Source organism: Pelophylax lessonae (assembly GCF_965119305.1).
Source record: "Pelophylax lessonae genome assembly, chromosome: 2".
Classification (NCBI taxonomy): Eukaryota; Metazoa; Chordata; class Amphibia; order Anura; family Ranidae; genus Pelophylax; species Pelophylax lessonae.
Genome location: NC_138769.1, coordinates 551166645 through 551238733, shown reverse-complemented (window position 1 = coordinate 551238733; position 72089 = coordinate 551166645). Strand labels below are relative to the sequence as shown.

General features: G+C 43.8%; 1 protein-coding gene across 1 annotated transcript; it reads right to left on the bottom strand.

Annotated features, from left to right (window-relative positions):
* Positions 1 to 13156: 13156 nt before the first annotated feature.
* On the bottom strand, positions 13157 to 62675 carry TAMALIN (trafficking regulator and scaffold protein tamalin). The gene is made up of 8 exons (XM_082247098.1): positions 62481 to 62675; positions 33490 to 33539; positions 29953 to 30007; positions 23099 to 23201; positions 20099 to 20192; positions 19747 to 19813; positions 17911 to 17977; positions 13157 to 13781 (listed from the first exon to the last, which is right to left on the bottom strand). Exons 1-8 carry the CDS (start codon positions 62661 to 62663, stop codon positions 13348 to 13350), a joined length of 1053 nt encoding a protein of 350 aa, XP_082103224.1. The 5' UTR covers positions 62664 to 62675; the 3' UTR covers positions 13157 to 13347.
* Positions 62676 to 72089: the final 9414 nt, after the last annotated feature.

The following is a 72089-nucleotide window of genomic DNA, read 5'->3' as shown; positions in this document are numbered from 1 at the left end:
ATTCACGGCCAACTATCGATGCGTGTGTATGAGGCATAAGTATAGGCAGAGGGAGCAAGGTAGTAATGGGATCTTGGAAGGGTGTGGCTAGTAGGATACACCAAGCTTGAAGTGAAGCTAGAACAGTAGGGGACAATTCTGTAGCTTGATAAGTGTAATATTGGCTAGCAAGAACAAAGTTATAAAGGTTATGTCCCTGTGTTTGAAAATGTTCTAGTTCCTCCCACCTGGTGCTTATGGCCTGAGGGAACCAAGTTTTAAGTTATGCAACGATTGAAGCAATATAATAATCCTTAAATATTACCAGTCCCACCCCTCCTGCTTTCCTGGTTGTAACCAATTTACTAAATGCACATCTCGCCTTTTTATCTTGCCACAAGTATCAGTTTATCATAGATTGGGCGCACCACAGTTTCTGCTGGTTGAACAGCTGGAGAGTCTCCCCGTCATCTCATATATTGTCTTCAGGCCTCCAACACCAAGATCATCCTCAGTGGCCTCTGCAACTAAACTTTGTTGCAACTTTCATTTGAAGGTATCTGTATTAATAAGTATATATACCCAGGCAGGGCTTTTTTTTCAGCTGGAACATGGTGGAACTCAGTTCCACCACCTTTTGGCTCAGGCCCAGAGGTGACACAGAGGTCTGGCTTCCTGTGTTTTCCAAGTGCAGTATGGGGACAAAGGAGATGCCGGTTCTTGGGGTGCAGTGTGAATGCTGACACCCCCCACTGGATGATCTCCCTGCAAGTGAGAGAGGTGAACCCATCTACAGTGTAAGGGGAGGTACTAGAGAAGAAAAGGGGTAAAAGTGAGATGTGGATGGAGGATGCCGAGCTAAGCAACTGTGGAAGAAGGCTGAACTCTGCCCTCTGTGTGTAGTGCACCCCCGAACCCTACACTGTATACGTAGCACACTCCTGAACTCTGCACGTAGCATACCCCTGAACTATGCACTCCTGATACTTGATGCCCATTTAAGACCCTTTGACTGTTAGGGAAATTTTGACCAGTTTGGGGAGGGTGGTTTGGGGGGGAGGGGTTGAGTTCTTGCACCTTTCTTCTAAGAAAAAAATTCCTGTACCCATGTATATGTGCACAATTCCACCAGGACTACTGTTGGGTGCTTTGCTGATAATGCCTATTTGTACATTGGATGCATGTACTATTATTAATCTTTTCTCATCTAAAACTTGTATTATTTCCATAATGTTGTGCATCTGTATATTTGGTAATATTATATGCTGGTTGTAGTAGTTCCTCTGACTTTGATTAGATAACTGGTTAATTTCCCTGGAACTAATTCATCTCTGTTCACAGAGACCCTCTCCTGGGTGAGGGCACTGCCAACTTTATTATCAAACCCACTCTTCCACTTAGTAAAGGTTCTGGTTCTCTTTTGGCACTTTTCCACTGCAAGTACCGGCTAGTACCGGCTAGTACCGGCTCGGCTCTACTCGGCCCTGCTTGGCCCGGTTTGCTTTTCCACTGCTGGTACCGCATGGTATAGTGTCGGAACGGTTCGGTACGGTACGGTATAGGTTTGCTTTTCCACTAAAGTAGTACTAAAGTTAAGTGGGTGGGATAACAACAGGGTGGGTGTGATTCTCTGACCAATCAGTGGCTAGTAGTGACTGCATGCAAAGGATTGTGGGATATGGTACCAGTTTGGTACCTGTTGGAACCACAATCGAATAGGTACTGTTTTTTCAGAGCCGTACCGTACCGTACCGTTCGGTTCCATGCAGTGGAAAAGCAAACCTATATCGTACCGTACCGAGCGGTTTCGACCGTATTCCATGCGGTACCAGCAGTGGAAAAGCACAAAAGCGTGCCGAACCGGTACGGTTCCATGCAGTGGAAAAGCTCCATTATTTACCCACAGGTTTAGTGCAATATGCTGTTTAGGGAGGGCTATTTCTCATAACCTCCCCCAAAAGAGGACTACACTTCTTTGAAAACTCTATGGATAAAATACTAGCACACATATATATTTTTTTTTAAAAATTATAAAGCTTTGAAAGAAATTGTGTTATTTCATATTGAACGTGTGCACATCTGTTGTGAACCTATTGGCGTAGGGAAGGCATTTCAGCGTGAGTAAAACCTGTCCGCAGTGCCTTCCAAATAGAAATACTGGATAGTAAGCCTTGAGTAGGAAGAACACAGGTAGAGGAAGAGTCCTGATCTGCAAACAATTTCACCCCCAGGTCCTCTGGGCACATTTTGTCATGATCAAAGGGTAATTGAACTTAAATTTCAAACACACTGCAGCATTTTTTTTTTTTTCTTACAGATGACATTGATCTTGAGTTCATACTACTTAGCACCTTATTCGTTATCAGTTGTGTGGCAAACCCCACACATTTCATGGCAATCTCCCAATACATTATTATCATTTTTTTTTCTCAATAAAATAGTTTAAATGGCACATTTCAACGCAAAATACATTTAAGAAATCTGTATTACCAGACAAAATATATTTTGTTCACCCAGTCTGAGATTTGCACAACTCAGCTCAAATTCGAATAGAATTTTTTTTCAAACCGAAGTTTAGTGTCACTTTAACCTGTGGCCGACTATCCCATGTACATTTACTGTGGGCAGGGGGTAATTGCCCCCTGGGTCACTCTGATGCCCCATAAAAAGGCTGCACTGCTTCTGCCACGGACATGCCTAAAGGATTCCTGGTGAAGAGAAGTAAAAAGTCCCTGCCACTGACCTACTGAGTGCGGATTGAAGACAAGGGCAGAGCTCAGGCCTCACCTCCCAGCATGGATGGTGTAAACCAGTGGTCCTCAACTCCGGTCCTCAGGTCCCACTAACAGGCCAGATTTTAAGTATTACCTTGGGGAGATGCAGACTAGAGTACTGCAATCACTGAGCAGCAAATGATATCACCTGGGATGTATTTCAGTTATCTTGCAAATCTGGCCTGTTAGTGGGCCCTGTAGGCAAGGGTTGAGGACCACTGGTGTAAACTGTGTCTGAGTAGAGGCTAGTTCCATGCCCCACTGGAGACTCTTCTCCCCTGGCCAGCCCCGACCGAGCTGTCCCAGTTCTCCCCAACTGCCCCCTTCTGGCCAGGTCAGGAACCTGGATTCAGTCGGTAAGTAGAGAGTATCTGGAGCAGGGCTTCAGCTTGGAATGAGGGTCAGGAGGAGAACGGGAAGAGGGAGAGTGGGAGGGGGGGACGAGTCGCTGCACCATGGGCCTCTGGTTTGTACTTGCCCCCTGGGCATCCCTATACTTTGCCGATCGCATAGTACTGGACATGCGCGAGATTTCACGCTGCATTCACCAGCCCCCCTCCATCTCGAACCAGGAAGCAGGGCAACCATTTACACACAGCGGCTTCAGGGGAACCCAGACAAAGATGGCGGCGCTCAGGACACATTTTATAAAGTAAGATTTTATAATTGCTAATCGATTACTATACTGTAAAAAAACAGATTAGTTGATGTATGAAGGGGGGGGGGGTGACAGTTTGGGAAGTATTGATAAATAAAATACGATTCTGTGGCCGGAACTCCGCTTTAAGCCATTATCCTTTATCCACCACCTATCACGTTCGGCCTACTCTCATGATATCATCTATGGACTGTGCATGAACTCTATCTTTTTATGAATTGTGTTTAATTTTCCAGCGCTGCCTGAGCTGTTTTGGTGATTTTATTAATTCAGCATTGTGGTTTTATATTTTCCTATCTATTTACTGATGCTAGCAGCACGAGGATTAAAAATAATCAATGTTTATTGGGGGAGTGAAGTTCCACTTTAAAGCAGAACTCTGCACTTTTGAGGCGTGGGGGAGCAGTTATCTGAATTTGACAGGTACCTGCTACCAATTCCGTTCTGAGCGCTGCTGCGCTTGGCAACGGGAGTTCTCCTCCCTCCCCTGCAGTCTTCTGGGACACTGACAGGTCCCAGATGACTGCATCCACCATCCAGGTCTCGCGCATGCGCAGTGGGCACCCGGCTGTGAAGCCTCAAGCTGTCACAGCTGGGTGCCCATGGTGAAGATGTCGGCACCGCCAATGGATGATGAAGATGGCTGGGGTGAGCTCACCACTGGACCATGGGACAGGTGGGAGTGTGTTTCTTTTTTTTTTTTTTTTTTTAAGTCTGCAGCTGCACATTTTGTACCTGCTGACTTTTTTGAGAGGTGCCTGGAGCTCCTCTCTAACCTTTAGCATAGCAGCTTGTATAACAATTGTTTTCATAAGAGCTATGACGGCATGTTATTAGATAAGTGTCAGAGTCCTCTAGCATAGAAGTACATTTTATAACCACCATTAATGTGTCACCTCTTCTTAATAGATTCGATGTGAAGTTACACGCTGCTTGAGTAACTCAGTCACAAAGTCTTGAATAACCTTTGACTATAGCAAGTTTAGAACTGTGGAACGCCAATGGAAAAAAATACGTAGAGTTATGCAATTATATTAAACAAGGTACACATACATAAAAACAAAGAAGAAAAAGTCTCTCAGGGGATGGAGGCCACACTGTGCAGCCATTGTGCTCCGAGATGACTCCTGTGCATAGTTTGTCACAGCTGCATAGATTTCCTCGGGACACTGGAATGTATCTTGCGGTTGGTGCTGCTGTGAGGCCCTAATATGCAGTAACATTTGTCCTGCACATGCTGCTTGTTCTGCCTGCCAGTGTACCCCTGACTGGCATATTGTACTGTGTCAAAGGAGATTTGTAATAGCTACATGTACACATGGGAACAATTCTCAGCAAACATTCCACCCACACAAGGAGGCATGTAGAATACCATAGATCGAGTATAAGTCTACAAAACTGGGGAGTGCCCTGCTGTGGTTGAAACACACACAAAATATAGTGGAGGTAGTGTCCTAAAGTATATTTATAGCCAAAATTGTGCTTTTTTTTTTTTTCTCTCTCTTTCTTCAACCCCGGCATTTTCTGTCCCCACTACGTAGATCCCCTGCTTTTTGCTTGGCCACTGTCAATGACGCAGAAAATAATAAAAAAAATCTAAATTGTCACGAGAATAATAGGTAAATCTTCCAATGGGGATCCAAAGATTTATTTAACCACTTCTGGACTGGAAGGATTTGCCCCCCTTAATGACCAGGTCATATTTTGAGATTCGGCATTGCATTACTTTAACAGACAATTGCGCGGTAATGCGACTCTGTACCTAAATAAAATTGATGCCCTTTTTTTCCCACAAATAGAGCTTTCTTGTGGTGGGATTTGATCACCTGTGCGAATTTTATTTTTTGTGCTATAAACAAAAAATGAGCGACAATTCTGAAAAAAAAAAAATAAAATATTTTTCACAGTCTGTTATATAACATTGCCAAAAATTTTTTTTTAAAATCATAATTTAACATTTTAGGCCAATTTGTTTTCGGCTACAAATTTTTGGTAAAAAAGAATCACAATAAGCGTATTTTGATTGGTTTGCGCAAAGGTCATCGCGTCTACTAACTACGGGAAAGATTTATGTCATTTTTATTGTTTTTACTAGTATTTCCTGTGATCTACGATTTTTAGCAGGACTGCGACATTGCAGCGGACAGATCGGACCCCTGACTGACATTTTTTGACACTTTTGGGGGCCAGTGACATTACTACAGTAATCAGTGCTAAAAAAAATATGCACTGTTACTTTAATAATGACACTGGCAGGGAAGGGGTTAACACTGTGGGTGATCAAGGGGCTAAATGTGTGCCTAGGGGCATGTTTCTAACTGGGGGAGCCTGGCTTGTGAAATGATCAGAGACCTGTGTTCCTATATAGAAGGATCACAGGGGCTCTGTGATCATTCCAGGGAGAACAATGGTCAGCTGCGTTTACAACAGCTGACCGTTCTCTCTCAGCGGGGAACGTTCGCGGGTGTCAGGCGACAATCGGAGCCGTCTGCCCCATGCATCAGCTTCCCCACTGATGAGCGGAGGTGCGCCACCGGCGGCACTCGATCTCCCCCATAGCTGCCTGCGCACGACCGACGTATACCTACAGCGGTTTGCGCAGGAGCGGCTGCCTGCTGGAGTATAACTGCAGCGGGCAGTCGTAAAGTGGTTAAGATACATTAATAATTTAGTTTATTCAGCATGAAATGGAGCTTAGTTATGCAGCATTAAGCTGTATACTCTGCAATATTTACATTTTTGGTAAACTTATTCAATGAATCCAAGCTCTGCAAGCTGAGATAACATGCACTGCATTGATGCGTTCACAATAACTACCAGCAAGAATGAGTCCTTACATTGAAGAGCACCTGTCATTTCAGATCCATCATGGCAGCGCCTGTTAGCGGGCATCCACTCACTTGTTGCCGCAACATCCCTCATCTTGTGTCACTGCCACATCACCAGCCATCCCATTAAAGTGAATGGGACAGTCGGTGAGTCAACAGCAGGTCAGAGGAGGAGCCACTGCAGGACAGAGATGACAGTTGTGCTTTAAAAATTAGGATTTAAATCAAGCCTTTTTAACCACTTGCCGACCGCTCACATGGAGCGTACTGCGGCAAAGTGGCTCGTTCCCGTCCAGCGACGTAGACCTACGTCGCTGGACTCCTCCCCCTGTAGGTGGCGCTCGCGCGCCGCCGGAGGCGCGCTCCCGCTGTTTTCATTCACAGCGGGAGTCGGGCCAGGGGAGGAGCGGCGGCGATCGCCGCTGCTCTGCCCCGATCGTCGGGGAATCGAGTGAGGAGATCCGCCCGCTTGTGTAAACAGAGCGGGCGGATCTCCTAAGTGACAGGGACTGACAGATCGGAGAGTTCAGCATAGCTGGACATCTGATCTGTCCTTCTGTCACTCAGTCACCTCCCCCCCACACGTCAGTAAGCACCAGACATACATTAACCCCTCCCTCTCCAATAAAATTAACCCCTTCACTGCCAGTGTCATTTTTACAGTAACAGTGCATATGTATAGCACTGATTACTGCAGTAATGTCACTGGTACCCCCAAAAGTGTCAAAAATGTCAGTCAAGGGTCCGATCTGTCCGCCGCAATGTCGTAGTCCCGCAAAAAAAAAAATCGCAGATCACCGCCATTACGCGTTAAAAAAAAAAAAACACCAAAAATGACAGAAATCTTTCCCCATAGTTAGTAAACGCAATAACTTTTGCGCAAACCAATCAAAATACGCTTATCGTGATTTTTTTTACCAAACATAGGTAGAAGAAAACAAATTGGCCAAAAATTTTAAAAAAATTTGATTTTTACATTTTTTGGGGGGAATTTCATATAAAAAAAAGTTAAAAATATTGTTATTTTTTCAAAATAAACGCTCTTTTTTTGTTTATAGCACAAAAAGTAAAAAGCGTACTGGTGATCAAATACCACCAAAAGAAAGCTCTGTTTGTGGGAAAAAAAGGACGTAAATTTCGTTTGGATATGGCGTCGCACGACCGCGCAATTGTCAGTTAAAGTCGCACAGCGCCGAATTGCAAAAAGTGGCCTGGACGTAAGACAGCAAAATCCTCCGGTGGTAAAGTGGTTAAATAGTGATTTAAATCAAATCCACCGTTCGTGTATGACCAGCTTTAGTGCAGAGGAAGAGGGCTCTGCTTTTTCCTCTTTCACGGTTTGTTAGGCCTCAATAAAACAGAAGTATTAAAGCCAGGCAACTAGGCAGTAGCTCTGCTATGGCACCCTATTTTTCTCATGGCAGATGTTCATTAATGGGAAATCATCCAAACACACTGTTGTGGCATAGTAGTAATGGGTGAAGGCGTTCAGCCAGATCTTTCTGGCTCTTGACCAAAAAGGGAACCCTGTCGGGATGGAATACACCATTGCCAAGTTATTATTTTTTTTTTTTTAAGAGGTATGATGCAGGGTTGCCATATTGTTTCTTGCTTTCCCACTTGTGTAAATCACTGACCTGAAATAAAGGGTTAATACCAAGTGCTGTGCATGCTGGTTCTGGATCAGTAAAAGAATTTATTGATAAAAAGGTGAAGATGACTGCACCACAGCAAGCACTCACTAAAACAATGCAGCCCTCATCCCTCTGTTCTGGCAGGTTCCTATAAAAGAAATAGACCATGCTACAATGCTTCAGGTTTGTACAGATTGATTCATCCTTGTCAATGTTACATGAAATCAGACAGGATCATTAATGTAAGAGAACAGCCTGGATAGTCAGCATGTAAAGGTAGAGCTGCTAGTGAAGCCAAGAGCAGCTCAGGGTCATTCCAGGACAGCAGGCAGATTACTTTCTTGGAAAACTGGTCTGCTCAGAGTTGCTGAAGAAAAAATTTGCTGATTTAAACGACCACTAATCCTAAAGTGCAGTGTGCTTCATACACTGATGACTACAATTACAATTTACAACTGTAGAAGTAATAGTTTCGGGAGCTATTCCTGTAAATGGTGAATTTATGGCTCTTCTGTTATCTGAAAGTTGAGAACATAACAGGAGGCTACCTGGGACGCTTTCAACTGTTTTTTTTTTTTTTTTTTTTAGGTTTTCCTCTTGAGTTTAGGAGCCATGTGGCATGCAGGTTTTTTTTTTTTTTTTTGATAGGACTATTATTATGGTAACACCTAGAAAACACACTTTTTTTTTTTTTAATTGAAGCCTATAGTAAGCTCTTAATGCTCCAATCTTCTCAAAAGGAAGCACCTGTAGCTCTTGAGCCCGGACCCCAGCCCACTGGAAGATTTTATGCCCCCCACAACTTATGTGCCCAGTCTCCACTTTGCTGGGGACCCTGATGTGGATTCTGATAAAAGGGTGAACCTGATGGAAGAGGGGACAACGACTGATGTGGAATTGGACGTTAGGAAGCTGCTGATGTAAAGGGGCATTCTGATAGAGACCATGCTGTAAGGAGGAACTCCGGTGTAAGGAGAATCTTGCTGGGGAATTTGAATTAAGCCCACGTTCACATTGGTTCGATCTGACATTTCAAATCTGAGCCAATTGGCAGCAATAGCACCATCTGAATCAGTGTGACATTGACTTTGTGGCGCTGCACAGATTCCACAAAGTCATTTCTGTACTACTTTTGGCAATTCCATAGATCTCTTTTCAGGAACCCGCACAGATGTCTGTGAAATAGCCCCCAGAGTCGGACTGAAATGCCGGCTTAAAATCGTGTGAGTTCAGCTGAACTTCAAAACGGCCTCAGCGTGACTCTGGGCTAATGCAGACTGAGGGGATTTATCAAAGGCAAATAAGACTGTGCACTTATTTTCCCCAGCACTTAGTGCATGTGGTGAAAACTGCCAATTTCCATCATTCAGTCATGCACAAACAAAAATGCTGTTTTTTGTCTATCCGATTGGATATTCTTTACAAAGCATCACCACATTCACTAAGCTCTGGAGAAAATGACTGCACTTGCAAAGTGTTCACCATCACTGGGAGTGAGGGACAGATACTTGGGGGATGCTGAGAGACTGGTTAGGATGGCTTCAGATGGGAGAGTGATATTTGTCAACGGTGTCTTTCAAGAAATGTGGAGATTTGATCCCACTTTGCACTGTAAGACCTGTGGCCTGTTGCCATGGAGTCTGACACCTAGATGTGTATTCCATGTACTTCAATGAAGGAGACAGACAGACAGACAATAGGACAAGACTGCCAATGACAGTATCTATTGAGATGGAATGTGGATTGTATCAAGTCCGCCTGTCCCATTGTTAAATGTTAATGACCTCACATTCTGTCCTGATAATTAGTTCAGGTCATTTCTGTTTCTGTATACAATTTCACCTGTATAGGATAATGTAATCAGGCAACCCCTGACCTGTGTGTAGCAATTTGATCTGGAGGAGGGATGTGCTCATGTGTGTAAAACTGTTCAATAAAGGAGAAGGTTCCTCAACTTGTACAAGCTAAGTTGTTGGAAAGCTTTGTATGAGGGCAGCTAGGATTTGATATCCATGTTCATGACTGAGGAAGCCGTATACTGATGGAAGACCACAAGTACAGTGTGGGTCGGAGGTTCCATTACAATTTGCTTTTAGTAAAATCAACTCTTGAATGAATTTTGTGAATTTTTTTTATTTCTTTACTTCCTCATTTGTGTTAGTCTGAATCATATTGTGCCAAATACAAAAATGCACCAAATAAAAATCATTCATTCATAAAACTTTTTCAGCTCCTCATTAGCTTTTTTTTTTTTTTGGGTAAAACAGATGTAACCCTTGTGCTGAAATGTTTGGAGATCCCAGTTCTTGAGCAACAGGCAGTTTGAGATCTGCAGCAGATGTCCATGTTAAGATCATGACACGCAGTTAGCTTGCCTGCCTCAGATTGCATGGTTGCAGTGGGTTTAGCACTTGCACTACTTTTAATGTGGTCCAGTGCGATTTAACCCATTCAAACACAAGGCTGTTAAGGCACAAGGCCAATAAGTTTCCACATACCCGCTTCTGACCTCACTCAACACATGCAGCAGTCAGTAATATTGGACACAGCAATGGTGCCATTCAGTACTTCTTGTTTCTATATGAAACCAGATACTTGCAGTATACAAAGCATGCATTTTTGCTCAGTTTATTTAGTAGGAAATGCACGTAATAGGCTGTTAACTGGTGTAAATTTATGTAAAAAACATAATAACTGAAGTAGAAAAATACATAACACCCGATTTACAATAGATACCTTCCTTCAACTTGCACCTACATGCTGCATAAAACTGCAGAAAAATGCTACTCCTGTAAGGCTTCGTTCACACCATGGCCTTTCGGCTCACGGGTTGGAATCGCTGCAGTTATGCCCAGGATCTAGAATCACCGCAAAATGCAGGATGCGCTTGCAGTCCCCATTACCCAATTGCGGCGTGATTTTGCCGCCCCGACAAATCGCAGTATAATTGTGCAAACAGAATCACGGGACGCCTGTCAGACCAAAAGAAGTTCATCAGGTGATTCGGTTTGCAAAATTTTACCACAATTTTGCCGGGCAGCAATAACAGCAAAATTGCACTGCGAGTGTGGTGCCATTGAAAGTAACGGAGATCACAAGCGCATTCTGCATTTTGCTGCATTCGGAATTGCAGTAAATATGCCCGCTAACCGGAATGCCATTGTGTAAACAGAGCATAAAGGAAATCCAACACTATAATCATACAACTGTAAAAAATAAACTATAAGCTCATTTATGTAGAAAGTCTGGTAATAAAATATACAGAAATATAGAAAAACAATTTGATGCTTTTTAAAAGCTTTATTTTTTGGATGTTGTGTTGGAACATAAAACCGACTTGTGGCTGAGCAGTTTTAATCAAAACATAACAGCCAGTTTCCCCTCTACCTACAAATGACAGATGACACAACCATCACTTTGCTACAAAGCAAGCATAATCATGAAATAAATAGCTGAACTGGCCTCTTCCTGAAACTGGCAGCCATTTGGCTGAAGGTATTGAACTCACAGCAACAGCATAACAGTCACTGACCTGGAACAATCATGCACCCAGGTAAGTCAGAGCCCTTGATCTGCGATAAGGTTTCCAGTCAGTGACTACCAAAGTCACTAAAGCCAGCAAATCAGCATTGTGGAAGTCAACTTATTTCTTTCAGTAACAGGTTTCCTTAAATACTTGCAAACAGGGCTGATTTATAAATCTGAAGAAATTGCACATTAGTCGCTTATATTGTTTCAGTGGACACAAAGGGGTTTATTTACTAAAGCCAGGGAGTGCAAAATCAGGCTCACTTCTGGATAGAATGCATTCAATTTCCGGGTTTTATTGGCAAAGCTTAAACAAGCTGAAGTTAGAAGCTGATTGGTTGCTATGCAGAAGAGCCTGATTATGCACACTCTAGCGTTTGTAAATAAACCCCAAATTCATAATTCGGGTTATAAGGGCTAATTTGTACAGATTTAATTCATTTTAGTATTAATGGTATTGGTGTAGTATTTAGTCTGCTCAAGTTTAAAATCTTGCTTTGTATCACCCAAACTCCTGTAAAGGAGAGCTGCCATATACTATATTTTAAGCTATGCCAAGCCCACAGAAACCTCTTGCAGCTGACCATTCATAGGGCTGGGCATCCCAAAGAAATGTGAGACTGCAGCTGACATCTAGTACTGGACAGCACTGGCTTTCTTACAAGGAAGCAGAACCAATGGTGGGAAGGAAGGGGGGGGGGGGGGGGGGGGACAACGGTCCTGAAAACTTTTCATTTTGAATGTTTCCCTATTTTCGATGTAAAGGCTGCTATACACAGCACCACTGGGCTTGGCCAAAGTTCGTTGTTAAACCAACTTTCATCAAAGGAACCTCATGTAAAATCAGCTAAACAGTGACTGCAGTCACTTTTTGGGTATTCGAGCAGCCGTGGGGGCTGGCTGTCAGAATACAAGGACTGGCAAGGAAGATTCTTCCATTCCCATTTAGAATGGATAGAGGGATCTTCTAAATGTCTTTCGTTCAGCATGCCAGCTGAAGGAAAGAAATATATGCATGTATGGCCTCAGCATAGGTTTTCACTCACACTTTGTATTTTACTTATGGATTTTGTGGAATTTTCCAGTGCAGCAAAAGGTGTTATGAAATGTAGAAAAATGGATTTTCCATTACAGAAAAGCATATTTACACCAATGGGTTACACATTGGGAAACGTTCTTCATGCTCTATTTTTGATGCACTCGCATGCACTTTGCTTAGTCAGTTGAATACATGTTGATCATTAAAAAACACAACTGACACGGGTAAATGACTATAAACAAAGGCATTTGGTTGCGTCCGAGCTGCCCTTCAGCATACAAGTGAAGGAGAATGCAAAAGTAACAGAGGTAAGGCATATGACCGATCCCTTAGGACCTGCATTCTGGGGTGAATAAGCACAACATTTTGAAAGAACCTTACATAAGAAGCTGTCAGTCATCACTCATCATGAATATATATTCCCCCAACCTCCACTTCAATGAGAGCCTTGTATGGTGAATGTTCACTATATGTGCAGGAAATTAACCATTTAGACAATTCACTGTGAAAGCATTGGCCAGACTAGTAAACAACAGAGAGTGTGTTCAGCCAAGGAACGCTGAAAGAGGTTGATGTGTAATCTGTATACTGCAAGTTCCCCCCAGTGACAGCAGAGCTTCAGTTACAACACAAATTAGAACAACTAGAACAAAACTCTTCACTGTGCAGCAGTTTCCTGGTAGCTCTACTTTTTCTTTGGGAAGCCTTTAAACCAATCAAGCCATTGGAAGAACATTTTTTATATAGAAAATCCTAGAGTTTGGCACCCATTGCTTTGCCAAACCATTTTAATGAAAAACATACGTTTATAAAGTTTTACAATAAAGTTTAACAATGTAAATACAAATTCACTCTTTTTTCCTCCAAAACAATAAATAAATAACTTAACTGTTCATATAAAGAGGTGTTAAAGAGGACTGGCCTCTTCTTCCAATGATCGGTTTAGTCCAGGAATAAACTTTAAAAGTCTTTTGCGAAAGCTTTTGTGTTTTTTCCTGGGTAAAGATACAAAGTTATTCTGCTCTTTTGGCTTATCCCAGTTTGTTGTGGGGCTTGTGCACTTTACACTTGAGCTTCGAGTTAGTGGTGACTTGTAAGGCTTGAGTGTGTTTTTGTTGGGAATGTTAATTTCATCCGTAGAGTCTGAGTTGAAGTAGCACATCTGATACACAGCATCCTCATTGTCCTCAGCAGTACTCAGGCAACTTGCACTACTGCACATACTTCCAGTGGCCAAGGTGCTTGGCAGAGGTTCTTTGGTGCATTGAGGCACTGTCCCATAGATGTATGACCTAACGGATTCCAATGTGTCGTATACGCTGGGGTCCTTCACAACAATGCCTAGAAAAGCACAAGAAATAATTATTTCTGCAATATACCACAACAAAAACTTACTAACTGCGTCCAAAAAGAAGCATCCACCTTGCAAGTGTCAATATGAGCACCATATTCCAAGCAAGAGGTTCTGAAAAATATGACCCTTCAAAACTTGTGATTTGGTCTATGCAGAATGTTCTGTCTAAAGCCCCGTACACACGTACCGATCGTTGGCCGAACGATCGGCCGTCTTTTGTCCAGGGCTGTCGTGTCTGTTGAAAACTGCAAAAGACCACACACGAATTTTGTCGGCCAACAACAGCCGACTGCAGAAGTGATGTCATGTGATGGTTAACTTTCCTTGTCTTTTTTCTTTTCTGAGCATGCCCAGTCTTGCAAATCTGCTGTCTGAAAATCAGCAGATTTGCAAGACTGAAATCTGTACTGACTGGCGAACAATCGGCCGTTCTGGTGTTGGCCAAGAAACATTTTATTTTAATGCTTGCACGACAGATTCTGTTCGGCCGAAAATGCGCTGTCGGAAGCATCATACTAACAAGCCTACAATCGGCCGATCGGTCGGCGGCCGAATATTTGCGGCCGACAATCGCTACGTGTGTACGGGGCTTAAAGCTGGTCATTTCAAATTCAGAGGAATCGGCCGAAACAGTGGGAGGCCCTGCAAGACCAAAATTTTTTGGTCAGGCAGCACCTGCAGTCAATTAGCTGCAGGCACTGTTTGGGTATGCCTTCAGCCAGTGAATTTATCAACCCACATAATTTGTGTGGATGGAGAATATAAGGCTGAACTAAATAAATCGATTAGTGTATGGGCAGTTTAGGCATTAAAGGGGATGTAAAAAAAAAAAAAAAAAAATGGTGTGATTGAAGAAATCAGAGGCTGCACATGTGTTTTAACAACTCGCTCTTGTTCTCCAGCGCCTCCAATTCCAGCAGGAACTTTCACACCAATCAGACAAATCATCTAGTATGTAGGGGATGAGCATAGTACAGAAATGTATTACTGGTGATTATGCCCAGCATTGTTCATAAAATGTATTTTAATTGCATTTAATGTCAAAATATGTGCTGAAAATATATATTTCCAATTCAGTCTTGAGTCACTGTATATTTCTAAACCTGTCAAATTCGATTTTGGTGTACAGTAAACCCCCCTCCATTGCGGGGGTTACGTTCCGGACCCAGCCGCGAAAAGTGAAAATCCGCGAAATAGAAAAACCCTATTAAAATGCATTGTAGGCATGTTTTTTTTTTTACTGTCACTGTACGTGTAAAAGCATTTTAAGGTCTTTAAACACACTTTTAAAACAATAGAAACTCATGTAAACACATAAGATACTGAGAGACATAGCAAGAGCTATGGAAAAACACAAAAATATTTCATTTTTAATGATTTATATAGTAAAATAACATTACAAAAAAAAAACGCAATATACCGGGACCGCAAAAAACGGAACCGGAATGGAGCGGGGGTTTACTGTACTTCCTTTACAAGGGCATTCTGTACAAGATCCCATTAGAGGTTTCATTTTTGGGTCAGATACTCTATGGCTCATCTTGGTCTTAAGAAGCGGTTCTCAACCTTTTTAACAGAGGAACGCTTGAAAGAACTTTCCTGACTCAAGGAACCCCTGCTAATTACTATAGCTCCAATTACATTAGTGTGATGGTCACTGGAAAGAATGCTCTTTACATTTATGGTATTTAGGAAAAATCTACCCCCTTACAGATAGCTAAAAACATCATTGGGGTTAATGGTTGCTTATCTGAAGCAGAAATTGCTCACTGCTCAAGGAACCCCTAGTAACCTCTGGAGGAACCCTAGGATTCTATGGAACCCTGGTTGAGAAAGGCTGGTGTAAAAGAATGGAGACTGCAGCTTTTCTCATTAAAACACGGACATAGCTGCTCATGTTAGTATAAAGGCAGACCCGACTCAATTCAAAAAAATTGGACATGGACCAAAAACAGCAATTTACGGATTTATTAAACACAAAATTCTGTAAAAATTTTGTATTTATGAAATTGATACCAGAACACAGCAACATCATTAATATAGATCTGAAGCTGTAACTAGGGGGTAACTCCTCAAAAAACACACATGGCATGATAAAACATTTATAGTCATCAGTTACTGTTTCAACCAGACAAAAATTGATCCCCAGGCAGTAATGACGGAAGTCTATACAAACTGTGCCATGTGTTTTTAATCTATATATATTCCAGATTTTGTAGTATGAATTATGGGTTTTACAAGTGTTAAATCACAGCCTCACAAAACACTAAAGAACTTTAATTTCTCCAATATGTCATCTCTGACATTATAGGAAATGTTAGGCTGTCCAGGTCAGCACTCCCAGTCAGACCATTATATTGAGGGAACCTAAGGCTGTCTAAAGAGTTAGAAAAAGTGCACAGAGTTGACATATTTACTGAGTTTCCACCAAACATTTAACAATCCCACCAAGTTCTGAGTAAAAGTACACAAGAGGCCACACTCATACCAACTGTTGGTGGGGAAGGCTCAACACCTATGCCCGACCCCTATTCCCAGTGTATACTGTGATGGGATACCTTTCGAGTCCTCAACACAAACTAAAAGCTGCCTGGATCATTGTATAAAATATAAACCTGCAAAATAGAGTAAGCACAAGTGAAATTTTGCCCCCTACTTCATGTCCGACTATTGAATATCGCCCAGTCTAATGACTGTCTGGGTTTCAAGACCAATGCTCTTTCAGAGAGTTTTAAAAAGGTAGGCTTTTTATACATTCAATGCATTAAGAAAAAAAAAAAACACCTTTTGTGCGCAGCTGACTCCCCTTATACTTCCTGATCTCGATCTAGCACCTTGCCCGAAAGTAGTAGCTCTCTTTTTCCATAATGGCTCTGCCACTGGCTCCTGCTGCTATCAATCACAGCCAGTGAAGAGAAAGTTGGGGTCATGCGGCCAAGCCACGCTGTGTGTGTCAATGGGCACACAAGAGTGCAGCTCGAGAGCAAGCCCACACAAGTGCCCCCCTAGCAAGTGGCCAGGAATGCCAGTGAGGGACCCTAGAAGAGGATCGGGGCCAATGCTTTTGCACAGAGCAGGCAAGACATGTTTATTTTTAAATATATGATCTAGTCATTAGATATACCTTTACAGGACAAGTAAACCCATTGGCAAGTTGAGGAGAAATTAGGTGAGGTCATTGTCTATAAACGCTTATTTTGGGCAAGTACCCTGTGTTAAACCCCCCCCCCCCCCCAAAGAAAAACCCCTGCAGGACAATGCATCGTATACTAGCACATTATGGAAAACTTACCTTAGAACGAAGCCCGCATGCGGTTGCCCAGACACCGAGGGAGCTGACATGTTCCCTCAGCGTCTCTTCCAGGTTCAGCGGCTCCGGCGCTGCGAGTGGCCGGAGCCGCGATGATGACACTTTCCGGGCAAGGAGCTCTGAAGGTCCGGCAAGATACGCCAGACCTTCAGAGCGCATGCGCCGCTGGTGTCAGCGGCTGCATGCAGGGTGAATATCTCCTAAACCGTGCAGGTTTAGGAGATATTAATTTCACCTACAGGTAAGCCTGCAGGTTTACCTGTAGGTAAAAATTAAAAAAGCGGAGTACACTACCGCTTTAACAGAGCCAAGAAAAGGAAAAAAAAAAAGTTTGGAAAAGAAAAAAAATTTAGACCATAAGTGTTGGCATTTTGGGTCACACAGGATGTGAGGGTTCAAATCTGCCGAGTGGACGTCCCTCAAAGACGTTGGCCTTTACTGCTATTGATCTCTACCTGCAACACTCTAGAGTAGCATCAGGATTATTTGCAACATAGTACTATTAGTAGATATAAAAAAAAAAAAAAAAAAGAGAAGTTACATTCAATTCTGGGAAGCCTTACTAACTCAGAGCACAGATCTGTGAGAAAGAAAAGGAGAACATGACTCACTAAAACAGGAACATTTTAGGGGAAGAAAATACTTGTTAAACAAAATACCAAGAGCTGAAGGATTAATTGGTAACACATTGTAACCGGTTATATGACCGCTCTCCTGCAGGGTTACTAGCTCTGAAGTGGTTTGCTCCCAACATGCAATAACCACATGTGGGGTAAGCAGCAAAGAATTAAATACAGGACACTTACCATGTAGGAGTCTCTGCTCCTGCACCATGAGCGAACGATATTCCTCCCATTTCTCATACAAGGTTTGCTGTAGGGAAAAAAGGACAATAAAGGACAAACATCTGTTAATTTTTACTCCTCTCAAATAATCTGGCTTACCAAACACATGTGCATATCACTTTGGTCTTAGCATTTTATTTTCTATGCATGAAGATCAAAAGCCTTCCATGTGCAGCAGCCCCCCTAATACTTACTTGAGGTCCCTCTCTGTCCAGGAGTGCCTCAGCCGGCCAAGATTCTCCCCCCTGATTGGCTGAGACACATTAGCTAGCCAACTTTGACTGACAGCAGTGGCAGTCAACCAGGAGAGAGAGGACAAGGCCTGGTCAGGGCTCCGTGTCTGAATGGACACAGGGAGCAGTGACTCGGGTCAGGTGCCCCCATAGCAAGCTGCTTGCTGTGGGGGCACTCAACAGGAGGGAGGGGCCAGGATCACAGAAGAGGGACTCGAGAAGAGGAGGATCCGGGCTGCTCTATGCAAATCCATGGCAACAGAGCAGGTAAGTATAACATGTTTGTTATTTTTATAGGAAAAAATAGACTTTACATTCACTTTAAGATAGATATTAAGAAAATAGAACACAAATTAACGAAGCTAAGTATTTAAAAAGGTAATTTAAAAGTGACTGGGGTATATTTCCCAAATTTGACTTGGTATCAGATACAGAACACGGACCACAAAAAGAACATAAGGTAGATTTATGTTCATCCCCAGATCAGCCTTTCATAATCCAATGTACAGCATAGCTCTGACTGGGGATGGGAGGAAAAAGCAGGTCTGCTGGATTCTCAAATAGTGACAAGGAACATGCTGACAGGAGAGAGTTAAAAGGATAAGCACATTAGTCTGCTGTTCCTTCTTTCACTATCAGGGGCTGATGTTAGGGAAGTGACATAGTTGTATTACTTAACTTCTGTAAAGAAAAGTTAGGTCACCAAGACTGCTCTCTCTGGCAAAAAAAAATAAAAAAGTATATCTAAATAATGCTGCAAAACAATTATTCAGAAGTTCAGAAAGCGTGACTCTGAAATGCTGATGTAATCAAGGTGTGGTGTGAAATTAATATTTGCACACGTGATGGTCTTTGCTGGATATCTTCTGGTTCCACAGCTTTCAGGGGCTGCCATCTGCATTGACCGAAATGCTGTAATCAGCCACATAGGCTTCTATGTGGCCCACTACTGCAACAACAATACAGACTCCATAGCCAATAGGTAGGAGGGCCACTGACCAGGTTATGACAAAGATTTGGAAATGGAAGAGGTAAGTTTACACATTATACCTTACTCTCTTATGTCAGTTTAGATTTATGCTCCATGGTGCGACAGCACGTGTGCATTTTTGTGAAAATTTTGTGTCATTTAGGGCAGCCCATGCATTTAAATTGGCTGTACTATGCTCAGAAATTGCACAAAGTGCATAACACATTTTTTTAAAACTGTGCCATGTCCAAAACACATGGTACTTTATTATGCTTTTGGCACATGCAAAAGCACTCACATTATGACTGGTGTGTTGGTAGGAATTAATGGCACCACTGCATGCTTGCAAAAAGATCGCTCATTTTTTATGCATTGCAGGAATGCAAGCAATTTTGCACACATTCCCCCCAACGCACAAATGTGAACCTAGCATAACATCTGTCTGGAAGCATATGACTAACAGATGAGCATCAACAGATGATTAATGCTCAGCATCAGCTGTGGAAAATGTTCAGGATGTCCAACATTTTTTATTCAAGACTGAAAATATTGTAATTAGTCCATGTGTTCATACTCCTCATTACTGCTACATACCTTTAGATACTGGAGCCTGGCCTCCAATTCAGCTCTTCTGATAGAAGAACCATAAACAGTCTCCAGCCTGTCAATACAGAAACACACATTGAAACAGCATGCCTCAATAGTTATCGATAGTGATTTACATGACGTACATATAGGGAAAGACAAACACCCAGGGTCTTGTGCGGTGCAGAATATCAATATTAGAAAATATATCATTTCTGGATATTTTAGTTTGCATTTAAAAATTGACAAAAAAAAAAAAAAAATGATATATACACATAAATACATACATATAATACTGAGCCCTCTATGTAGAGGTAGTAAAAGTACAACCAGACCATGTTTTTGATATTTCAAATGTTACCTTATTTTGTTCCCAGAAACCTTTATAAGCTCTACAATTTCCTTGTGCCTGATTCCTTCCACATTGAGGCCATTAACTCCAGCAATTATATCACCTAAAAAAAAAAAATAGTACATGGGTAAGGAGGACATCCTATCATCATAACCCTTTATCTAAGGATCAAAGTTGTTTAATGACCTGCTATATATATTGCACTAGCTTTAGGAAAAATTCTCAAATTAGGAAGGATAAAAGGTGTGGAATGAGAAACACAGAATGAAACATGAAACCATAAAGTGCCAGCTTATGTATAATGAAAATACTAAATGAGCCTTTAATGGTGCCATAAACCATTACACCAATATCCGGTTTTTCCAGCCTTCACTAATCCCAGAGTAACTCTGTATCTTCAAGTGACTAACAATCTGATAAAATTCACCGGTCACTTCAGGCATCCTCTATTAGGTTTGCATTCAAGTTGGTAAAGTTACTTATATAAAAACCACTGTACATGATAAGCTGGGGTGTTTTACAGACTGACATATCAGGTAGCGAAAAAACAAAGATGTCATTATCTGATTGTTGTTAGGGGTTAACAAAAGCTTTGCTTTTTCCCCCTGCCCGTTTTCTAAAATCGGAAAATGAGTAAACCTGTATTGAACAAAAATGGTATTACAACTAAAACCCGTTACACAATGCTAGAATACACTGATCAGCGCTCCCAGCCATTAGCTGGTTTTCCAGCATGTCCTTTCAACAAAAGTTGGTTGTTAAACTAGATTAATGGGCCATACACACTATCAGATTATCTGAAGACTTTTGTCTGTAGACTTACCAAAACCATATAATATGAGGTCAAACCTAAACACTTTCAAGTTGTATGCAATCCGGCAGGCCCTTGCACTACATAGAAAAGGTAAATCTGAAGGAAAAAGTCTTCAGATAATCTGATTGTGTGTATGGCCCTTAAGCTGGGTACACACCATACAACTTTTGTTGATAGATTTAATTTAGATTTACCTTTTCTATGTATTGCACAGGGCCTGCCTCATTGAATACAAATTGAAAGTGTTTAGGTCTGACCTCCTATTATATGGTTTTGGAAGTCTAAAGGAAAAAATCTAAAGAAAATTGTATAGTGTGTACAGGGCCTTAGGTTAGAAAGAGTTGTACAACACTTGACTGAACTGGCCACTAATCTATTAACTCCGTCTCCAAGCCATATGGATGAGCACCGGTACCAGACACATACATCCCTGCCCTGTGTTGTGGATGAGCACCGGTACCAGACACATACATCTCTGCCCTGTGTTGTGGATGAGCACCGGTACCAGAGACATACATCCCTGCCCTGTGTTGTGGATGAGCACCATTACCAGAGACATACATCCCTGCCCTGTGTTGTGGATGAGCACCGGTACCAGAGACATACATCCCTGCCCTGTGTTGTGGATGAGCACCATTACCAGAGACATACATCCCTGCCCTGTGTTGTGGATGAGCACCATTACCAGAGACATACATCCCTGCCCTGTGTCATGGATGAGCACCGGTACCAGAGACATACATCCCTGCCCTGTGTCATGGATGAGCACCGGTACCAGAGACATACATCCCTGCCCTGTGCCATGGATGAGCACCGGTACCAGAGACATACATTCCTGCCCTGTGTCGTGGATGAGCACCGGTACCAGAGACATACATCCCTGCCCTGTGTTGTGCATGAGCACCGGTACCAGAGACCAAGGTAGCCCAGATTTGCTGACAAGATTAGTTTAGAGAGGGGAAGAAAATAAAGGAGACTTGTAATGAAGGTTAAATGCAATTTGGACATTAATAACTCATAATAACATGTTACATTGGCTCACGTTATTTAGCCTAATTGTAGTTATCAAGATTGCTAAAAAGATTGGGGAAATGGTAATCCCTTAAAAAAAGACATGCTGTATGAGTTGCATAAGCATAAGCAAAAGACGACAACACATGGCGATAACCTAACTGATTACATAAATATGCTCAGCTATCTATAACTCTTTGTTGGCCTCTGCTCTCTTGGCTGCTGTCACTGAATGTCCTCTGCACTTCCTGACAGATAAAGGAGGATGCTAGGTAGGGGACTGCCGCTTCATGGATTCCCCGAAATCTCTATGAAGTCTGGCAACTTTGATTAAAGCAGGAACAGAAGTTCGTGCTCCGTACATTTCTGCATGGACACAATTGGAGGCTCCTTTCCAAGCCCTAGCTTGCCTGAGTCATTTCCTGCAGAGAACATGTTGGAGGACACAGAAAAGCAACAGGGACTCGAACAAAAACATTCCCACTGACATAGGCTTCATGTTAACACACTGTGCTTCAAAGTAAAAGGTGGTCACTGCTACGAATGGGAGATTTACTGAAAAGTGAAAAACATTTTGGAAACCTAACTGAATAACTGCATAGGAGATTGCTCTTTTTTTCTGGATGAAGTGGAAATAAGGCAGGGAAGATGATTTGCATATCTCTACACCATGTAATGTGAGGACTATGAGCTAGAACAATAATACTATACCAAAACTTGATAAAAGAAAAAAAAAAAAAAAAGTTTTAAGACCAACGTTCTATTTTTATTCCTGTCTTACAAGAAACTGAAGAAAAAAAAAAAATCAAGACTAGGTTTCTTTGTAATCGTGTCATACCACACGTCTGCTTATATACGAGACCAACGGTGAATTACAGTGATAGGAAAAACCCAGCCCCCTAACCAAGCCACGTTTTCTAATGACTGAAGGTGGAGATGACAGGGCTTGAATAAATGGCATGTTTGACTTTATCTAAGAATTGCTGTCAGGAAGGTGTGCGATTACACAGGAAGTCACCAGTAAACCGCTCGCATTTCTTACCAATGACAGCAGCATGATAATATGAGGAAATTCCAGATAAAAGCATGCATACGCAGCAGTTTACGTCTACCTCTTGTCTTTTGGCTTGAATGTCTGCAATTAGCTTTTCTTATACCTACAACAAAAAAAAAAGCTGACTTACCAACTTTTAGGCCACACAGCATAGCAGGGCTTCCTTCATGTACCCGGCAGACAAATGTAAACATTTCCACTGTATTCTTGTCTTTATGGTGCAATCCATAGGTCTGCAGAACAAACAAAAAAGGAACTCTTACTTCAGGTTTATAGCCAACTACACAGTGGTCTCCAAAATGTGAGAAGACAAGATAATGGATTACTTTACAGCCTTAAAGCGGAGTTCCGGCCACGAAAACGTTTTTTCAATAAAAATACCCCCGGGACAGTCAGGGCTAGTACATTCCACAATGGCTAGCCTCTTTACTGTCCCGGGTCGCACTTACCTTTTAGAAGAAATACTTACCTTGAAAATTTCTTCTCCAGCGCTGCCATCTCAGATGTGGGCAGCTGAAGCCAGCGCGTCCTCTTCTGCGTCCTCTTATCCCAGAATGCGCCTGCACCGGCCCGATCGTCACTTCTGGTGCGGGCAGGTCATCCCTCCACAGCTTCTGGGCATGCCCAGAAGCGGTTTAGAAGGGAATGAGGCGCCAGCACCGGAAGTGACGAGCGGGGCTGGTGCAGGCGCATTGATTCCTGGGAGCGATGACGTTCAGCTCCCAGGAATCAATGCAAAGAAGAAGTGACGGCGCGGGCCGCAGCCACAGATGGAGGAAGTGGAAGAAAGGGGAGTATATTTTTCTTCAATAACGAGGTTAAGTAAACAAAAAAAATCGTAACTATCCATTTATTTTTCGGGTGACGAAAAGCAAGCGGATGGCCTAAAATCGATTATCGATTTTGTGGCTCGAACTCCCGCTTTAAAAATAAGCAGCATGATAAAAAAAAACAGGCACATTATTCCTATGGCAAAAAAAGCACAAAATACTTCCAATGAAAATCACAGGTTCACATATCCTAATCAGTTATAGAGTTACAAACTTGCTTTATCTTTTTTGACTAAGGCCAACCATACACGATTCAAATCTCGCCCGATTCGAAGCATTAGTGGGCAAGCTGAATGTACCAAGTTGATCGTTTATCAACTTGGGTAAAACCAGTCTGCTTTAGATTATCACAAACGGCTGCTATAGTCACTAGAGATAATCACTGTCTTCTCCCGGCGGGGCCGGCTTCCCTGCTGGGAGAAGAAAATTGCTCAGCAGGAGGGATTCCCCTGTCAGCGCTGTCTGTGTTAATGGGGGAATCATGCAAATTTCCTTCCTGCAATCTATGGTTCCAGAAAATAAATTTGCACTGTCTATGGGCTGCCTAAACCAGGGATCTTCAAACTTCGGCCCTCCAGCAGTTGTGGAACTACATGTCCAATAAAGCATTTTAAAACTGACATTCGCAGAGATGACTAGCCATGATGAGAATTGCAATTCCTGAACAACTGGAGGTCCATAGTTTGGAGACCCCTGGTCTAAACTTCAGCTGAGAAACTGTTGTGCAGTACTTAGTTTTTATGGGATATGGCAAAGGATAGAGTTAAGGCCGGCTCTACACTGTTCGAATCTAGTCCCTGCTGAACCGGCAGAGATTCGAACAGTTATTGGGCAGGCTGAATGTACCAAGTTGATCGCTCAACTTGGGTACAACCAGCCTGCTGGATTCTCTTACGATCACTAGCGGCTGCTATAATCCCTGTTTTCTCCCGACGGGGACTGTCTGTGTTGATAGGGGAATCGTGCAAATGCAGGAAAGAATCTTGCACCTTGTATGGCTACTTGTACCACTAGATGTGAAACTGTTCATACCCATCCCACTAATAATTCCCTAGACAGCAGTTTGATGGCAGGCATCTGCTGGACCTACACACACTAGATCAGGGATATGCAAACTGTGGCCCTCCAGATGTTGCAGAACTACCAGTCCCAACAGGCATAGCAAGACTGACAGCCACAAGCCTGATACCCAGAGGCATGATGGGACTTGCAGTTTTGTAACAGCTGGAGGGCCACAGTTTGCATATCCCTGCACTAGATCATGGCCGCCGTCCAGCTGAAGGGACTTATTTTATGTCTTTGGCCAATCACAGACGACATCTGCCAGCTGGACAATGTAAAGCGGTGATCTTTTTAGTACAAGTACATTAGTGTCACTTTAGATAAATGGATATAAAGAATTACAGATAACCTTTGTATACAGCACTAGATAATTTGATTTAGGAGACCTAAGAAAGATAAACACCAGTCACCCAGCCACAGGAATATAAGGAAATAATGACTATATGCAAACATTTAGCCTGGCCACTTCCTAGCAACTGACAGAGGCTGCCCTGGATGAACACCTCACCAGCTGCTTCTATTTGCTTAACAGGTGATAATCCAGAGCTCTGTGCAGGTGAACGGAAATCTGCAGTTACCTATTAACCGGCTGTGCTATTCATATTTATAACGTACACTGAATAAAACTTATCAATATTAGATGTAGTCACTGCTGGTTAAATTAACCCTCTAGCACACAGATTGTAAGACTCTCACAGGTACATGTAACCGAAGTCTACTGCAATATGTTCAGTTCATGCAAAAATTGTCCCATAGCACAGAACACTCCATTGAATTTTCCACTTAAAGTGGAGTTCCACCCATTTTAGTCACTTTAGATGTATGTAATCCCCTTTAAAACGACTTTTACCAATGGAAAGTTTTTTTTTTTTTTTTTGCTAGTAAATACCTTATTTTCTGCTTTATTTATCCTCTCCTCACTTCCGGGTCCGGTCGGCGATTACGTCATTCGGCGATTCGCAGTGTGTGCTGGGATGCATCTCAGGGCATGAAATCTCGCGTTATTACACAGGAGATGAGCTGTACTGCGTGTTCTGCCCCGCCTCCTCTCAGTGAGCTGTATGTAAGTAGTGTATTGAGGCCGTTCTCCGCCCCGCCTCCTCTCAGTGAGCGAGGACTGAAAGCATTATATCCTCACTGAGCTCACTGAGAGGAGGCGGGGCGGAGCACGGCCTCAATACACTACCTACATGCAGCTCACTGAGAGGAGGCGGGGCGGAGGCGGGGCAGAGCACACAGTGCAGCTCATCTCCTGTGTAATAATGCAAGATTTCATGCCATCCCAGCACACACTGCGAATCGCCGAATGATATAATCCCCGACCGGACCCAGAAGTGAGAAGAGGATAAAGCAGAAAAAAAAGGTATTTACTAGCAACAAAAAAAAAAAAAAAAAACACAAAAAAAAAAACTTTCCATTTGTAAAAGTCGTTTTAAAGGGGATTACATACATCTATGCAATCCAATTTATTAAAAATGGGTGGAACTCCACTTTAATGGCATGCTCACATCAGATGCACTGGGCAGCCTTGTCGGGCATAGTTCCAATACAAGACAAGGCAAAGAAAAAAAGTCCAGCTCACACCACTACTTGTGGTGTGTATGCAAGCAAAAAAAAAAAAAAAAAACACAAACCACAATGTATTCAATAGAACTTCGTAAAATATCAATGTGACATTTCAATAAAGTTTGCACAAAAGAAAAACAGAAAAAAGGTAAAAAGTGTGACATGTCTGGATTGGCGCTAGGGTTGCCACCTCATCCCTTTAAACCAGGACACACATTAATTACACAGGTTCTGTGGCTGATCAAGGTGGTAATTAAACTCACTTAGTGCCTTATCTGCATTAAATTAGCCTCAAAACCTGTGTAATTAATATGTGTCCTGGTTTAAAGGGATGAGGTGGCAACCCTAATTGGCGCATCGGCACTGTTCCTCCCAGGGCACATCAGCACAGCACTTCAGCAGCCATGTGTTCAGCGTGGCTGCTGTCTGGAATGAGCCCTTAATAAAAACTACACACCAGTCCATCTGTCAAATGGCAGAGTAGCTGGCTTGTCAGCCCAGGCTTGAACGCAATAAAGACTAAAAAGGAACAGAAAACCCTTTGCAGAGGTAGATTTAAACCAAACGTTGGTAGATTTTCTGGAAATGCTAGCTACCTGGCTGTAGCTAAAGATTCCTATTGTTTGCTGACATTTCAGATCTGCATATTTGTTCTAGGTTATCGACCTAAAGTAACGGAGCTAAGGGTTCAGCACAACAACCTGGTAACCATTTTCAGAAGAAATGGATGGACTTGTGTCTTTTTTCAACCAGATTAACTATTTAAGAAATAGCCGCCTCCATATTCCCTTTAAAAACAGGTTTACTTGAAGAGCTGACAGCTATTTAGGTGTATAGGTATATCTCCTATATAGTTGTGAGTCTGAAGATCTCTAGACTAACTAGACTGTGGAAACTCTGAAAAGATGAAAAAATCCAGGAGGAGGAAGCATTACAGAAAACACATGCTGAAACATCATGTTGGGAAATGTTGCGGCTCACACTGTGGGGTCTGATGCACAATAAAAAAAAAAAAAATCTTTAGGCAATTTGCCAGCACACGACAAAACCCTTAAGGCTCCGTTCACATGTAGGCGTTTTGGGGCGTTTTTGGGGCGTTTTTCTGCTCTAGGATCAGCTCTCAAAACGCCCAACAAGACAAATCCTATTCATTTCAATGGCCCCTGTTCACATCTGAGCGTTTTGACGCTGTATACAAAACGCCCAACGCTCAAAAAAGTACATGAGCTTCTTTTTGGGCAGATTACAGGCGTTTTCCATTGATCTCTATTCAATCTAAAAACGCCTGCACAAAAATCGCGGTAAAAATCGCGGTAAAAAACGCCGCAAAAATCGCGGTAAAATCGCGGTAAAAAACGCGCGAAAAACGCTACGCTCAGGTGTGAATGTAGCCTAAAGTCTAGACAACTTTTCTGCAAACTCTGATGGGGCAATATCCCTAGTCTGACCAAGGTGACCATTTTGAATGGTATCCGTATAAAAGTTAGGCTGAGTTTCTGTGTGTGTAAAAGTCAGTGCAAATAAAAGTTGCCAGGCCAAAAGTGAAAGGCAAGTGATAAAAAGGAAATAATAATTAAAGACTTCTCAATTACTCACCACATGCAACCATAATAAAGCAGCCCTGAACGATGACCGTGAGTAACAAGAAATGCTTAGTGTGCCCAACTAGTACCCTAAAAAAGGTAACACCTTTTGTCTTAACATTCTTCCTGAAAAATACCAAAGCACTTTCTGGTGTGTGAGGACGTATGCTTTATATCTGCAGTGTGAAATCTAAGGCACTGCTGCCTCTGACTTAGACTGGGATAGGAGAGATACAAGCTCAATGTACATCAGTGTCTGATCACAGTCAACATCCATCACATTTCAAGTGACAGTGGACTCCTAGAAAATAGGACGCAGGAGGAATCCACTGTAGGAAAAAAAAAAAAAAAAAAAGTGTATAAAAGCCAGATTGGAGTTTGTCAAAAGGCATACTGACAAGCCACAATGTTTCTGCAAGAATACATTGTTAAGACAAAGCTGGAGGTTTTTGGCAAGTCACATCAGCTCTCGGTTCACAGACGACACAAGAAGCCTACAAAGAAAAGAATATGGTGCCTATTGTATTCCTGAACACAGGTGGTGGTCACTTGTCCATTATTATTTTACAGGATTTATATAGCGCCAACAGTTTGCGCAGCACTTTACAATATGAGGGAAGACAATACATTTACAAGACAATTCAATACAGGACGAGTTAGTTACATAGTTAGTGAGGTTGAAAAAAAAAAGACACCAATCCATCCAGTTCAACCTATGATGTGTGTGTGTTTGCTGCTAACCGTACATTGTATACCCCTGTATGTTGTAGTCTTTAAGGGTCCCATCTAATAGTTTTTTTGAAACTATCGATGCTCCCTGCTGATACCACTGCTTGTGGAAGAGAATTCCACATCCTTATTGCTCTTACAGTGAAGAACCCCCTGCTCGTTAGAGCTTACAATCTAGAAGGGAGAAGTCTATCAGGGGTGCTATTCAGAGAATGCTTTGCACGCTCTCAATGAATGCAAAGCATTCTCTGATTGGGCGAGGTGGAGAGCATGATATCACCCCGCCACTCCGCCTTATCCAATCACAGAATGCTTTGCATTCACTGAGAAAATGCAATGCCAAATGGACAAACTTCTATGTTCACAATGCAGCAGACATTGACTGGAGATCATGGTGGTAGCAGAGTCTACTTCAGTAATTTCCAACTTCTAGAGGGATGCCACATGCATACTTATTGCTCCAAGCTGGACCAATGTAACTATGTAAAAAATGCTATGCCTGGAATTCATCTTATGAATGAATTCTTATGAATCTTATCTAAGGACAGGCCGCTCATCAAATACCATCTGGGTTCAACAACCCATATTAGTACCGACTGGTGCTTTAAAGGCTTCAGCAAAGGGTCTTAAAGCTTTCTAATAATTTTACTAATGATTTAGAAAAGCTTGCTGTACACACTGCTCTAAGCTGAAGCAACATGCAACATGGTTCTTCGATGTTGTGATGGAATCTAGCATATAGACCGTCTTCACCACTATTTGACCTTTCCACCATCTTTGCAGAACTCTATTGAAGATAAAGATTGGATGGTTTGAAAAATACCAATTGCTTGGGCCAATGGTCAATTCATTCGAACAATCCAAATCAATCAATGCGGCTTTTCCCAGTGACTGTTTTAGCACCCAATAAATTATCAAAAGTAAAAAAAGACCAATACTGAATGCATTTCCTTTGAGGTTACAAATAAATAGCTTGATGTTAAGTTGATGAAATGATTAGATCAAGTGTTAGATTTGATGAAAAAAAAAAATATATATTAGATCTAGGCAAAGCATAGGACTTTAGGTGGCAGCACATTATGCAGATTTTGTATCAGATAAGTAATTTAATATATTATTCACATACCAGATCAATGGAATACAACACAAAAGCCACATTGTTACATTAGAAATACCTTCAAAAAACACTAAAAAGGTTTGGAAACTGAGCTCACCTGAATCTCAAACCCAAAAGTTTCAGAATCTTCCTTCACCAAAGTAAGTATTTTTCTGCAAAAAGAAAAAAAAAACCTTATTGTTTCCATTTTTGTATAGTGTTTGTCCCCCCACCCCCTACATCTGCACAGTAGTTTACCAGTAGACAAGACAAAGCATATGGACCGTGAATTGCACAATACAGGCCATTGTTCTGTATAACAAGGCTTCGGGCCTCTCATTATCAAAGCCAAACACCCACCGTGCCTCAATAGGCCTTTATTTGGAGTCTCTTAAAGTCCAGTTTTGCACATATGTTGCCAATTAGATGCCATCATTAATGGTACTGTTTTTACACTTTGTCATTAGCAAATATACTGAGACTTTAGGAAGGAAAAAAAATCTACCATACACAAGTAATTGCAGGCACCTTATTGTAACTAGGGAACGTATGACTGATTAATATTAAAATAAGTGAATCAAATGTAATTCAACAAGAGCTCTGACTCCAATAAACCTTATCTAAAAGGCAAAACTTTATTGGTTTAGAATAGAGTTGTTAGAATGTAGGGCTCATCGCACTGCGCTGCTCTGATAAAAAAGGTATTGCTCGCAGCCCATTTGTTTATTGCACTATGCCAGTGTTTTTCAACCAGGGTGCCTTGGCAAAATTCTCAAAAAATGTACACAAACCAGCGGGTGGATAAAGGCTGCCTTTAGTAACACAAAGGCACAGGTTTTCATTGTGCACCATTACAACCTTCTAGCCGCCAGTGTCCCAACAACCAATGACCTCATCCGTTGATAAGGAGGACATTGGGCATCTGCACAGCATCCTGGATTGCTCCTTCACTGTCCCCTCTGTCAGCACTGGGGCCAAGTTAGCTGAGTGAGAAAGGGAAACTGGGGGAGAAGAGAAACATTGGAATACTAGGCAGTACCAGTGTGCAAAAGTGCATTTGCTTTGGAAGAATAAATCACCTCTAATGTTCGGTGTCCTATGTGTGTATGTATGTAAAAGTATAGGTTTTTACATTTTAGAATGGGGTGCCTAGACATATGCATCATTTTAAAGAGTGCTGCAACTGTAAAAAGGTTGAGAAACACTGTACTATGCTCACACACCACCGAAACACAGTAGCGTGAACCGGGCACATAGGAGACAAAGCATTTTGCCTTGTCCTTGCAGTGGGACTGCACTGGAATAGCTTTCAATGCAGTCCCACCACATGTGGTATGAATCTATCCTTAGAACAGCTAATTGCTGTCTCATTGCTACGGGAATTCACTTTCTCGGTTTATCCTGGTGACCATTGTAACTGGGACAGAGTGAAGGAAAGTGCACATTCTAGAGTTGTTACCAGAACAGGAATAAAGAAGAAACCCTCCAGTGGGGACACTTGTTCTGGTGACAACTGTCTTAAACTGATCATACATGGAGCACATTTTGGCCATTCCCTAATGAACCGCCCAAATTTGAAGAAGTAGCCCTGACAGCATGCTCTCAGACATCCTTCAATCTGAAAAGCAAAGGAACTGGGAGGAAATGGTTGGCCGAACAGGGGCGGCATCCAATCATTATTTAGGTAGTCTTACAGCCATGGGTTCAGGCTGTCAGAATACAATAGCCAACGGAAGTCATCTGGCCAGCTACGCAGTCTAGAATGGATAGGGAAATAGATTCATTTTTCTTTTTCAGCTGCTGTGAATGGCCAGCTTAGGCCCCATACACACTGGCTCAATGCCAGGCGACATCGGCTGGTTCTAAAGAAATCGGACGACATTCGGCCTTGTATGTAATGCGGCTGGCTTCTTTCTGATGAGCATGGGGGAAAACCAAGCGCTGACCAGAGTGTTCCAGCGGGGGGGTCTGACCCCCAGTCAGAACACAAAAGAACAGCAGGGGAGATAACTCCTAATGTCAGATCGTTAGTACAGCGGCTCGGACTGGAGGGGTCAGGTTTTTTTCGTTCAATCTCGCTTTAAAGATAAAATCTCACTTCCTGTTGTGTCTACAGGAAAGGAAGTGAAGCGAAAACTTTTTTGATTTCCTATTCCATCCAAAAATAAGAAAAAAGTTATGGGTTTAGATTTAATGTAAGATTTGTGGCTGTCTGCAAAAGATTTGCAGATTTAAATATAACTCTAAGAGGAGCATTATAGGCGGCAGCATCTATGGTTTACAGGAACAAACTTTGTCCAGTTTATTTACTAGATAAAAGGAGCAGCAAACTCTACCTACTTCTAGAAAGGGTACATTTATATTATATTAATGAAAGCATGTTCTATTGTTTTCTATCAGACAGACCTTATCTTTAAGATAAGAGTATCCCAGCAGGAAACTGAGCAAATATGGCCATCTGCACTGAACAGCTAATTACAAACTCTACATAAAACAATGTTTTTAAGGGCTAAAATGGCTACCGATCCTCTTAAGATAGGGGTCTTCAAACTATGGCCCTCCAGTTGTTCAGGAACTACATTTCCCATCATGCCTAGTCATGTCTGTGAATGTCAGAGTCTTACAATGCCTCATGGGATGTGTAGTTCCGCAACAGCTGGAGGGCCGTAGTTTGAGGATCCCTGCAAATCATAGTACATGTGTATGACAGGGGGTGGGGGAAGTAATCCCCGCTGGGAGAACACAGTGATCAGCTATAATACCCGCTGTCAATAATCGCATGTAAAACCTAACAGTTTGGTTGTACGAAAGTTGATCCATTGATCAACTTGGCTACATTCAGGCTGCCCCTACATGGTTCAAATCTCTGCCAATTTCTGCTGAACTGGCCTAAAGTCAAACAGTCTATGGCTGGCTTAAAGGGATTGTAAAGTCTCAAGGATTTTTCCCTAATACATTCTTTGCATTAAGGTGAAAAACCTGTGCTGCAGCTGCCCCAAGAGCCCCACCCTTTTTCTTACCCAAACCCATCCATTCCAGCATTGTGCACGAGCCCAGCAGCTCCAGCCCGTCTGTCCTCATTGGATAGATTGATAGCCGCAGGAGCTTTTTGCTCCCACTACTGTCAATGAAACCCAGTGACATAGGAGTGGGGGTGGGGCGAGTCCCGATGTCTGACAATGGACGCAGCAACGGGACTCGGGAGTGCGCCCGCACAGGTGCCCCAGGGAAAGTGGCTCTACACAAGGGCACCCGATAAAGGGGAGGAGCCGGGAGCACCGGCGGGGCACCCAAGAAGAGGAGGGAGGATTGGGGGCTGCTCTATGCAAAACCCTTCCACTGAGCAGGTGAGTATAACATGTTTGTTATTTTTTTTTTAACAAAAATTCAAACCCTCACAATCCTTTTAAGCCAAGTCAGAAGTCAAGTACCATATGCTTCATTTACATCAAATCAATAGTGAGACAATCTGATGGTTAAATCCATAGTAACAAACATGTACATCAATGCAAATAATGGAAATGAGATCAATAACCAAAGTGATTCTGAAATGCTTCCTTAGCACAAAACTCTGCTTCAACAACCATTTTTTTTATTAAACTATTAACACCTATATAGAGACAGATTCAGGAGTTAGATGGAGGAGACCGCTTACCTGTAATGTTCAGATGTCTGGTTTATATTCTTCCAGCCCATTGAAGAACCCTAAATGCAGGAAAAAAACAAACAAACATTAAGACATGTACAAAAATAATATGCACACAGATTGGCGTTATTTCTGTTACCACCATAACCAGCAGTGATCTAGCTAGCAAGGAGACTGCAGTGACCAGATCTATCCAGCCTCATCTATCAGCAGTCCGTTCTTGGCTACACAAAGGTTTATCTTTGACCAATATAAAAATACTTAAAGAGAAATACAGGCAAAGCTCGTTTGGCTGTACTTCTATGTATCACAGGAGTGCAGTCCATTCTGCACTCCTGTGACCTGCTGTCAGCCGATGTCACAGAGCCAGTCCAGGCTGGGGAAAGGTCACCATCATATGGTCAAGATCCATCCAGATGCCTAAACAAGCGCCCAGCTAAGCCTCTCAGATGCACCACAGAGCCTGAGCCAGCTGCTCCCGCCCCTCCCTAGCTCAGCAATATAGTGAACACTGGAGGTGCAGAGCAGAGAGCCGGTGACTGACAGTCACAGCTCTCTGCTCAGAGCAGCAGGGAGAACTGAGTGATCAGCGGTGTTGGATCGCTCAGTTTTCAGCCCCCGCGGGGGACAGATGCAACATTGGATCACTGCTGCATCCACCTAGGTAAGTAGGATTTAAAAAAATCAAAATCCCAAACTTCTCTTTTAAGCTGGCTGGGGCAAAATAGACATTCATTTCAACTTCAGTGATGACATTTTAAAGCAAAGGATGACATTTATTTTTCTAGTATGAACACATTTTTAACAATTTATGTGGTTTTCACTTGGGAAAGTCCATTTGTCCCATACTCATACGTTAATAGCAAAGTAAAGTTTAATGTACTTTAGGACGACACTCGTCAAGCCACTGAATGTTCTCAGAATTTAGTTTGAACATTTCTTCCAAAATCTACAAGCATAAGGCCAGCTTTAGACCTGGTTCACACCTGTGCGTTTTTAGTGCTTTTTGCAGAAACTCACTACAGTCCATTTAACATGGTTTCCTATAGGACATGTTCACCTCTATGATTTTTTTCAACTGCTGCATTTTTGAAAAGGGCCAGGGACTTTCAAACTCATGCGTGCAAAACACAGCAAGTGATTCACACAGGAATCGCACCGCATGAGGTCTGCTGTGCTATTTGAGCCATACATTTTGTATGGCTGAAATCACATCAACACCAAAATGGCGCAGGACTCTTTCCCGCACCTGAATCGCATCGCATGGGTGTTCAGGTGTCGTTAATCCAACATTGCCACCCGCAACAGATCACATGGACGCCATGCGACTGCTAAGCAGTGCGATGCGGGGAAAGGTAACGAATCTTGAGCGTTTCCTGCATCATATTGTGAAGTGTGAACCAGGGCTCAAACACAAAAGGGCGCGTTTTTGGTTCAATAGGCTTCAATGGAGAAGTCTTTTTGCCGCAATACCACTTGCAGATGGCTCACTGTACATATACCGTGGTAGGGCGGCCTCTCTGCACGAGATCACGTACCTAGAAAAAGGTGTATAGCCGTATGCTGAGGGTCCATCCAGAATTTGTAGTGTTTAATATGTGGTCACACCCTTTTAGCACCTGATAGTTTAGTTTAAATACATGTACAAGTTATTGCAATTTGAGCACAGGTACATCTTTTCTCTGCAGTACGTGATCTGACACTTCCAGGTTTGACGTGCGGCACCCGCCGATTACACAGGGCACAGGCAGAACGATAATCTGCCTATGTAAACAAGGCAGGCACAAATCCTGTGTTTCTGCTAAGCAGGAATAGGGATCTCTGACTTCCTCTAGTGAAATCGACTCCCCACAGTGAGTAAGCACAACCTAGGCTTACATTTGACCCTTTGATCGCCCGTTAACCCCTTCTCTGCCAGTGTCATTAGTACAGTGCATATTTTTAGCACTAATCACTGTAATGATGTCACTGGTCCCCAAAAATTGTAAAAAATGTCAGTTAAAGAGGTTGTAAACTCAGTTAAATTTTTTCTTTTTTACAAGCTGAAAGAGAAACACATAATGCATCGCATACTAGCTCATTATGAAATACTTACCTTAGAACGAGCCCCCGCCGTGCCGTCCGCTCACCTCTATGACAGGTGACATGTCCAGTCGCCCGTCTTCCGGGATCGCGGCATCCGGCCATCTGACCCGTGCCGACAGTCACGGCACGGGTCTCTGAAGAAACGGCACCAGCGCCCGTTTCTTCAGAGCGCATGCGCCAGTGACATCACTGGCTGCATGTAAGGTAAATATCTCCTAAACGGTACATGTTTAGGAGATATTTACAGTACCTATAGGTAAGCCTTATCATAGGCTTACCTATAGGTAAAAGTGTCAGAGGAGGGTTTACTTCCTCTTTAAGTGTTCAATTTGTCCGCCGCAATATTACAGTCCCGCTTTAAGTAGCTGGCTGCTGCCATTACTATTAAAAAATAAAAATATCCCATTGTTTGTTGACACTAGAACAATATACGCTTATTGTGATTTTGTTTTACCAAAAATATGTAGCAGAATACATTTCAGCTTAGATTGAAGAAACTAGCGGTTTTAGATTTTTGATCAGGTATGTTTTATAGCAGAAAGTAAAAAATATGGTATTTTTTTTTTTATTTATAGCACAAAAAAAAAAACACAGGGGTGATCAAATACCACCAAAAGAAAGTTCTATTCGTGGAAAAAAAAAAAAAAAAAAAAAAGGACAGATTTGATTTGGGTAGTGTCACACAACTGCACAATTCTCAGTTAAAAGTAATGCAGTCCCATATCCCAAAAAAATGGCCTCGTCAGGAAAGGGGTAAAAAAAAAAGCATAAAAAATACAAAATGAACCAACACACGAAAAATATGTGTGCAAAAAAAAAAAAAAAAAAAATGCAAAATGCCCTGCAGACATGGATCAAAAGCAAACTGCATAGGTGTGAACCAAGCCTAGAGTGACTGCAGAGGATGAGTGGGATAGTCCAAGGACATAGCAACACTGCAAAACCAACCAATACGTATCAGCTATTCTGCATCAGCCCCAGTGGCACCCTTTGGCACTTACTGCTTTATGCAGACAGTTGCCAACGTTTCCCTTACCTAGGTACTTGCTCAAGTCTCTTGACTGGCGATTTGGTTTCTTTCACACTTGCTTCATTTTTCTCCTGTTACAGAAAGCTGTAGGGAGAATGCCGACATGCATTCCATTTACAGAATACGTGCAACCCCCTGGTGATGTCCAGGTCTGCACTTAAGGCCCCCAACATCAAGATGTCCACCCTTGTTCTGGGGGGGAATGTATACTGCAGTCATACTGGTCACCAAACCCACATATGTGGTTAGAAGAAATGTAAATATGTCAGATCTAAAAGGAAATCAGTGCTGGACTAAACTAAACATTAAAGTGCTATATAACCAAACAAGTCACTAGCATCTATTTCATGAAGACAAGTGCCCCTTTGATGGTCAAATTACAGTTTATGCTATAATGACAATGATTTCATCTCATACATATTGCAGTCTAAACAGCAGAGCTATGGCAGCTGGAGCAAGCTAAGAGGCCACTACAGACGGCCTACGTGCCCCTTAATACCACATACAGTATGGAATTATTGGGCCTTTTTCAAACAAAGACACTAATTGAGTGCAACAAGCTACTCTGCACTAATCGTATATGAGCTCCCAAGACAACAATAAGGAATTCACAAAGGTTAATCTGGGATTAGATACTTTAAATACATTATGTGTAAATGTCTCTGGACAAATTGTTAATGAGAGGTCTAATTAACGCCGACGTTCCAAATGAGAATGCCGAGGTGGCCGTAGACATAGGACATAACCAAACTTGGTTAAGGCAAATCTCAGCATGAATATTTATGTGACAATTACCTTTTCTATGGAAATAAAGTAATGACCTGCATATCATGCGTAAAGGAATCTATCACCACACTCAGTTCCTACCATTAAAGACAAACTTCCTTCCTACTCAGGCTTTTAATATTTGTTTTACTTGTATCAGAAGACCAAGAGATAACAAGTCAGCTAAGATGGCAGTCTCGTGTTTTCTAATACTTTTAAATAAAGCTTTTTGCAACGGTCATTGTAGACACCAATCAGAAAGGCAGGAGAAGATATCATGTTCAAGACATCTCTGACTGCAATAAGAAAGAAAATACCCAACAAAAGTCAATATCCACACATTGTGCTACATGGAGACCACACCAATTCTAGAGGGGCAATTAGACCGACGGAGGAGGTAGGTTTGCTCCAACATGCAATGTAATAGGTTTTCATATTACCGTGATGCTTCAAGCACTTGTTTTTGCAACTTGTGTGTACAAAACCCTCATCATTGTTCCAGTGGTTGTAAAGGATGGACATTATTTACTTTAATGAATTCCTTGCATTAGGCCCCTTTCAGATAGGCAGACTCCTCCAGCAGGTCCGCCTGCTCGGCAGATAACCTGTCCGCTGACCCCCCCGGAGCAAGTGGGTGACAGGTCAGTGTCCGCTATGCTTATGCAAAGCGGACACGGACCCAGCTTTGTTTTCCTCTATGGGTGGTCCGATGGAAAGACTGCCTGTCCATTTCTAACCAAGTGTCATCCAATCTGGTCCACCAGATGGATGGGTAACAGATCCCTGTTTTTAAGCGATAGGATCGGAGACGTCAGCAGGTGCCAACGGACAAGGGAGGGCAATGGATGGTTCGATCAGGTCCACCTAAAAAACTGACAGGCAAAAAAAAAAAAAGTCCCTGTATCTGTATCAGCCCCTGATCTCAATCCAGCACTGTGCCCATCTACAATGGCTCTCCGTTCTCTGCTCACTCCTACTGGTCAAACTATGTGAGCAGACAGTGGGGGGGCCAGGCCAGGCTGCACCGTCTATTGGCCGCAGGCCGCAACGGCTTGGGATGGAGGCCCCAGTTGGGCCCATAGAAGCCGCCCGTTTGTTTTGTTTTTTTTTTTAAAAAGTGTGACGCTGTATGGTCACTAATGCCTCGTTTCCACTGAGTGGATCGGTTCGGGTCGGTACGGTACGCTAATTTGAGTGTTTACATTATGAAAGTGGCCCATAAAACCGAACCAAACCGCACCATTCCTGGTCCTGCTTCAGATGTAGGGCCATAGGAAATGGTACGGTACGGTTAGGGCAGAGCTACTGGCGTCACACGATAGATTCCACTGATTGGCGGAAAACTTCAATGCTCACATCAAATGAAAGAGCAAAACAAACACCTAATTTGGTGTAAACCCCGCATGGTCCCTGGTGGCCCGACTTGCAGTGGAAACGCTCACCTGAATAGACAGGACCATTCTAACCCTTCCAAACTGTACCGACCCGAACCGTTCCGATCAGTGGAAACGAGGCATTAGAGTAAATGACTTATTTGCCAGTTTCACAGTACATCCTCTGTCCAAAGATGGCCACAGCACCAATGACATAATGTCCATCCTGGTTTTCCAAGGCCACCCTAAAATCTGGAGTCTTCAGCTGAACTGAAATTGAACAGGGCTGAGGGATATTTTAGGTACAGAGGGCACATCTTGTAACACCTAGAATATCCAAAGTTTATATAGCTTGTAGGGTCATATGTTCAAGTGACAAGCACAGACTACCCATTACATCCACTTTTACAAACCGTAACGCTAGGTTTACACTTTTGCAGTTTATTATGAGTAGCAGTGGGTCATAAAGTACCCCAAAAAATCCAGTCCATTAACAAGTGCAAATAAGAAAGGAGATCAGCAAGTATAAAATTGCAGAAACAATGAACACATCAGCCATTCTTTCCAGACTCCTGTGCCAATTTTATTATGCATGAAGCTGACGTATGCATTACACGCAATGGACCCAAAAATTTGCATGCAACATGTAAATGACGTTCTGGGTGGACAGGATTCTTCCACATATGCCACATTTACCCATAGTTTAACACTTGCCCTTCTCACAGGCCTATGAAGGGAGGTCTTTATTTTCCCAGTCAACCCTCATAAAAGTTTCTTTCACGCTGACCCGCATATATTTTAATAACTCGCAGTTCATTTCCAGAGACAATTTCTTCCATTGTGTGATTTGAGGTTCACAGCTTGTAACAAGCGTCAGCTACAGTAGGCAAAGAGACCGTTCCAAGCGCATTTGTAAAATGTGAATAGGAACTTCAAACTTTAAAGTAGGCGTTGGGGGGGGGGGGGGGGGGTGAACGTGAGAGTATCGCTGGAATAAACTTCACACAGCCAGGAATGTGAATTATGCATTGAAGCTCTAAGTCAACTTAACATTTGTAGCAAAAGAACAATTGTTGCAGAAATTTGAAGGATCATGTTAATACACAGATATGAACCAGATAAAGCATCTAGCTCGGAGAGTCACAGCGTTTAGCATGCCGAAGTACAAACCCGCGGATATGGATTTTCTTCACTTATGTGGAAAAATGAATATGGCTTACACTTAAACCTTTTAACTTTCCTTCATTAAATGCTTTTGGAAAGTCCCACTGTATTGTTTGTGTCATTAAGAACTAGGATGTGCCTAGTCTTCCCAGAATATTGAATGTGTAGACAGTTATTTGAAGACGTCCTGCTAGCACAGCTCAACAAATGGTGATCATGCACACATTGCCACAGACAAGACATCCATCAACTGACAGCATCAATTTAACCATCTACCAACCACCATTTATTTATGCCCTTTTGGCGGTCTACAAGGCTGTCTACCAACCACCACCATTTATGCCTTGTTGGCTGTCTACCAACCACCACCGTTTATGCCCTTCTGGAGGTCTACAAGGCAGTCTACCAACCACCACCATTTATGCCCTTTTGGCAGTCTACAAGGCCATCTACCAACCACCACCATTTATGCCCTTTTGGCGGTCTACAAGGCTGTCTACCAACCACCATTTATGCCTTGTTGGCTGCCTACCAACCACCAACATTTATGCCCTTCTGGAGGTCTACAAGGCAGTCTACCAACCACCACCATTTATGCCCTTTTGTCAGTCTACAAGGCCATCTACCAACCACCACCATTTATGCCCTTTTGGCAGTCTACAAGGCTGTCTACCAACCACCGCCATTTATGCATTGTTGGCTGTCTACAAGGCAGTCTACCAACCACCATTTATGCCTTGTTGGCTGTCTACCAACCACCACCATTTATGCCCTTCTGGAGGTCTACAAGGCCATCTACCAACCACCACCATTTATGCTCTTTTGGCAGTCTACAAGGCTGTCTACCAACCACCACCATTTATGCATTGTTGGCTGTCTACAAGGCAGTCTACCAACCACCACCATTTATGCATTGTTGGCTGTCTACAAGGCAGTCTACCAACCACTACCATTGATGCCCCAACCACAGCCAAGCATTTTTAATTTTACAAAGTAGGTAACTGTTAGAACAACTCCCTGTGACAATTTTACTTTATTGTCGGGGTAGAAATAGATTTATTCTCCAGTGGGCCCAGGCCACAACATAATACTACATTCCGTATTAGGCTGATGGGTTTATGACTCTGCCTTCCTTCTCAAGAACAATTGCTCCCTTTACCTCTTGTCCTAAACAAATATAAAGCTTGACAGGTTAAGGCTAGGTTCACACCTATTGTTTCTCTGAAAAGCGATTTTGCTACCTGTTGAAAGCCTGTTTTTTTTTTTTTTTTTTTCCGAATGGCAATTTTCATTAGGACTAACGCACTACAACTGTAAACCAACCGCTTAGCTTGCAACTGCAGCCCCATAGACTTGAATAAATGCTTCGTCACAGCATGTACCCAGCCTCCTCCAGCTAGATGGCAGGCATTAGGTGAGCAGTTAGGGGGGAAAGCGAAAATATGGCTCAACCATCTGTTCTGACCACCTCCTGGCCCTAGTGTGGAAGAGGCATGATGACATTTTACCCAAATTGTTGCCTGGAACCTGGCTTTAATAAGGTTCTTTTGTTGATCAACAGGTTGCAAACATCTACAACCAGAATCCAAGTTAAGTGGACAAATTATTGTAACATATCATCCACGGACCAATCTAGTCTGGCCATATTAGCTGTAATTTCTCAGGAATGATGGTTACCTGGCTCCAGAAAGTAGTCCAGCTTTGAAGTCACTGTCTGCAGACTACTTCTAATTGCATCTTAGCCTACAGATCGGACAAAATTACATATGACTAAAGTAACACAAAGCAGCAGAAAACTGCAATATTAAAAGTCTTGTCAAAATTTGTTTGGCTGTTTTTTCTTCTGGGTCACAGGAGGACGTATTCCTGTGAGCTATACTCAGCTGACAGCAGGCTTAAGCCCGCTGTCAGCTGACATCACAGGGCCGGTCCATGCTCTGCAAGGATCCTAACTTTAATGTTGGGATCCATCCAGATGCCTGACCCACATCTGGCTTAGCCTCTCAGTGCACAGCTGAGAGCCTAAGCCAGCCGCTCCCACCATCTCCACAGCCCAGTGCTCCAGTGAGGGCTGGAGGGGCAGAGCAGAGAGCTGATGAAAGACAGTCAGCACACTCTGCCCAGTGAAGACCGAGAACCGTCATGTGATCGCTCAGGTCTCGGCCTTAGAGCCAGTGGGGGACAGATGCAGCATCAGAGCGATCCTGTGGCTACATAGGTCAGTATAAGTAATTTTTGTTTTATTACTTTTTTAATCCTGCACATCTCCTTTAAAGAGGTTGTTAAGTGCCCATTCACACTACCGCAACTTGTCAGGCGACTGGTCAGCCTGACAAGTCACGGTCCATGCAGTGCTACGGGAACCTAATAGGAGCGACTCAAGTCGCTCCGACTTAGAAAATAGTTCCTGTACTACTTCGGGGCGACATCGGAGCGACTTGCATAGACATTAATTATATGAAGTCCGTGCAAGTCGTGCCGAAGTCGCAGTGCACGCGACTTCACAGGTCGCCCCCGAAGTCGTGCCGAGGAAGTGTGAACCGGCACTTAACCTCAGAATTTAAAAAAAAAAAAACACCTGAAAGACAAACACATAATGAGCTAGTTAGTATGCATCGCATACTAGCTCATTATGAAATAACGGAATTTTTGTAAAATCTTACCTGTAAAATTCCTTTCTCTGAGTCCTCCGACAGTCGCCGCCTCTTCATATTCGTCACATATGGGGTATTAGACTTTGCTCCGAAGGAGTAGCTAGGCAACAGAATATGTTAACAATAAAGCTTTTAACATATCCCACCCTCAAGGGGTGGTCCCCTCAGTCAATACCCTCCCTACTTCCTGCAACCATATCTCAGTTTTAGTGGAATAGCAGTAGAGTATACAATCAAACCCCAAAAGAGGGGCGGGGGCGGCGACTGTCGGAGGACTCAGAGAAAGGAATTTTACAGGTAAGATTTTACAAAAATTCCGTTTTCTCTTACGTCCTCCGACAGTCGCCGCCTCTTCATATTCGTCACATATGGGGACGTCCCAAAGCAGTGCAAACATGAGGGGTGGGAAACGCATCCGCGCCGAAAGGCAACGCAGTCTCCGCATCAAAGAAGGAACCTTACCAAAGGTAGGAAACCAGCTGGGCAACAGCAAAAAACAAGTGCTCAACAGGAGCAACAACCCAGGAAAAGACAAAAAACCAGGGGATACAAAACTTATCCCAACAGCCAGGAGTCCCCAACAAGGGACCCTAGGGAACAGCCGCACTAAGAACCTTGCGGCCAAAGGAAGCATCCGCCGATGCCTGAACATCTACTTTGTAGAATTTTGTGAAAGTGTGCACGGTCGACCAAGTCGCCGCCTTACACACCTGGGCTACAGAAGCCCCATGACGACAGGCCCAAGACGTACTCAGAGATCTAGTAGAGTGCGCCTTCACAGGCACAGGGGGAACCTTCCCCTGCAAAGCGTAGGCCAGTTCAATGGTCTGCCTGATCCATTTGGCGATGGTAGAGGCCGAAGCCGCCATGCCCTTCCGAGGACCCTCTGGAAGAACAAACAAGGAGTCCGTCTTTCGAAAAGACTCAGTCGATTTAAGGTAAACCCTAATCGCCCGAACAACATCCAGAGAGTGCAATCTCACCTCCTTTGGATGTTTAGGCTTCGTGCACAACGAAGGCAAGACAATATCCTCATTAAGATGGAATTCCGAAACTCGTTTCGGAAGAAAAGAAGGATTAGGTCGCAAGACCACCTTATCCAAATGAATAACCAGGTACGGAGACTTGCAGGACAAAGCCGCCAGCTCCGACACTCTGCGAGCCGAAGTGATCGCCACCAAAAAGGCGACCTTTTTGGACAACATAGACAACGAGATCTCCCTGATCTGTTCAAAAGGAGCACGTTGTAACACAGATAGAACGAGATTCAAGTCCCAAGGGGGCAGAGGATCCCGCCTCGGGGGAACCAGATGCCGCACACCCTGAACAAAGGTGCCAACCAATGGGTTGGAAGCCACGGGACGTTGAAACAGAACGGCCAGAGCAGACACCTGACCCTTGATCGTAGCCAGCGCCAAACGCTGATCAACACCCGTTTGAAGGAAAGACAGCACACGGGACACCGAGTACGTGCGGGGTGAAAACCCCCTGGACTCACACCAGGCAAAATAGGCCTTCCAAGTACGGTAATAAACCTTCCCCGAGGAAGACTTCCTCGCGTTGATTAAAGTATGAACGACCTCCGGAGAGAGACCCCTCTCCTTCAGGACCTCGGTCTCAACAGCCAGGCCGTCAAAGCCAGAGACTAAAGCAGGATGGTATATCGGTCCTTGAGACAGTAGATCGTCTCGAAGAGGCAGACGCCACGGGGCGTCGACCGCCAGATTCACGAGGTCTGCGTACCAGGACCGGCGAGGCCAGTCCGGTGCCACAAGAATCACCGTGTTGCGTTCCGAATGTAACCTGCGAAGGAACCTGGACAGCAACTGAATCGGTGGAAACGCGTACATCAGCCTGTACTGATGCCACGGGGCCACTAACGCGTCCGACGCGTCTGCCCGAGGGTCGCGCGTCCTTGCCACGAACCTCATCACCTTGTTGTTGAGACGAGACGCGAACAGGTCCACATCTGGAAGACCCCACTTCGCGCACAACATCTGGAAGACAGCCGGATGGAGAGACCATTCCCCCTGATCCAGGGTCTGGCGACTCAGATAGTCCGCCTGCCAGTTCTCCACACCCGGAATGTGAACCGCCGTTATCGCCGGGACATGAGTCTCGGCCCAAGACAGAATGTCGGCCACTTCTCGAGCCGCTCGGGCACTCCTGGTGCCCCCTTGGTGGTTGATGTAGGCCACCGCCGTGGCATTGTCCGTCTGCACCCGAACCGGGCAACCCTGCAGCCGGTCCGTCCAGCGATGAAGACAGAGACTTATCGCACGCAATTCCAGAATGTTGATCGGAAGGGAAGACTCCCCCTCCGACCAAGTCCCCTGAGCGGACAGAACGCCCAGAACACCACCCCAGCCCGACAGGCTGGCATCCGTGGTGATCACCGTCCACGAGATCGGACGAAACGACTTGCCCCCGGACACCAACGGGGACTGGAGCCACCACAGAAGGTTTTCCCTGGTGCGAAGACTCAACGAGATTTGAAGATCCAGAGATTGAGGTCGCCCGTCCCACCTGGACAGGATCTCCGCTTGGAGACCCCGCGTGTGAAACTGGGCGAAAGGAATCGCCTCGAAGGCCGAGACCATCAATCCCAGACATCTCATACACGTCCGCAGAGACGAGTTCGGAACGTCCCTGAGGGAACCTGACTTCCTCCCGGAGAGTCCTGAGTTTGTCTTCCGGCAGGAAGACCTTCGCCTGCACCGAGTCCAGTATCATTCCCAGATAGGGGAGACGAACCGACGGACTCAGTGTCGACTTTGGAAAATTTATCGTCCAACCAAACTCCTGCAGAGTTTGCATCGTGACAGACAGGTCCTCCTCCAGACCCTGGCTGGTCGCAGACCGAACCAGAATGTCGTCCAGATACCCCAGGACAGAAACGCCCTGGGCCCTCAATAATGCCAGAACCGGTGCAAGCACCTTGGTGAAGACCCGCGGAGCCGAGGCGAGACCAAAAGGCAACGCCACGAACTGGTAGTGATCCCCCGCAATGGCAAATCGAAGGTACCTCTGATGACCCTCGAATATGGGGATGTGAAGGTACGCATCCTTCAAATCGATGGAGGCCATGAATTCCCCCGGAACCAGGGCAGCCACCACCGACCGCAGGGATTCCATGCGGAACTTGCGAACCCGCACAGAGCGGTTCAGAGCCTTCAAGTCCAGAATCGGACGAACCTTGCCCTCCTTTCTGGGCACGGTGAACAGATTGGAATAAAACCCCCGAAACCTGTCCCGATGAGGCACCGGAACCACCACTCCCTGAGCCCTCAGGTCCCGCACCGCCAGGTGCAGGTCCCGCAAGCGCTCTGGAGACAGCTGAAGATTTGAGGGAAAAAATCTGCTCTCCGGCCGAGAGAGAAACTCGATCTTGTAACCAGATCGAACGATTTCCAGAACCCATCTGTCCCGCACACGGGCCAACCAGGGCTGAAGAAAACCGAGCAAGCGTCCCCCCACCCCAAAACTGGGTGAGGGCGCCCCTTCAGGCCGAACTGTTATGGGCTGCAGGTCCGGATTGGCCGGACTTCTGTTTACCAGACCAGGGCTTCCTCTGAGAGCCTTGACCTTTGAACGGTTTGCCCTTGTAGTGCAGCCGAAAGGCACGAAAGGACCCCTGAGGGGGCCGAAAATTAGCATGCTTCTTCCCAGAAGCCCCCTTAGCCTTGGGGAAATGGGGCAAGAGAGTGCTCTTACCCCCGGTGATCCCCTTAATCAACACATCCAGGGACTCCCCAAAAAGGCGAGACCCATCATAAGGCAGATTGGCTAAGGTCTTACGTGAAGAATGGTCCACCGACCAACATTTTAACCAAACCAGGCGACGAGACAACACCGCCACGCTGTGCACACGTGCAGCCAACGGAATCAGGTCCAGGTCCGCATCACACAGATACATGACACCCTGGTGGATCTGATCCACCATATCCAGGGTCGCCGGCGAGGCCGAATCGGCCACTAGGACGCGCCTAAGCATCTGCGTCCAACTTGCGATCGCCTGGGCCGCCATGAGAGAAGCAAACAGAGCCTTAAGCATAGAACCCGTAACAGAATAAGTATGACGGGCAAGAGACTCCAGTCTCCTATCCGTGGCATCACGGAAAACAGGGGAACCCTCTGCAGGAATCGCAGTGGCTTTGTTCAAAACCGCAATTGCATGATCCACTGGTGGAGGCACACACCACCTTTCATCAGTGGCAGGCGAAAAAAGATAACGCAGCTTGAATTTACTTGGTACCGCAAAAGGTTTGCGCAGATCGCGCCATTGATCCTTAACAGCGCGCTGAAAATCAGCATTGCAGGGAAAAACCTGCGGCGTCCTGCGTTTCCTCTGCGTCCCATAAGCCGCCAAGGCAGCGGGGGGACACACTTCGTCCTGCAAACGCAGCGTTTGCTTAATGGAAGCAATCAACTCATCCATGATTGCAAGCTCTTCAGGCGAGCCAGGGGTAGAATTATCAACCCCCTCAACTTCAGCCTCCACCTCAGACCCCACTAGATCAAGAGAGGAGCGGGACCCCGATAAGGAGGCCCCCGCCATAACAGCCCCATCACACCTTCACCCTCAGAATCAGAGGAAAGAGCAACTCTGGGCCTTTTAGTAGATTGAGCAGGCACCAGCATTTGCACCTGAGCAGCAAGGCCAGCCACAATAGTGGCTAAATCCCCCCCTGGGGGGGAAACAGCGGTCCCCTGGCTTTCCACCAATACTGTAGGAAATTTGCCCTCCTGAGAATCCATTGCCCCTGTAATGCCAGACAACCAAGGGTTAACTGCCCCTTTTAAGCAAGCGCGGCAAGCGCAGCCCACCGCACCACACTCAAGCACAATGAGACCCCCACAGGGAATATGCAAACTGAACACAGGCAATGGATAGCAAGAACAGAAGGATAAAACCTGAGGAGACCCTCGCCGCTGCTGCTGCCTCGATCGGTGTTCCTGGAAAGAGGAAGTGATGCTGCCAGGGCGCTCTATGTAAGCCTATGGAGGCTACAAGAAAATGGCCGCCATGCATGTAAACCATGCGGCCGGAGCGAGTGTAGGCAAAATGGCGTCGTTTGGCGCCGAAATCGCCGCTCCACAATGCATTAAAACACACATTACATTCCAATATCAGAATACATGTCAGATCGCCGCAGCGATCGCTGTATATGCCCAAACATGCCAAAAAAACATGCCCCACAGCACACAGCTTCTCACACTGACCAGACTGACACACACAGTGTCATACAGCTCCCCCCCCCCCCCCCTTGCAGCCCACAGCATGCAGCCGAGAGATAGGGAGACAAGCAGTGTGAATAGAGGCAGGTTACACAGTCCCAGACTGACACCCCCCCCAGACAGACAGGTCCCCACATAGATACACTTACCTCACATGGCGTGGGGGACCCGCACAGGCGAACAAGCCGCTGCACATGAGGCAGGGAGAGTCGCATTCAAGACGCACACAAGGGGGGTTAAGAAACCGCACAGCTTCCAGTGAGGTAGCCACCTCACCAATCATCCCTGCACCGAACAGGGATGGGTCGTTCACTGTGCCAGGAGCGTTACCTGGCTGAACGCTCGATGGCAGACTGGGAAGCCACTGACCCATGACCTGCGACCAGGGGGATCAGCCCGAGACCCAGTCCGCATGATCCTCTTCATCCGAAGAACTAACGCTGACAAAATAACAGCTAAGTAAAGGTAGAGAGAAAAACTCAAACAAAATTTTAAAAAGAAGAAAGTCTGGGACAGAAAGTCCCAGCACAGAGAGAGCCAGCCACTCCTGACAAGCTAGACATTAAAACTGAGATATGGTTGCAGGAAGTAGGAGGGTATTGACTGAGGGGACCACCCCTTGAGGGTGGGATATGTTAAAAGCTTTATTGTTAACATATTCTGTTGCCTAGCTACTCCTTCGGAGCAAAGTCTAATACCCCATATGTGACGAATATGAAGAGGCGGCGACTGTCGGAGGACGTAAGAGAAACTTACCTTAGAACGAAGCCCCGAAGTGCCGACCGCTCATCTCTCTCATGGGTGACATGTATCGCCCTTCTTCCGGGTTTGCAGCATCCGGCTATCCGATTGGCTGGAGCCGCGATGACGTTAACTCCCGCGCATGCGCGTGGGAGCCGACGGTCACGGCACGGGGCTCTAAAGGAACGGCACGAGCGGCCGTTCCTTCAGAGCGCATGCGCCAGTGATGTCACTGGATGCATGCAAAGTAAATATCTCCTAAACGGTGCATGTTTAGGAGATATTTACAGTACCTATAGGTAAGCCTCATCATAGCCTTACCTATAGATACAAGTTGCAGAGGAGGGTTTACTTCCTCTTTAATTAGAAACACTATTATGCATGGACATCCACACGCCTTTTTCTAAAGTTCCTATTTTTGATTCAAAAGACAAATGGAAAACTAGAACTAATAACTTCTTGATATTCACTTGTCTAATTTGTTAAACATTACATGCCAGTGGCATAAGCGAGTCCCACAGCCATCACAGCAGTCATAGCAGGCCATATACAGCTCCTGACTTTGTTCCAAGTACCAATTAGAATTCAGGACATAGTCAGCCCAATTAGGGAACCAGCAGGAACCTTTACGAAGCCAAGAGACGTGTGCTTTCTTTGAGGACAACAGAAAATGTTCACAAACATAGGCATAAGCAATGGGTAATCGGCTACCTGGGGATTTTTTTTTTTTTTTAAAACCTTGTGAAAGATATTGCAGAATATTGCATACGTAGTTGCCTGTCACCATAGATCCAAATTATTTATATTAGTTATCAACTGAGATGTGAAAGTGCCCTACCATATACATTTGAGATAGCAATAGCGAAGGTTTGAAAGATGAAAGCAAAAAAAAAAAAAAAACATTCCAAGGGCATCAGGAATACCAGCACAACCATGGGCACCAGGACTCCCAGCACAAGTACATTACATAGAAAGGGGATATTAAAGGGACACCGGGCATATTCCAATCTCACACGTTCTAGGAATGAGCTCTTAAAGTACAAGGTGCTGTAACAACTGCCAGCTGGATATTGGAACACGCACGATAATGTAGATCAGTGGTCCTCAAACTATGGCCCTCCAGTTGTTTAGGAACTACAATTCCCATCATGCCTAGCCATGTCTGTGAATGTCAGAGTTTTACAATGCCTCATGGGACTTGAGTTCTGCAACAGATGGAGGGTCGTAGTTTGAAGATCCCCGATGTAGATATTCGCTAGCACACCAAGGATCTTCGATTTTTCCCAAACATTTTTTTAAGAAAGAAAGATCACATCACAAAACAGTGTAGTGCAACATTTCGGAGTCACCCAGGACCCCTTCTTTAGCCATGCCTGACGAAGGGGTCATACATGACTCGGAAATACTACACGGTTTTGTGATGCGATCTTTCTTTAATAGAAATTTTCTTTCAATCCTTGGTGTGCTGGCGAATATCTACACAAATTACATGGTCATCTGTGGTCAAATTTGTAAACAAACCTTCAAGGCATCTTGACTTTCTGCAGGTGCTTATTACAATACATAACAGATACTGGAAAACCAGTCCAGCTTTTAAAACCAGTCAGACCGGTGTCCTTTTGACTAGTGAAAACCAAAGATACTTCGAGGGAGAGCAAAGCCTGATTATGTACAGTAGCTTCATTCAGACATAACTGTCAAACTTCTAGACAACCTGTCAAAAGGCTAAAACAATGCTCCCATGGGCAATATCTCCTTACAATCCCTATTCATTTTAAAGCAAATAAGTCTTAAAAACAACTGCACTCCTATGGCCTCAGGTCTTATCAAGGATGGAAGTCCTCAGACTTTCGCAACAAGTTTTTCATTCGGTTCTATGCATGTTTTCCATGAAAAATGGGATATCTGGGATAAATGCTCATCAGTCGTGCCTTAAGCCTCGTACACACGCACCGATTGTTGGCCGACCGATCGGCCGTCTTTTGTCCAGTGTTGTTGTGTTGGTTGAAATTTGCTCTAGACTGCACACAAATTTTTTCAGCCAACAACAACCAACTTCAGAAGTGATGTCATGTTCTGGTTTACTTCCCGTGTGTTTTTTCTTCTCTGAGCATGCCCAGTCTTGCTCATCTGATTTTTGTCTACCGAAATCTGTACTGACGAACAATCGGCCGTTCTGTTGACGGCCAACGAATATTTTATAGCCTGAACACCAGATTTTGTTCGGCCGAAAAGTCGCAGTCAGTTGTCGGAAGCATCATACTAACAAGCCGAAAATCGGCCGATCGGACGTTGGCCGAAAATTCACGGCCAACAATCGGTGCGTGTGTACGAGGCTTTAGCCCAAGTTTTGCAGTTGTACTCTCACTATTGTTGTTGGTATATCATGTTGATTATTTGCTTTCATGCTATACACTTGTGTCGAAATGATCTTTCCATGTTATATATACCTGCCTTTTATCTGTATTTCTGTATTGTAATGTATGGTTTTTTGGCTTTCCAATAAAAGTTTTTGTAAACAAAAAAAAAAAAAACTGTAAAATACAGTACTACATTAAATATGTTTATGTGATTTACAGATCTCTTGGAACGTGTCCCAGCTTCTGTTTATTCACATCAAAAGCCCAATCTTCTTATTGTCCCCAACTTCATGAACCATCTGCTTCCAAAAGGATAGAGGCTAATGCAGCTTAAACAAAGCAATAATTAAATTATGGCAATTTAAAGAGACAGGGTGTGACCACCATGCTGTCTCTTGTTTAACAGAAAAGAAAAACAAATCTATTATTAAAAAGGATCATGAAAAAGTGAGAGGCAGCAGTCTGTGAGCAAAGTGCCACCAGCAAAAAAACACAACTAGATTAGGACAAATAGGATAAAGAAAAAAATAGAAGGGGACAAAGCAGCAGACAAATCATTTGCTGATTACCAGTGTAGCTTGCCAGACAGAATATGGGTTAAGTGGTGCCAAACCTGTTTAAAGATTACTAGTGTCACAGCATATGCCACTCATTTAGTAGGTTTAAACAAAAGTGACCTTCGTCACCATGATGAGACCTTTTCTATTAGAAACCCGACAAGCATGTTTCATACCATAATCTTATTTATGACACAAAAATATAAAATGGGCACATTGGTTAAAAAGGACTGTCAGACAGTGACAGACCTAAATAACGCTGGCCATCCACTAAGAAATCTATCAGTTCACCCATTCAGGGTAAACAAAAATCTCCCCTGCCAGCTATTGTATTCAGAGAGCCAGCACCCGCAGCTGTCAGAGTACACAAACTGCGATTGAATTTTGGTCAGTTCCTTAGGAACTGGCCAGAATTGTTTCCATGTATGACCAGCTTAAAGCTGGCCATACATGGAAGGACATTTGTCTGGTTCAGCAGGGACCAGCTGAGTCTTGATCCATCTATGGGTAGGTTTATTGTACTCAAGTCGATCCCTCGATCAACCTGGGTACAACCAGCCCCAGATTTTCTACATGTGAATACTGCCAGCAGCTATAGCTGCTAGCAATAATCATTGTGTTCTGTCAGCCAGGAAAGCTCCCAGCAGCGGGCACCCCTCTGCCAGCAGGACTCAATAGCGCTGCGGCAGGCATTTTCCCCATCAATACTGACTGTGTTAATGGGGGGGAAGAGTGATTTTCTTTCCTTCGATCTGGTGGAAGGAAAGAAAATCAAATCATTTATGGGCTGCTTAAGAGTCATGAAGCCAGCAGCTAATTCTGTCCGTAAAGATACCTGCAGGCTTTACATTGCGACTGGCCACCAAACAATTCCTAAAATTGATCTCCGCAAAAAAGCCACATACAAGTTCCCATTGCATGGGGCAGCACAGTGGTTTAGCGGATAGCACTTGCAGCACTGAGGTCCTTGGATCAAATCCCAGCCAGGACACTATCAGCATGGAGTTCACATGATCTCTCTGTGCATGCATAGGCTTCCTTTGGGTACTCTAGGTTTCCATGAACTTTAATCTATAGGTCCACTTAGAGAGAAAACCGGGAATGCTGCAGATCCTGCAGAAAACTCGACTGACCTCACCCAACCAATTCCCTGTACAGGCTTACATTGCAAATATAGCTGCATAAAAACTGAATGACCTATACAAGCTCCAAGAATTTAACAGCCAAATGCAGAAAGAGGTCTCAAACCTGATCTAGGGAAAACATTGGTCCATCTATAGTTGCCATCAGTAGAACCAGAGTTACATTTCTTAGATCCAAAGTTCTAGGCACTTCCTGCCAGGCTGCTTAGCCTCTTCAGCTTCGTACACATGGTGAGAATAGAACAGGAATGATCTTCTATTTTTTTGCATGCTAGTCTCATACTGAAAGGAAGGATACTAAAGTTATGAAAATTCTCCTATGACAGAATGAAACTTCGGAAGTGATGTAATGTAGTCTCTTTTTCAAGCATCTGTGGTCTTGGTCTTCTGATTGTTTTCAGACGAATACTGCACTGATTAACTAAAAAACGTATGATCTGGTATCGCATGAGAACATTTTTCGTGTTAGTCTCTTTGGATAATTACGCATGCACTGACATAATCAGCTCTCGAAAGCTATGTACTAACATTCAGATTACCGCTTTAAAAGGGGTATTTAATTTCTCCGATTTTCTAATCGTGCGTACTAGGCATTAAATGGACAACACTGGATGAAGCAAACACATACGTAATGCATACTGAAGTAACCAGATTTCAACACAATACCCAGAAACAGGAACATTATGAAGACACAAGCCACACAAATGTACAAATTTAAGGAGGGAGTTGTCAATTCTTCAGAAATATGAAGATAACATTCTCCAGTCCGAATACTGCTGTGCAGGTGCTTACAGGGGGCCAACTACCAAGCACTGGCTGCCGGATTGCCTAACTGACATGTTGATCAAATGGAACAAGATAGCTCCAAATGGTTAGAACTACTGATTTATAGACATGTGCCGAGTCAGGTAAAACTGTGAAATTTACAAGACAGCCAAGCAACCAGCATTTTCAGAAAGAGTTGCCACCCAAAGCAACTCTTATTTTTCAGCACTTTAGTAAAGTTAACGTTATTATGCTACAATGACTTCAAGAGAAGACTTTGTGACAAACGTTCTGCATGACAAGTCACAAAGCTGCTCAGCCAAAGATGCCAGCAATCAGGCTGCTGGTGAAAGGTTGGCTCTCCGGAGACACAATATGCACTGAACAATTAATAAGTCACCAATGTGTGCTCTTCTTATTTAGTTAGGCAAAGGAGCTCTGGGATCCTAGTGAATAAGGATACTAGAGGAAAATAAATAAACCATGTATAGGTTCAATGTTAGGAAACAGCTTTGTGAACATAATATTCACACGGCAATCTCTGGGGTTCACATCTAACCGTTTGTTTGGTCAGTTTAAAGCTGAACTCCAGGGAGAAAAAAAAAAAAGATTCTCCCCCCACCCCCTCCTTGCAGTGGGGCTTCCTCCACATTGCAAGTTTAAATGCTTATTTAAGGCTAGGGCAGTGATGGCAAACCTTGGAACCCCAGATGTTTTGGAACTACATTTCCCATGATGCTTAACTACACTGCAGAGTGCATGAGCATCATGGGAAATGTTGTTCCAAAACATCTGGGGTGCCAAGGTTCGCCATCACTGGCCTAGGGGAAAATATGAATCACTTACCTACTCCATCACTCCTGCAAGATCCCTCCACGCGATAAGACCGGCCGTCAGTGCCTCTTCTCTTAGTGTTGATTCACACCAGGATGCAGTATGGGAAGGCCTTGTTCTGGTCGAGTTTCCCACATCACATACAAAATGTAATGGGTGTACAAATTGTTACGGGTGTCAAAAGATTCTTAACCCTCCAAATACAGTGCATTCTCCTGAAATGGATTGCATGATTCCGCAGTACTATGAGAACCAGTAGCAGTGCGGCTTTTAAAATTATACTAAAGTCTCTTTTTTGTTTTAAATTATAAACCTGTTATACTTACCTCCTCTGCGTAGTGGTTTTGCACAGAGCAGCCTGGGTCATCCTCCTCTTGGGTCCTTCGGAGCTCCTGGCCCCTCCCTCCTGCTGAGTTCCCCCCATAGCAACCACCCGAGCCGAGCCGTAGCTCCCTCTGTACATTCAAAAAGAGAGCTACGGCTGGGCACCACCCCTTCTCTCTCCTCATTGGCTCACTGACTGACCGCAGTGGGAGTCAATGGTGCCCGCTGTGTCTCTCAGCCAATCAGGGGGGGAGAATCCCAGACAGCCAAGTCTCTCGTGCAAAATCGCTGAATTGAGATGGGGTTCAGGTAACTATTAGGGGGTGCTGCTGCACATTGAAGGTTCTTTATCTTAATGCATAGAATGCATTAAAAAAAAAAAAAATCTTCTGCCTTTAGAACCACTTTAAAATAGTGCATGTGCTACTTTTGGTGTATACCAGTGCAATTTCAGCCCATTTTAATGAATGGACTGCAAATTGCATTGCAGTGAATCATACAGGAAAGCGAAGAGCGTTCCTGGCACTATAGCTGTCCATACACTTATCAAGATTTGGTTGCTTCAACAGGGACCAGCCATATTTCAATAAGTGTGTGGCTGTCTCAGCTCAAAATAAGTCAAATCAATTGATCGGCTTCTGTCAAAAAGTCCTATTGGGAACATAATTCAACATCAGCGGCTGCCGACAATCCGCTGCAGCCACTGATTGGTGTATTCTGACAGTGACAGTGCTGCTGTCAGAATGCAATGTCCAAAAAGAAAAAAAAATCCCACCTTAATTACCTTACCATTTCAATTTAAATGGATTTAAGATGATAGCATGTATTGATACACAAGTGTTTGCTACAACAATCTGCGTTCATATGTGATGAAAAGACATTTTCTAAACTAGAAGGTGCAAAACAACGTAAAATGTAGCCAAACTGGCTTGCAGAAACCACTGGGGTCTCCTTCAATTGAAATCCCTAAATATGCCTGCGGGCCACAAAACTGTGCGAGGACCCCATGCTTCCCAAAACACGCTGACTTGACACGCTTGATTTACAGGGAGAACATAAAACATGTCTATTAGAAGTGACATGCCCTTTAACTGACAGCTGTGGAAGATATTTTCCTTCGCTCATAACCTGGGCTTCCTCATAAAAAATAAAAAAGGAGAAAGTCACAAATACCGATCCTTCAACTGGCGATCCTTCAACCGGCTGGTGGGAACTTTACACAGATCTGCACATGTGAGCTATATTATGGCTGGACTGCCAATATTACATCACGGCTGCAGAGATGGAACAAAAAAACAGGAAAAAGGAGGGCTGTGCGACTTACATGACCGATCAGCTGGCCTGCTCACCTACTTTCGGGACGCCATTGTTTCTGGTTATACTGCAGGAATCATAGTCCTGTCACTAATTCCCATACCGGCAATTTTCACCCAAGTGAGAAGAAGGAGAACAAGGTGGCCAGCTGTAATTTGTGGAGCCATCACTTTTTATGGCTTTAAAACAACAGAATTGGCTCCTTAAGGGCTGCGTGTTGTAAAAGATGTCAGTCTATTGGAGTGTATGGACACCGTGAGATTGGCCCATTACTGACCATGAATGAATAGGAATACAGCCCTACAGAGACAGGTCATTCCCCATTTACTCCTCATACTTCATTCTATCAGAACGAGTCTTCGCTGAAAAGGTTAACTTGTACAAATAGTTTATAGAAAGAAAAACGGACAGATGTTTATCTACGTAAACGTGCCTTTTTGGCTCTCATTTCAGCATGCAAATTAGTAAATTAGGTCCTAGTTTGATAATAAAATCAGCCTAAAGCTTGCTTTACTCAACTCGAAACTCGATTTTCTAGTTTCGAGTTAAGTAAATAGCCAAACGTTTGCATAACTGACATCTTCTTATCTCTGAGCCAAATGTAGGACCCAGCATGAAGCAATTATATTCCTCTGGATTCGATTTAGTGTTTGTAGTTTGTGATACAATACAACGCAGCACTTAAAGAAGAACTCAGGGAAGGTGATTTCTCAGCATCCTTGGAGGCAAGTATAACGGCTCATGTACACGGGACACTTAACCACTTAAGCCCCGGAAGATTTTACCCCCTTCCTGACCAGGACCTATTTTGCGATTCGGCACTGCGTGACTAACGGAAAATTGCACGATCGTGCGACGCTGTACCTAAACGAATTTGACGTCCTTTTTTTCCCCACAAACAGAGCTTTCTTTTGGTGGTATTTGATCACCTGTGTGATGTTTTGATCATGCGCTACAAACAAAAAAAGAGCGACAATTTTGCAAAAATAACTATTTTTCACATTTTTTATATGAAATTCCCCCCAAAAAAATGTAAAAATCAAAATTTAACATTTTTGGCCAATTTGTTTTCTGCTAAATATGTATGGTAAAAAAAAAAAAAAAAAAAAAATCACAAGCTTATTTTAAATGGTTTGCGCAAAAGTTATTGCGTTTACTAAGGGAAAGATTTTTGTCATTTTTTTTTTTTTTAACGAGTAATGGCGGCGATCTGCGATTTTTTTGCGGGACTGCGACATTGCGGCTGACAGATCGGACCCTTGACTGACATTTTTGACACTTTTGGGGTTACCAGTGACATTACTACAGTAATCAGTGCTATACATATGCACTGTTACTGTAAAAATTACATTGGCAGGGAAAGGGTTAACTTTATTGGGGAAGGAGGGGTTAAGTGTGAACCTAGGGGTGTGTTTCTAACTGTGATTGGATGTGGCTTTACATGTAACAGCACAGATCAACGGTCCTACATAGAAGGACCTTATGATCTGTGTTGTTACACAGGGAAGAATGACAGGCGGCTTTGTTTACATTAGCCGCCTGCCTTTCTCCCTTCACAGCGGACGATCGCGAGTGACCGGCGGACATCGGGTCCGCCGGTCACACGCACTGAGGTGTCTGTGAATGAGCCGATGCGGAAACACGCCTCCGGCGGCACGCGCTCGCCCCCTATTGGCTTACAGGCTAGTGACGTACCGATACGTCACTTTACCTGGCCGGGGCTGACCGCCGCAGTATATGTACTTGCGGCGGTCGGCAACCGGTTAATTAATGCCAGCACTGCTCCCAGGAAAACGTGCTTTTAGTTGTGTTTTTGAGCAGCATTTATTGCACATTTTTTTGCAATCGCGTTTTTTTTAGTAAAAACATTCCCTAGAATGTAAAAATGACTAAAAACACCAAAAACGGCTAAATAAGGCAAACCGCTTGTTACAGCGTTTAGCCGCATTTTTACAGCCTATGCTCCTGGACACACAGGCTGACTTATTTTTATACTGCCCCTAAACGCGTATGCCTCTGAAAGTTTGTGTGTGCATTGACACATAGGCCAACATGGAGGGGCATTTAAACGCAGTAAAAAAAAAAAAGTCAGTCACCCCTAACAGCAGCTGTAAAATGTCCTGTGTGCATGAACACTAATACGCAAGCTATAATTAGCCCCTGGTCACTCCGATCACGAGATTGAAAACGTGCACTTTAATGCCCCGTAAACACGTTCCGATAATCGTACTATAAAACTCGCTTTCTACCTGATCGCACGATAATCTGATCATTAGTACACAGCTTTCGACAGCTGATCATGACAGTTCATCCAACAAAATCCGAAGGGACAAACAGGAAAACTTCTGTCGCACGACAATCATTTCATCAGTACACTATGTGTCCGCTAAAAATCGATCGACAAAGATGGCGCATGATCAGAAACACTAAAATAGCACGGAAAAAGCCTGGCTGCCATTGTTTTTGTTTTGCACCATCTGATACGTAGCTAAGCAACCAGGAAGCTTTTCCCGAATCGTACAACAAAAATCATACCGTTTGTACGCATTGTTGAATTCGATGTTAGTATCATGCAACAAAATGCGAACGATAAGTCGTCCGATTATCTGAACGTGTGTACGGGGCATAAGGATCCTTTCACACTTGTACAACTCAAAAGGAGTGAGACTTTGATGCAACTTTCACGCAACTTTGGATGGGTGCTACCTGGATACAACTTTGCCTTTGACCAGTTTTACTGGACAACTGTTGCACACAAGTTGCATTGAATAACATTCAGGTATGACTTTCAAGCAACTTCTGAGGGTTAACATTGACGTCTATGGCCCTCAAGTTGCAAGAAAGTTGAACCAAAGTAGTGTATGAACTACTTGGAAGTTGCTGTAACTTTAGGTTGCGCATAGATGAATGGGTATCATTGGAAAACATGAGGAACGACAAGTTGTGCAACTCTGATGTCCAAAGTTGCATGACAAGTGTGAAAGTAGCTCCATTTCAAAGTAGTGCTACTTCAGGTGCTACTTGGAAGACATCTGTGCGACTTCATGCACAGATGTCTATGCAAGTCTTACCTTGCACTGATTTTAAAAGTATTTCTTACACTACTTTTTGCGACTCATAGCAGAGCGGACAGACCTGTCGTCTGCCTGCCCAGCGGGGAGATCCCCTGCTAAGAAGTCGGAATTGCACCGATATGACCACTTCCATTGCAGACTAAACAATCAAATTGCATGACAAGTGACACCGGTGCAACAGGGGGCCAACCCTCATACATGGTACACTTTCTATCCTGCTGTGAATACTTGGCTATCAGTTATCCTGCAGTGTAGGGATTGGTCAACTTGAGTACTACCAGCCTGTCAGATTTTACTTGCGATTACTGCAAAGGGCAACCTTAAAGCCTAGCAGCTAGAATATAAAGCGATTCATTTATTAAGATGGGACCCAAGACCAACCTTACTGGTGTGCTGCCATATTAGATTATATCTATAAACCAGCTTCTCATCCTTACCACGGAACACAGAGAGACGTAAAGCAGACAAAGCTGGCATTTCACCGGTTTATATTTTGCCTTTCCCAATCAACATGCAAATGCCATTTGTCTCTGTGTTTCTCTATACAATACAGGCAGATCAGGACTCTTGGGAGGCGTTAAATGAATGCCAAAATGCCTTGTTGGGCAGATCTGGAGGAATGGGAGTTTCTAGGCAGGCTGCATTTTCTAGTTAATGCTGGTATCACACGGGCGATCTCATCAGGTCCGCCTGTCAGTTTTTCAGGCAGACCTGATTGGACCATCAATTTCTCTGGAGCGGCAGATGTCAGAAGACATGTGTCCACTGACACCTGATCCGCCAAAAACAGCAAATCGGATGACAGCCATATGGAAACAAGACAAGCAGTCTACATCTGACTACCCCATAGAGCAGTGGTCCTCAACTCCGGTCCTCAGGGCCCACTAACAGGCCAGATTTTAAGTATTACCTTGGGGAGATGCAGACTAGAGTACTGCAATCACTGAGCAGCAAATGATATCACCTGGGATGTATTTCAGTTAGCTTGCAAATATGGCCTGTTAGTGTGCCCTGTAGGCCAGGGTTGAGGACCACTGCCATAGAGGACACCTGGCTGTGTCCGTGTCCGCTCTACATAGCAGAGCTGACAGACCTGTCATCCGCCTGCTCAGCGGGGAGATCCCCTGCTATCAGGCAGATGCAGACTATGGAGAACACCCGTGTGAAATCAGCCTAACACACACACATGATGTGGAGCCTGCACAATGTACTCCAAAAGCATTCTATTAAAATAAATTTCATAAAAATTAATTAAAAAATCAGATTTTTAAAAAAAAAAAAAAAACATACATTTTACCCAACCTGACAGGAAGGCACAGAGTATATATATCCCTGTGTGATGGTGTGAACTGGCCCTAAAAACTAAAATCCACAGATCTGTTACTCCTTTTGCACATTGATATAAGAAAAACAAGAACATTTAAAATTAAACAAAAAACTGAAATCCAATGAATAAAGGCGAGAGGGACAGGGAAAATGGGGAAAAAGGGGAGAAAAGACCTAGATGATGCTGGACGTTCTCCAGTCAAGAAATGAGGTAGGCTCTGCCAGATTTGTTGCAGCTTCTAATGCACACTTTGAGACGCTTACAGTATACAATTAAACCAGAGGTAGCAATTTCACAACAGGACAACAGCCTGTGCTACTTACTGTACAAGCCTGAGATCAGATTGAGGGATGACATTACAAGTATCTACAAAACTTCCCATTTGTTACAATGTCATTTATTACAAACACTGGCAGCATGTAGCACAAGGTCTCTTGCTGGCACAGTGCTCTATGGAAGTAGATGAGAGCGCCACCAACCTGTCATCTGTCAGTGAGGAGAGAAAACTTGTAAAACAAGAAGTCCCACTACAACACAAGGCATTTCACTTGTCACTGGACCTAATGCTCTACTACACAAGGCATTTCCCTTGTCACCGGACCTAATGCTCTACTACACAAGGCATTTCACTTGTCACCGGACCCATCTCACCTCACAACAGTTCACATTAATTTACAAAACTACTTTTTGGAAAGTTAAAAGATAAAACTTTAAGTAGGCATACATTGATGTGTGTTTAAATGCACCCACAACCTTAAGCCTGCCTAGACTGAATGGTGGCCGGTTCAGCAGGATGGAAAGGCTGAATCTACCAAATTGGACCAATCAGCTTGGGTACAACCAGCCTGACAGATTTTTCATGCGATTACAGCCCTTGCTGAACCAGCTGAGATTGGACCCATGTATGGACAAGCTGATTGTACACAAAAGGTAATTGATCGATCAACTTGGGTACAACCAGCCAGTCAGATTTTTCATGCAATTATTGCCAGTGGCTACAGCCATGAGCAATATACACCAGGGCTCATTTACTAAATCTGTAGAGTGTAAAATCTGGTGCAGCTCTGCATAGTAACCAATCAGCTTCCCAGTTTTATTGTCAAAGCTTAATTGAACAAGCTGAAGTTAGAAGCTGATTGGCTGCCATGCACAGGTGCGGCAGATTCTGAGTGCACCAGTTTTAGTAAATCTCCCCCATAGTGAGCCCTTGACAACAGAGGCCTGGAGGGAACACTCACACATACACATAGAACTTATGTAGTCAGAGCAATACTAGATGTGGTAAGTGAGGCGCACCTATTACAGGAATCTGAGCCCATACACTCCTAGACACATACCCCAACCACCAACTTCTCACACTTCTAGAGAGCGCAGCTCACTCTTCAGTAGTGGTGTGTGTTCTCACAGCCTTTTATTTTTATCTTTTGTATACGTGCTCTGACATGACCTTATAGCAGGATGTCAAAGAGTGTCACACAAAATGATCCCATGTCAGATGTGGGGGGGGGGGATCAGGGAGGAAATCATAGCAGACATGTGAGATCAGTGAACTCAGGTGATCATCAGTGATAATATCAATAGAAGATCAATATTCTCAGGTGATTATATCCGACATAGAAGATCACTGATGTCAGGTGATCATTAGTGATAATATTAATAGAAGATCAATATTCCCAGGTAATCATATACTTGGGGAATCAATGATGTCAGTTGATCACATCAGACATAGGAGATCGGGTGATCTCAGGGGATCCCACAGATGGGTGATCCCAGGGGATCCCACAGATGGGTGATCCCAAGGGATCCCACAGATGGGTGATCCCAAGGGATCCCACAGATGGGTGATCCCAAGGGATCCCACAGATGGGTGATCCCAAGGGATCCCACAGATGGGTGATCCCAGGTGATCCCACAGATGGGTGATCCCAGGTGATCCCACAGATGGGTGATCCCAGGTGATCCCACATATGGGTGATCCCAGGGGATCCATGAAGTGCACAGTTTTCTCCCATCACTGAGCAGTCACATTGGTCCTGACAAGACACAAACAGACAATAGGACTTCCCCAACAATGGGCTCATACCCCCCCCCCTCCGGGGACAATGCTATGACAACACAGGGAAGCTCTGCAGACACGTTCCTCACATCAATAGAACCCAATATGGGGTCCCCCTCCTCCACCGATCTCCGTGTAACCCTTTCATTGCCCCCCGCACGTGCTGTATAATGACTTGTATGAGAGCAGTGTTGTACCTTCTTGGCTCTGGGAAGGGTCCCGCCGGAGACCATGAGCGCCTTGTACATGTCATCCGTCCGGTATGTGTCCAGGGCCATGTAGGTAGAGTCCGCTTTGTCCCTGTCCCGGTATATGGTGTGGTCCGGAGGAGAGGTATAGTCCTCCTTGTGATGGAGCTTCTTCAGCCTTCGGAAAGTCATTCCTGTCACGGCAGCAGCACCTCAGCCTGCTCTGTCCCGACCGGCAGCACTCGGCGGCTTGTTCTCTATTGAAGGAGGACACTGAGCGGCAGGCATATAACTGAGTTCGGGGGCGGGGCTATGCATGGGGAACACGCCCCCTGTATACAGGAACATAACATGAAAAGTCTACAGACGCTGGAGCACGTGTCCGCTGAGGGGAGACCTGAGAGAGCAGGGAGGTCATATTTTACAATGGTACATCGAGAGGGGTCATATAATACACTACTACACCGAGAGGGGTCATATAATACACTGCTACACTGAGAGGGGTCATATAATACACTGCTACACCGAGAGGGGTCATACATTACACTACTACACTGAGAGGGGTCATATAATACACTACTACACTGAGAGGGGTCATATATTACACTGCTACACCGAGAGGGGTCATACATTACACTACTACACAGAGAGGGGTCATACATTACACTACTACACTGAGAGGGGTCATATATTACACTGCTACACCGAGAGGGGTCATACATTACAATGCTACACCGAGAGGGGTCATACATTACACTACTACACTGAGAGGGGTCATATATTACACTGCTACACCGAGAGGGATCATATATTACACTGCTACACCGAGAGGGGTCATATATTACACTGCTACACCGAGAGGGGTCATACATTACACTACTACACCGAGAGGGGTCATACATTACACTACTACACCGAGAGGGGTCATATATTACACTACTACACCGAGAGGGGTCATACATTACACTACTACACCGAGAGGGGTCATACATTACACTACTACACTGAGAGGGATCATATATTACACTGCTACACCGAGAGGGGTCATACATTACACTACTACACCGAGAGGGGTCATACATTACACTACTACACTGAGAGGGGTCATATATTACACTACTACACAGAGAGGGGTCATACATTACACTACTACACTGAGAGGGGTCATATATTACACTGCTACACCGAGAGGGGTCATACATTACACTACTACACCGAGAGGGGTCATACATTACACTACTACACTGAGAGGGGTCATATAATACACTACTACACTGAGAGGGGTCATATATTACACTGCTACACCGAGAGGGGTCATACATTACACTACTACACCGAGAGGGGTCATACATTACACTACTACACAGAGAGGGATCATATAATACACTGCTACACCGAGAGGGGTCATATATTACACTGCTACACCGAGAGGGGTCATACATTACACTACTACACTGAGAGGGGTAATATAATACACTGCTACACCGAGAGGGGTCATACATTACACTACTACACCGAGAGGGATCATATATTACACTGGTACACCGAGAGGGGTCATATATTACACTGCTACACCGAGAGGGGTCATATATTACACTGGTACACCGAGAGGGATCATATATTACACTACTACACCGAGAGGGGTCATACATTACACTACTACACCGAGAGGGGTCATACATTACACTACTACACCGAGAGGGGTCATACATTACACTACTACACCGAGAGGGGTCATACATTACACTACTACACCGAGAGGGGTCATACATTACACTACTACACCGAGAGGGGTCATACATTACACTACTACACCGAGAGGGGTCATACATTACACTACTACACCGAGAGGGGTCATACATTACACTACTACACCGAGAGGGGTCATACATTACACTACTACACCGAGAGGGGTCATACATTACACTACTACACCGAGAGGGGTCATACATTACACTACTACACCGAGAGGGATCATATATTACACTACTACACCGAGAGGGGTCATATATTACACTGGTACATCGAGCGGGGTCATATATTACACTACTACACCGAGAGGGGTCATATATTACACTACTACACCGAGAGGGATCATACATTACACTACTACACCGAGAGGGATCATACATTACACTACTACACCGAGAGGGATCATACATTACACTACTACACCGAGAGGGATCATACATTACACTACTACACCGAGAGGGGTCATACATTACACTACTACACCGAGAGGGGTCATACATTACACTATTACACCGAGAGGGGTCATACATTACACTACTACACCGAGAGGGGTCATATATTACACTGGTACATCGAGCGGGGTCATATATTACACTACTACACCGAGAGGGGTCGTACATTACACTACTACACCGAGAGGGGTCGTACATTAAACTGCTACACTGAGAGGGGTCATACATTACAGTACTACACCGAGAGGGGTCATACATTACACTGCTACACGGAGATGGGCGCTGATGAGGCTGTACTGATAGGCTGCCTTGATGGCAATTGATGAGGCTGCACTGATGGTTACTGATGAGGCGGCACTGAAAAGCTGCACTGATGGGCATTGATGAAGAGGCACTGATGAGGCAGTACTATTGGGCACTGATGGGGCTGCACTTATAATTAGGGCCCTGATCAGTGTAAATGTCTGCTGTTACAGCAAAGCTGGCTATCGGCTCTCCTTTCCTCACACAGTCACAGTGACATCGCTGAGGAAAGGAAATTCTAATAACTTCCATTTGTTTACCTGGAATCAGCTGTGATTGGACACAGCGGATCACATGGTAAAGAGCCAATGTCATTGGCTCTGTACCCTGATCGGTGATGTGCTGTGTCTGAGGGACACGGCTCGCCACTGATCGCTGTGCTACGCACGAGCGGAGTGACCAGGAGGATGTTATGACGTCCACCTGGAAGGAGGAGAGTCTAGTTGAAGTGTCCCTAAACGCAAAACTTTTCTTTTTTTTTTTCATTTTGAGTAAATTAACCACTTGCCGACTGCCTAACGCCGATCTACGTCGGCAGTCAGCCCCTCACAGGCAAAGTGACTTAGGGCTACGTCACTAGCTTGTGAGGGTCTAGGGAGCGAGCGCCCGCCCCCGGAGGCGCGCTCCCGCGTGGTCACGGACCCCCCCGCGCTTGTGACCGGCGGACCCGATGTCCGCCGGTCACTCTGCGATCGGCGGGGGAGAGGGAAAAAGTCCGGCGGCTTGTGTAAACAAGCTGCCTGTCATTCTCCCCTGTGTATGAAGGATGATCATACGGTTCTACTATGTAGAACCGTTGATCACTCTTCATACATCTGAAGCCACAGCCAATCACAGTAGAAAGCACGCCCCTAGGGACACACATAGCCCCTCCCTTTCAAAAAATAGTTAACCCCTTCACTGCCAGTGTATTTTTACAGTAACAGTGCATATGTATAGCACTGATTACTGTAGAAATGTCACTGGTAACCCCAAAAATGTCAGTCAAGGGTCCGATCTGTCCGCCACAATATCGCAGTCCCGCTAAAAAAATCGCAGATCGCCGCCATTACGCGTCAAAAAAAAAAACAACAAAAATGACAAAAATCTTTCCCTTTGTTAGTAAACGCGATAACTTTTGCGCAAACCAATCAAAATACACTTTTTGCGATTTTTTTTTTTTTTTTTTTTTTTTTTTTTTACCAAACATAGGTAGCATAGAACAAATTGGCCGAAAATGTTAAAAAATTTTGATTTTTACATTTTTTTGGGGGGGAATTTCATATAAAAAAATTTGAAACATATTGCTATTTTTGCAAAATTTACGCTCCTTTTTTTTGTTTATAGCGCGTGATCAAAAAATCGCACAGGTGATCAAATACCACCAAAAGAAAGCTCTATTTGTGGGGGAAAAAAGGACGCCAAATTCGTTTAGATACAGCGTCGCACGACCGCGCAATTGTCCGTTAAAGTCACGCAGTGCCGAATCGCAAAATACCCCCTGGTCAGGAAGGGGGTAAAATCTTCCGGGGCTTAAGTGGTTAAGGGAGGATTATAACCCATGTTAGTTTTTGTTTGTATCCCATTGGGGAGAGTTCCGTTCACTTCCTGTCCCATAGCCAAAACAGAAAGTGAGAGGAAATCCCTTCAAAATAAGGAAATCCCGGTGTGTCACCAGAACAGTAAACAAGGCTGAATCTACGGGGCACAGACAGCAGAAAAAACTGAAAGGTGTTCTAATCCCTCTTCACTTAAAAAAAAAATGTTTTGCCTTTAGTTACACTTTAGGCCCCTTTCACACTATTGCAACGCAATTTTACCGCGATTTCGCGGCGCGATTTTTGCAGCGATTTTGAAAGCAATGGCAAGGCTATATGCCTCAAAACACATTAAAATCGTGGCAAAGTAGTGCAGGAACTACTTTGAAGTCGGTGCGACTTCAAAACGCACTGATATGAATGGGGCTCATTGAAAATAATGGAAAACGACTTGTCATGCGATTTTGCAGTCCAAAATCGCGGGACAAGTCGCACTAGTGTGAATGGGGCCTTAAGCTTACTTACAAAAAAAATCATAAACAAAATAATAATATAATAAGAAAAGCACAATGAGGCAATTATGCTGTGGAGGGAGAGAGAACACTGCCTGAACACTGCTTGTCTTTGCAGGTTATGTAGTTTTAGTAAATTAATCATTTTAATTGATTTATTTTAGTTATTCTCCTCCTCATCCCTATAAAAGCAGGCCAGAAAGAGTAGCATGTTAACATTATTTCTTTCTTGCATTTGTTTATGTTTTTAAATACAGCATGCTGCAGTTTTGTTCCTACTGGTTTTCATTTTCCGTGGGATTACGTTTCTATATTAGTTTTTTAATTTTGTAAGTCATTTTTACACTTCTGTGCAGTAATTAATGAGAGGAAAGTCAGGAAAGTAAAAAAAAAAAATATTAAAAAAAATAAAAATAAAAAAACCAACCAAGGACTAAAACTGTAAAATTTTTTCTTTTCAAAGGAAAAATGACTCCATGTTGCATAGACATAGGAAGCTGATCCGTCATGAAAATCAGTGAAGTTTATAGTTCTGGTTATTCAATACCTTTAATTGCACCTTGAAACAATTCAGCCATTAGGAGAGGAAAGCAAGAGGTCTACTGCTTGTGTAGACTATAGAGCGCATCCATATGCATATTGTTATGTGTCATGGTTAAAGAGCCCCTTTGAAATGCCTACACATATCAGACACACTTCCATTATTGAGGAAAAGAAAGGGGTGTTTGCTAACAGGTGTGACTGAGGTACATTAGTTCAAAGGTTTGTTTTTAATGTTGGGCTAGTAGGCCCTCAATGTATATTTAAAGTGCTAATTAGAATGTCAAAAGTCAAAACACATGCAGACCACCTTGACTTACTAAAAATCCTATGTTGTGGTTCATATTTGAATACAGAAAATACTTTATTAGCAAGAACGCAAGTAACTGTGCACAGGGGAGGACTGGGCCAGGGGGAAGGGGGGCAATTGCCCCCTGGGCCGCCCTGATGCCCCATTAAAAAGGCTGCACTGCTTCTGCCACAGACATGCCTAAAGGATTCCTGGTGAAGAGAAGTAAAAAGTCCCTCTCACTGACCTACTGAGTGCGGGTTGAGGACAAGGACAAGGAGCAGGCCTCCCCCACCCCTGGCTTGGATGGTGTAAACTGTGTCTGAACAGAGGCCGGTTCCATGCCCCACTGGAGACTTTTCTGCCCTGGCCTAACCCAAACGGGCTGTCCCAGCTCCCCCCAACCTCCCCCCTGCTGGCCAGGTCAGGAACCTGGATTCACCCGGTAAATAGAGAGTATCTGGAGCAGGGCATCAGCTTGGAATGGGGGTCAGGAGGAGGATTTGAAGAGTGGGAGGGGGTGCACCATGGGCCTCTGGTTTGTACTAGCCCCCTGGGTCGAAAGTTGCCAGTCTGCACCTGACTGTGCATTGCTATGACCTTGGCCTTCACAACAGCCTTTATCTCACAACAGCCACATGTTTATGTCATATGGATTATGTCCTACTTCATCAATGCAATTCCAAATAGACAGTTAAACAATTTTCAAGCTACCAGGTTTAGCTTACCCTACTACTAATATTATTGATGCCAGCATTTATATTACATGTTAAAGAGGATCTTTACTTAGGTATGGGAAATTTAAGTCAGCAGCTACAAGTACTGCAGCTGCTGACTTTCAAGCAATGCATAATTAAAGCCCAAGAAGTCCACTGCAGTCTTCCAAGCAGCAAAACCTCTGCACCACCATCTTGGCTTGGGTGGGCACTTATCACTTCCTGATGACTCACAGCTGGTCACATACTACATATATAAGAAGTCTACTGTAGTCTTCCAAGCAGCAAAACCTCTGCACCACCATCTTGGCTTGGGTGGGCAGTTTTCACTTCCTGATGACTCACAGCTGGTCACATACTACATATATAAGAAGTCTACTGTAGTCTTCCAAGCAGCAAACCCTCTGCACCACCATCTTGGCTTGGGTGGGCAGTTTTCACTTCCTGATGACTCACAGCTGGTCACATACTACATATATAAGAAGTCTACTGTAGTCTTCCAAGCAGCAAACCCTCTGCACCACCATCTTGGCTTGGGTCGGCAGTTTTCACTTCCTGATGACTCACAGCTGGTCACATACTACATATATAAGAAGTCTACTGTAGTCTTCCAAGCAGCAAACCCTCTGCACCACCATCTTGGCTTGGGTCGGCAGTTTTCACTTCCTGTTGACTCACAGCTGGTCACATACTACATATATAAGAAGTCTACTGTAGTCTTCCAAGCAGCAAAACCTCTGCACCACCATCTTGGCTTGGGTGGGCAGTTTTCACTTCCTGATGACTCACAGCTGGTCACATACTACATATATAAGAAGTCTACTGTAGTCTTCCAAGCAGCAAAACCTCTGCACCACCATCTTGGCTTGGGTGGGCAGTTTTCACTTCCTGATGACTCACAGCTGGTCACATACTACATATATAAGAAGTCTACTGTAGTCTTCCAAGCAGCAAACCCTCTGCACCACCATCTTGGCTTGGGTGGGCAGTTTTCACTTCCTGATGACTCACAGCTGGTCACATACTACATATATAATAAGTCTACTGTAGTCTTCCAAGCAGCAAAACCTCTGCACCACCATCTTGGCTTGGGTGGGCAGTTTTCACTTCCTGATGACTCACAGCTCTTCACATACTACATATATAATAAGTCTACTGTAGTCTTCCAAGCAGCAAAACCTCTGCACCACCATCTTGGCTTGGGTGGGCAGTTTTCACTTCCTGATGACTCACAGCTGGTCACATAATACATATATAATAAGTCTACTGTAGTCTTCCAAGCAGCAAAACCTCTGCACCACCATCTTGGCTTGGGTGGGCAGTTTTCACTTCCTGATGACTCACAGCTGGCCACATACTACATATGCACGAGGCGGCCAACCTCTGTAAGACTGGTCTGTAGCCTTTAGGGATGTGTGACATTTCAGGAGGCTGCAGGGTGGCAGGCTGAGAGTTTCTCATTCTTACTTAGTCAAGAAATGAGGATGTGGGGGAGCCGACACCACCAAAAAAAGATCTTCGCTCCCCAAAAGGAAAAAAAAAAGTGTGGTTTTGTTACAATTTGGGGGGGGGGGGTTGTGAGGGTAACAGCCCCTAGGGACACAGTTAACCCTTTGACCGCCCCTAGTGTTAACCCCTTCCCTGCCAGTGCCATTAGTAAAGTAACAGTGCATATTTTTAGCACTGATTACTGTAGTAATGTCACTGGTCCCCCCAAAGATGTCAGGTGTCCGATCTGTCCACCGCAATGTTGCAGTCCCGCTAAAAATCGCTGATCACCGCCACTAGTAAAAAAATAACTAAAAATGACATAAATCTTTCCCCAAGTTTGTAGACATGATAACTTTTGTGCAAACCAATCAATATACACTTATTGGGATCTTTTTAACCAAAAATATGTAGCAGAATACATATTGGCCTAAAATGATGAAAACATTTGATTTTTTAATTTTTTTTTGGGGGGGGGGGGATTGTTTTATAGCAGAAAGTAAAAAATATTGTGTTTTTTTTTTTTTTTTTTTTTTAATTGCACAGGTGATCAAATACCATCAAAAGAAAGCTCTATTTGTGGGGGAAAAAAAAGGACATACATTTTATTAGGGTACAGCGCTGCACAACCATGCAATTGTCAGTTAAAGGAACGCAGTGCCGTATCGCAAAAAATGGATTGGTCATTAAGGGGATAAATCCTTCCGGTCCAGGAGTGGTTAAAAAAGGGATTAAGAAAGGTAAGGAATAAAAAAAAAAAAAGGCAAAGCCTATACCCCAGTATACGTGTGCAGTAATTTTATGTTGTATTGCATATTCCCTAGAACAACCATATAAGACAAGAATTCAAACTTTGCAGATTTCACTGGCAGCATGCTTGTTCCATGTAGACAAGCCATGGTAGCGAAGCTAAATTAAAGTAGAACTATAGGAAAAACTTTCTTTCATTTTGGATAGAGTAAAGAAGGGTAGAACCTCTGTTGGTTTATTTTTTGCCATCTGTGTCCCTTTTGAAGAGATTTACCTTCACTTCCTGTCTCATAGCCAAAACAGGAAGTGAGAAGAAATCCCTACAAATTAAGGGAATCCCTTGGGGACCCTCGGGCCATCAGAACTAGTGTCCCCATTGGAAGATTTCCCCTCTATTACTTTTCTGGGCACAACCCGAAATTTGTGATTTTCTTTTATTTCCACTTTCAATGCTAATGGTAAACAGCAATAAAAACCTGACAGGGGATCTTATCCATATCCACTCTGTCCAAAACTAAAGAAAACGTTTTGCCATTATTTATACTTTAAGAAAAGTGCAGCGAGAGCTCCTTAGAAAAAATGCATCCTGGGTGAACTTTAATGAAAGGAAGAGAAGGAAAAATAACATGTCCAGGATCCACATGCCTGTTATTAAACTTTTTTAATAATGGTAATCAAGGCCCTCTATAGCCAGGTAAGTGATCTAACAACAGCTTCAAGTAAATAATTAGTATAATTGGCAATATGGGGCCTTCCTGCTGATCCCCCTTATAAAATAAACACGTTTCTCTTACCAGTCTTAATTGGAACATTCAGTATAATTACAGCCGGACCTGCATTGTCAGTTGCAGACACAGCTTTCTGTATTGTTATCAGAAGCCACATTGGGATGTATAATTATATCCCTAACATTTACCTGACCTTAGAGATCATGCACCTTAATCCTGCTGCCATCTGTGCCCATTACTTTGATATAGTACATCAGAGATACCTGTATGTGTCTGTAAAATTCATCGTTTTATTGAGATCTTAGTTTGTATCTATCACATATAAGGACAGATGGTTTGCAGTGCTATTTCCCTGATGGGAAATACAAAAAGTAGCTTTTGCATTTACCAATATGCACACAGTACCTGCAGTATCATACTTCCTTACCATCCAGTAAGATATCAGCTTATTGGTGCTAACAGTGCGATGGATAACTTTTATATTCTCTTTAAATTTGACCAATATTCTTTTTTCATTTGTTAATGAAATTACCATAAATTAATCAATATAGGGGTATAGTGCTGTGCTTTA

Coding starts and splice junctions, on each gene's coding strand:
- TAMALIN (XM_082247098.1), bottom strand. CDS start 62,663: ATGACTTTCCGAAGGCTGAAGAAGCTCCATCACAAGGAGGACTATACC. Junction 33,540..62,480: donor CCCTTCCCAGAGCCAAGAAG/GTACAACACTGC, acceptor TCCTGCATTTAG/GGTTCTTCAATGGGCTGGAA. Junction 13,782..17,910: donor GGAGCAGAGACTCCTACATG/GTAAGTGTCCTG, acceptor GTGCTTTTCTAG/GCATTGTTGTGAAGGACCCC.